The sequence below is a fragment of the Azolla caroliniana genome, unplaced genomic scaffold (assembly GCF_043228905.1).
Source record: "Azolla caroliniana isolate FFs.n. ecotype wild unplaced genomic scaffold, voAzoCaro1.0.p SCAF_14, whole genome shotgun sequence".
Classification (NCBI taxonomy): domain Eukaryota; kingdom Viridiplantae; phylum Streptophyta; class Polypodiopsida; order Salviniales; family Salviniaceae; genus Azolla; species Azolla caroliniana.
In genome coordinates, this window is record NW_028230449.1 from 15024331 (window position 1) to 15096419 (window position 72089).

The 72089-nt window shown below is 39.8% G+C and overlaps 4 protein-coding genes across 8 annotated transcripts; 1 reads left to right on the forward strand and 3 right to left on the reverse strand.

The window, feature by feature from the left end:
- The first annotated feature begins 5258 nt into the window (after window positions 1-5258).
- LOC147855560 (uncharacterized) lies at window positions 5259-8158 on the forward strand. Of its 2 annotated transcripts, XM_087330030.1 has the most exons (3): window positions 5259-7217; window positions 7409-7537; window positions 7625-8158. In XM_087330030.1, exons 1-3 carry the CDS (start codon window positions 5361-5363, stop codon window positions 7625-7627), a joined length of 1989 nt encoding a protein of 662 aa, XP_087186156.1. In that variant the 5' UTR covers window positions 5259-5360; the 3' UTR covers window positions 7628-8158. The 2 variants fall into 2 exon arrangements, with proteins under 2 accessions (XP_087186156.1, XP_087186155.1); XM_087330029.1 differs by having other exon boundaries at window positions 5260-7217; window positions 7409-8158.
- A 570-nt stretch (window positions 8159-8728) lies between these two features.
- LOC147855561 (pentatricopeptide repeat-containing protein At2g03380, mitochondrial-like) lies at window positions 8729-11239 on the reverse strand. The gene is made up of 2 exons (XM_087330031.1): window positions 11186-11239; window positions 8729-11098 (listed from the first exon to the last, which is right to left on the reverse strand). The coding sequence occupies exons 1-2, from the start codon at window positions 11222-11224 to the stop codon at window positions 9140-9142; spliced, it is 1998 nt and encodes a 665-aa protein (XP_087186157.1). The 5' UTR covers window positions 11225-11239; the 3' UTR covers window positions 8729-9139.
- Window positions 11240-17299: 6060 nt separating this feature from the next.
- On the reverse strand, window positions 17300-29314 carry LOC147855562 (putative serine/threonine protein kinase IREH1). 4 transcript variants are annotated; one of them, XM_087330315.1, is made up of 17 exons: window positions 28362-29312; window positions 26292-26356; window positions 26036-26209; window positions 24966-25952; window positions 23696-23868; window positions 23367-23610; window positions 22159-22251; window positions 21651-21791; window positions 21442-21534; window positions 20744-20951; window positions 20564-20649; window positions 20390-20475; window positions 18859-18910; window positions 18212-18268; window positions 17950-18120; window positions 17784-17858; window positions 17300-17699 (listed from the first exon to the last, which is right to left on the reverse strand). In XM_087330315.1, the coding sequence occupies exons 1-17, from the start codon at window positions 28837-28839 to the stop codon at window positions 17622-17624; spliced, it is 3261 nt and encodes a 1086-aa protein (XP_087186441.1). In that variant the 5' UTR covers window positions 28840-29312; the 3' UTR covers window positions 17300-17621. The 4 variants fall into 4 exon arrangements, 2 of the variants coding, with proteins under 2 accessions (XP_087186441.1, XP_087186442.1); XM_087330316.1 differs by lacking the exon at window positions 22159-22251; XR_015530806.1 differs by lacking the exons at window positions 17300-17699; window positions 17784-17858; window positions 17950-18120 and having other exon boundaries at window positions 18216-18268; window positions 18859-18943; window positions 28362-29313.
- Window positions 29315-33351: 4037 nt separating this feature from the next.
- LOC147855563 (ABSCISIC ACID-INSENSITIVE 5-like protein 4) lies at window positions 33352-40795 on the reverse strand. Its single transcript, XM_087330047.1, has 4 exons — window positions 39174-40795; window positions 34943-35014; window positions 34451-34480; window positions 33352-33776 (listed from the first exon to the last, which is right to left on the reverse strand). The coding sequence occupies exons 1-4, from the start codon at window positions 40524-40526 to the stop codon at window positions 33675-33677; spliced, it is 1557 nt and encodes a 518-aa protein (XP_087186173.1). The 5' UTR covers window positions 40527-40795; the 3' UTR covers window positions 33352-33674.
- Window positions 40796-72089: the final 31294 nt, after the last annotated feature.

A 72089-nucleotide genomic window follows, 5' to 3' on the forward strand; every position in this document is an offset into this window, starting at 1 on the left:
AAGGTTTCTCAACGAACTTCCGTTGCATTTGCATTACAAATATTATTTATTCATTCATTTTCACATGAGAAAGGGAATAGTGGCATATGTACTAAGGTTTCATATGTTTATATCATTTCACCCTCAATCTATAGCCTAAATACAGGCGGAAAGTATAGATAGTTTGAGGATTCTCATGTGTTTTTCATTCATTCTTATCCAATGTGTGTTGGTGTGTTTGTGAATGTTTGACACACATGTGCTATATGTACACATGTTTGTATGCATATCTTTTGAACAATTGGGGCCATGTCGACATAAAAGCTCATCTGTAATTATTTTGAAATTCAGAAGAGTACACTACACCCCACCCCATATGGTAAAAAATGGCAATAGATCACCATTTTCTACCTTTCAAAATATAGTACCAAGGGTAGAACATAGAAATCCATTAAGCCCTTTAGTGTTGAAATGGTATTACAACACATTACAAATTTCACTATTTATGGGTATTTGGGTAATTATTATTAACACAATCTAAAAGTAGAAGGGAAGAGGGAAAAGGCCAAATATATATGTGCCTTAGAAAATCTTAAGTGGGCTCATTCGAAATAAGTAGAGAGTGTTTTGTGGTCATGACACATTGGTTTATAATCTTGTGATTTCTTAAAGATATTTTTAAGTGTTCCTTGTGTGTAGTTGTGAATTGTTTTTTGGTTGAAGGAGACTCCATGGTTATCGATTTGCTATACCCTTTACTAAAAACCATCTATTCTCTAATTGTTTTAATCATTGCCTTTGCCTTCAATGACAATGGCATTCAATAGCAACATGTCTCGTCGCCATCGATTTGTTGAGATCCTTCAATCTCGTTACCCCACAAAGAAGAATGATGGTGATACCATCATGCAAATTATTGATACTACCGACCACATTCACCTACTGCATCTCATTTGCCCAATCAACCATAATGAAGGAATCCATTGGTGACAAACTCTATTTCTGTTAGCCACGTCCACTCTATCCCTTCTCGCTTTGTCCCATACCCTTTGACATCCACGTATCTTGACCCCATCATGGAGATCATATAATGTAATCTAAAAAGGAAAGTTTACCTATTTGAAACTTTCGTCATCATCATTATTATTTAACCATGATTTGATATTCCTAGTACAAATTTATGCCCTTAAGAAACTTATCTTTCTTCATTCAAACTTTTGAATTTTTGAATTCACATGTGTTTATATTGTTTCTTATGAGTTTCATATATATTGTATTGATGTAAGAAAGTGTGGATATTGATATTGAAAGAGCTCAACTCATGCAAGAGACTCCCTCGTTAGATTTCATAGAAGCACAATTATGCATATCTTTTTGTTTTGTTTTTCCAAGGGAAGGTTGCTCTGCACGTTGGTTGAAAAGCTTTATTCTTAGGTTCTCTTCCAATCGTTTTCTAATGCCCATAATAATTCTTGACAATCATTATCTCCTTGTTATCACATGGTGGACCCTTGAAAAGATAAACACAAGCGAAAAAGAAAATTTATTGTTTTAATGTAAACAATATTTTTATGAAAAGAAGAAGAAGCAAAATACTTCAACAAACTTGTGACAATAAGTTCAGTGAAGTGTTTACTCGTAGATCACATGAAGAAAGTAACAAGACAGTTTTGTATTGAAAGCGGTGAAAAGCATTCCATTGATAAGAAACTTTAGATGTCCCCACCAATTGTTGCTTTTGCACTTGGGTAGTGAATTCAAGTATCAAACAATGAAGTTGGAGTTGTATTCATTCTTATCCTTTTAGTTTAAGATCAATTATAATGGCTTTAGCATTTCCATTTATTCGAAAATATAATGATGAAAGTTTCAAATAGGTATGGAGAATAATTGTGCACATAATTTAGTTCGATATTGAACTAAATTATGCTCATAATTATGTTTGATATGCAGAGTAATATCTTGCCCTTGAAAAATGGCTTTATTACATAATGACATTGCCATTGATACTGGCATACAAGTGAAAACTGTTAAAGTCATACTTTTAAAAGCAACACAAATATAATAAGTTCTAGGCATAAACACTAGAGAATGTTTCGACCAAATTAAAGATGTCCCTTCAGGGACATCCGATAAAAAAGTTAAGTTTAGGGTTTTTTTGCTACATGCTTGAATGCATGACAATAGGGCATGTGCTACATATGAAGAAAAGTCATCTTTCAACATAGAAATATGAATAAAAGAAGAATTAGAGAGTTGTCTTTGCATGGCATACACATGCAATCCTAGTGTGACGAGCTCAACATAAGAGTGTTTTGATGTACGTTATCTAGATACATATGGGTGTTATTTAAACTCGCATATACCTATTTAATGGTTTTCTTTTATAATGGGTATCAAACTGTTTTTTCATTTGTTTCTGAGTAGAGACAAATTTCTCATTTGCTTATCTATTGTATGTCAGTTGTGAACTAGTTATGAGTTGGCATTAAGATGGTTGTTGATGCGGTTCTATCAAGGTTGTAAGTGTTAAGCCTTGTCAAGGCTTTTACTAAAGACGTATATACTATTTGAAATAGGCTTATTTATGTCCCTAAAACTTGGGCTTTTGTCCATCTAACCCTTGACCAATCTCCCTCTTTGAGGAGACATTGACCATTACTGAAGCAAACATCACTTAGTTCATAGAGCTCGCATTTCGAAGAGAGAAAAAGAAAGTATATTACATCTAGAAAGGGTTTAGGGTTTAGGGTACTTAGTTCATAGAGCTCGCATTTCGAAGAGAGAAAAAGAAAGTATATTACATCTAGAAAGGGTTTAGGGTTTAGGGTACTTAGTTCATAGAGCTCGCATTTCGAAGAGAGAAAAAGAAAGTATATTACATCTAGAAAACTCAATGCTTTCTCGTTTTCCATCAACTTAAAACACCACCAGTTGAAGTGGTTTCAAATATTTGGTTAGACATAGTTCATACTTTGAAGGGTCAATGGGATGGTATAACTAGAGATTTTGAGGCTAAAATTGCTAACAACATGAGTTTCTTATTAGCTAGACAACTACATTCATAACTTCCAATTACGACACGCCTTATTGGCATTTTCAATTTCCGAAATGGTTGTTTCCCCTGCCGATCACATAGAGATTTAAAATCTTGTAAAACGTTTTATAATAATGTCAAGATATCTTCTTTAACAACAAAAAAAAGAGCGAAAAAGAAAACCTTGATTGAATCTCATCACGGGAGCAAGGGGGAAGACTTCATTCGACCAATCATATCAATTGCACTGAACTTGTCTATTTTCCTTTTGGTCATTACAAACGTACTACTGATTGAACACTATGTCAATAAGGTGGCGTCTTTTTTTCTTAGAGTGTCAACTCTATTAACGAGGGAAGTGAAGAAACATAATGCTTGATTGACGAGTTGTTGCGAGACTACCCTCTCTCTTCCATTCGTATGCGAGGAACATGCGATCAGTTAGATGAGACAAACATTATACGAATCGAGGGCAACTAACAATCAACAACGGTTTGAGAGTGTCAAACTCAAACAATTTAAAAATTTTGAAACCTAAACCGAACCATGAAACCATTTACATCGAAACCGTTTAAACTGAACTGTTACAAAATCCAATTTGTCAAACCCTTAAAACCGTAGTCTCATGATTTGGTTTTGGTTTTGAAGTTAGGTCAAAATTCAAAATTTCAATTTTTCAAAAATTGAAAGATTTTTCTAAATTGTAAGTATTAGGCTTAAAAATGAGAAGGTTGTTCAAAAAATATTGAAGAAAATAATCAAGTGGCAACCCTAAACCGTCAAACCGTTTAAATCAAGCTAAACCATTGAGCCCCCACAATTGAATCGAACTGAAATTGAATTGTTAAAGAAAACTTGAACTTGAACTGAACTGTTAAACCATGGTTGTTAATTGCTAAGGCCAATCCAAAGGGGGCCCATAAGTTTTTGAAAGGGGTGATGATGCTTGACAAGGGATAGATGACCCAAATACACGTTCTCCTCTTGAATAAATAGATGTGTCGAATGGTCCCGAACCCACGGGGTCAGGAAGCGGAGGTATGTCTATTAGTTCAACAAATGCAGGCAGGGGCGACTCAAGTTTCCGACGGGCGGAAAGTAAGTGTTTTACAAGACATGGAGAGATTGTTTGCTTGCTTGCTTTGTGTGTCTTTGATGTATGTATGTATGTATGTATGTATGTATGTATGTATGTATGTATGTATGTGTATGTATGTATGTATGTATATGTATGTATATGTATTTATGTATGCATGTGTGTATGCATGTATGTATGCATGTATGTGTATGTGTGATTGTTTGTTTGCTTTGTGTGTGTGTGATGCATGCATGCATGCATGTATGTATGTATGTATGTATGTATGTATGTATGTATGTATGTGTGTATGCATGTATGTGTATATGTGTGTGATTTCTCTGTTCTTCTTCTTATGTTAGGAGATATGTATATGTTTTCCATTCCTGTATTTTTCTGGTTTCTGTGTTGTTGGGTTCCTCTTTTTATTTAGGGTTTCCGTACAATCAGAAACAGAGGATTAGGGTTTCTGTGTGTGTGTGTGTGTGTGTGTGTGTGTGTGTGTGTGTGAGAAGCAGAGAGAGGTGAGGAAGAAGGGCTGTCGTTGATTAGGGTATACAAGAAGAATATAAAAAGTTCATTTCTGGGCAAAAAACAGAGGAAGATTGATGAAAGACGTAATGTATTAAACTTAAGAAGAGAGAGTGGTGGTGGTACAGTATCAATTTTACTCTGTTTTCTGTCTGTGTCGTCTTTCTCTCTTTTTATTTACCCTTTCCCTCACTCACACTCAAAAATTACTTTATACTGTCTCTGTCTCTCTCCTGCCTAAAGTCATTCCACCGTCTGCTTTACTGATATATATATATATATATATTTATGCAGACATAGAGAGAGATATATATATATAGAAGGCTTAAATGCATATAGAAGAACTAGTAGCAGTAGAAGGAAAAGACCAGTTCCTTCATTGCTACTCCATTGCCACTCTTATATCCTTCCATCACTTTGCTTCTTCTTAACACAAATCTTAGCCATCAATATGTATATATAGATCCATTAACCCACCCACATACACAGACACACATGTGCAGATTCACATATCAATCTTGAGTCTCTTCGTTTCCTTGTTCTGGTTCCTAGACACTCCTAATTTGTTTACACCATTTTAATTGGATCCTTGATTCACCTCTTTGTTTTCTAAGGATTGGATTGGTCGATAATATAATACAGACAGATAAGCCAATCCAATCCAATCCAATCCAATCCAATTGACAAGTCCCAAACTTTATATATTTGCCTACATAATAATGCAACAAGACTCAGCCAATGTCAAGATTGGATCAGTTTTGGGATGCTGCCCATTTATCTCCTCATTGGAGGGCCACCATTACATACAATCAAGGTTTAGATTCTAGTGTTGAGTCTCCATCGACTATAAGCGAATCTTCCTCCTTTTTATCAACCAATGAATCATCCTATTCTTTCCCATCCACCCGCGAATCTTCTCAGTCGATCTCGGGATATCCCATGCTGGATCCGGGGTCACATCATGCGGATTCTATTTCAAGAGAGATTCTTGATGCTAAGAAGGCAATAGAGAGCGTTAGAGCTCTGTCTAGCACTTCAATTCTTTGCCACCACCCTTGGGATTGTGTTAATGACAATAATGATTCAAGCGAAGGATGGATTAGTGATTCGGTTGGCCCTGAGTCGTCTCGGACGAGCACCTCATCGATATCGCGGAGTCTAGCATCGGAGCTTACTGTTAATCAGGCCGGGATAATAGATGATTCTAATGGTTTTCAGACAGATTTCTCAAACAAAATCCGCACCAAGATTGGTAATTCTCATGACCTTTCTCCATCCATTGGACGAGACTATGATTCGAGACCATTCTCGCAAAGTGGTCGAGGCAACCTAATAGGATCAACAAACATAATTACTGGAAAGAAGAAATCATGCGAAACATCCCTAAATCAAGGCGATTTGGCGGAGAAGCCATATCCTCACATGAAGGCCAAGTACTCGACACCTCTAAAATCCCATAAGGATCCCTCCCCATCCTTCCATGGCTGCTTAAGATTCGTGGAACAAGATGGTCCCCCGTTCTTTAGTTTCTCGCTTGAAGGCTCCGATGAAGTGTTGTTTGCTAGAGCATCAAAGCCCAAGCATCATCGGCAATCAAACGATTCATTCAAGGGCGATTGGATGTACACATTCTATTGTAGGAAAGACAATAATGCATTAAAGGAGAAAGGTGGATGGATTAAGATAGGGTCAAAGAAGAAATTAGCCAGTATTGTGGTTTCCACTGTGATTGCAACAATGAAGGTTTGCAAGGTGAAAGCTAAATCCAGCCTCACATGTCAGAGATCATGTAAAGACGAGGAGTTCGAGGTCTGCTTTGACCTCTTGGATGAGAGGGAAAAAATCAATGGCAGTTACAAGAGCACCATTGGAGATGTGTTACAAAACACATCTGCTTCGGACATTTCGACAAAAAAGCGAGTTGAGATCGCTGCAATTGTCATAACCACATCTTCTCCATCGGTGAGCGAAAGAAATACCATCAGGAATGAGGACTATTCGAGCCATAGGAATTCTTATACGACGAAAACACATGGTAGGGATACTCCAACCGCCATGGAGAGAGGAGGTTCTGAGACAGGTTGGGGACTGAACTTTCTGGGGAATTCTTCCGGCACTTTAGTAGAAGGGGAGATCCGAAATGTTTCTTCGTCGCGCCAGATCGTTGAGAAAAGCCGACTGCAAGATCTGCTCAATGGTCCGGAGGATCTTCCACAGTCGACGGGAACTGACACCAACACCAGCACCAAACCATGTGTGACCTCTGCAGTAGGCCTAGGAAAGGGGATGGAGATTGGTGTAGTGGTTGTGTTACCAAGTGGTGAACATGCGCATCCGAGGGATGATGACGATAATAATGACTGTAATGATGGGGTGGGTCCTAGGATTGGACCGACACCATTGTTGGATCGGTGGCGATCAGGTGGAGATTGTGATTGTGGTGGGTGGGACATGGGGTGTGGTTTGTGTGTTCTCCAGTCAGAGACCACAATTAGCTTACATGGAGGAAGATCATCACGCATGATGGCACTGACAAGTCTTGACCTTTTATCTTGGCTGATTTCTCCTGGTCACCCCTTAATCATTGTAACACAGGTAATGAATGTCAATCCTCTTTATAGTTTTTCCTAAATATCTAATATATATATATATATGTTATATAGCATATGAAACAAATTATTGAACATGAAAAGTGCACACCGTTGATGGAATAATCATAGCATTTGTATTTATCTAGTTTTAAATGGGTGTCCAAAATGTATATATTTTCTTATATCTATGGGCAGGATTCCAAGAGGGAAAAGGTTTTTGTACTTGAAACCATGGAAAGAGGTCTATTTTCTTTGAGTTTTGGAGATCGATTTTCGCCTCTGCAAGCATTTGCGACGGCTGTGGCAATCTTTCATCAACAGATAGTACACAATTAACTTACTTTTAAACACACCCAAAAAGAATAGCTTACATACTTACCAATATAAATCCCCATATGTGGATGTGTACAGTAAACTTGTCGAATTCCTCAGTGGCTGAGAAGATCTAAGTGCCATGAACCAATATATGCCCCCTCAAATAAACTTCCATCGAATAGACATCCAGAGGAACATATGTTCATAGTTCCGTTGGTTCCTTCTGTGTCTTTTTGGAAATTTTATCGCAATGAGGATAAATCATTGCAATTATCGATCTTCAAGAAGGAATTCCTTGGGAAATTCTTTGTAGGGGCTTCTCTCTTTGTACTATGTATTTTCTGCACAGTATATGTATATATGTGTGTGCATTTCACTTTGTTTACTTTATATTTACCTTCAATGGATAATGAATTGTACATAGGACTGTATGATTCACATGAAAACAGTTTCCACACAAAGAAGTTGAAGTTAATATCTATGAAGTGGGCAGGTGCTCTACTTTACATTTTGTGTAACAAGTGTATTCTCCACAAGGATGGTTTGTGGTTAAGTCATTACAAGACAGAAATTTCAAATAAATCTTATTTTTATAAAGATATCAAAAAATGATATCGGATAACCTATCAATCATGTCTCTCATTTGGCTAATCATAGATTTTCTATGTTGCAGCACAAGATAATATGATGACCTTTTATTAACAGTTTTTTATTTGTACCTAGCCCTTCTAGGAGGAGCCTTTCTGTAAATAATGTAAATGTAAATCATTTGCACGGTAGAAGAAACACAATCTTGCATGATATTGTGTCATCAGTTGATTTCAAAATTTTTATCACCAAAATGTTTACATCACCCTACAATCATATGATGATGCGGATCCAGTCTATTACTTGCATATAAGAATGACATCATTTTTGGATCCACATGAAGCAATACTAAAATTCTAATTCTAAGTCTATCTCATTATAGCAGGAAGACCAACTAACTATATTTTGCAATGACTACAATATAATGATCCCTTGGACAATATATTTAGTTCAATAGAAAAGTTTACAGATAGTCATTGAATACGTGTATGTGTATATTTGAATAGCCACCCTTCGAAAAAAGTATGTACATTTTATGTCAGATAGTTACAAAAATTTTCTAACAGAACATATCACTCAAATGAGCAGCCTAACCAATTATCGAGAAAGATATAAATTGCAAAGTAGGGAATCAATTTCTGATTTTGATGACCAGCCTCTTCACATGACATCCCAATGGAACAATCTCTTTGAGATGATCTATCTCAGTTTTTTACCATCAATAATATATATTCGTGCCTCAACATTTCTATTGAGATGCTTCTCAAGCATTCATTATGATTTCTGGAAGCTTGGAATTTGAAATATAAAACATTCTTCAACCTAGAAACATTAAGCATTTAAATTATGAGCCAAGTTTCAAACTCTTTTCAGTCAGCAGTGAATTCATGTCAAGTGTGTCATGGCACCTCAAAATGTGATCCCTGACTCATGCTTCAATTTAATGTTTTCATGTTTTATTATTTACTCTCAAAAACGTGAGTTTAAATTCTCGTGTTGACATATCCTAACCACACTTTCTCATCAGAATATGCTGATTGTTAAAATGTTCATTTCCAAAGCTTCACAATCATCCACTTGTGATAAACACCCACTATACACCAAGAATTGTGGAACAGAACCAGAAGATGAAACCTTATCAAGCAAGGCTTTTGCCTGATCAAATTGCCCTGCACGAGCAAATAGATCAATCATACATGTGTAATGTTCAAGTATGGGAGTGAGACAATAAAAACCGCACATTTCATCAAATACATTTTCCCCCTCTTCCAAAAGACCTGCATGGCTACATGCAGTTAGCAAAACAATGAATGTGACCAAATTCGGGAGGACATTCTCTGTTCTCATCTTTCTATACATGTCCAAAGCCACATTGGCTTGTCCTAACTGGGAATATCCTGTGATAAGAGATGTCCAAGAAACCACATTTCGTGTAGGAAGTTGTTCAAATACTTCTTGTGCCTTCTCCATTGCAACACACTTTGCATACATGCCTAGCAATGCATTAGCAAGAATAGTATCTCTCTGCAATAAACCTCGCTGTCTAACCTTTGCATCTATTTCTTCTCCAACATCTAGTGATCCAACAACTGCACAAGCTTTCAATATGCAGATAAAAGTTATTTCATTCGGACAAACTCCCCTGTCTTGCATTTCACTGAAGCACTTAATAGCTTCATCATTGAGCCCATTCAGAGAATATCCAGCAATTAAGGCATTCCAACACACAACATCTTTCACTGGAAGCTGTTCAAATACTTCTCGTGCTTTCTCTAATGCGCCACATCTGAAGTACATGTCTACCAATGTAGTTCCAAGAACAACATTATTTTGCAACAAGCCTCTCTTTCTAACCTCAGCATCTATATTTTCCCCAATCTCCAAGCATCCTATATTGCCACAAGCTTTCAAAACACAAATATATGTTACAACATTTGGATAGATTCCTTCATCTTGCATCTGTCTGAAGCATCCGAGAGCTTTATTACCAAGACCATGATCAGTATATCCAGTGATGAGGGCAGTCCAAGACACCACGTCATGTGCTGGAAGTTGTTCAAATACTGCTTGTGCTTTTTCTATAGGGCCACATCTACAATACATGTCTATCAACGCCGTGCCAATCCCAACGTCTTTTTTTAATAACCCTTGCTTCGTGATTTCAGCATGTATATCTTCTCCGATCTTTAGAGCTCCTACAATGCAACACGCTTTTAAAATGCACATATAAGTCACGACATTTGCGCATATACCCTCATCTTGCATCTGTCTGAAGCATTTCAATGCTTCATCACCACGTCCATGCATGACATATCCATCTATCAAAGTTGTCCACGCTACAACATTCCGTACTGGTAGCTCTTTGAACACTCCATGTGCTTTCTCCAGCACACCACATTTAGCATACATGTTTACCAATGTAATACCAAGCACAATATCTTTCTCTAATAGGCCTTGCTTTCTAACCTCGGCATCTATTCTTTCCCCAATCTCAAGAGATCCAACAATACCACAAGCTTTCAAAATGCAAGCATACGTGATGGCATTTGGAGAAACTCCCTCATCTTGCATTTGTCTGAAGCATTCTAATGCTTCATGACCAAACCCTTGCGTGGTATATCCAGTGATGAGGGCAGTCCAAGACACCACATTTCGTGCCGGAAGTTGTTCGAACACTTCTCGTGCTTTGTGGAGCAAACCACATTTGGCATATGTGCTCAGTAAACTGGTGCCAATATAAACATCCTTATGAAGTAACCCCTTCCCAAAAAGATCGGCATGGATCGTTTGGACCTTCCATATGTTCTTCTCTTTTCCACATGACTTGATGAGGTTCAAAACAGCGATACGATCATGAACGCAAGCCCTTTGATCCATCTCATCCACATGAAAGCTTCTGCTAGAACTTAACGCAGGTTGACTTATGTCACCTATCAATCCACAGCGACCTTCTTGTACGGGCGAATACACGACATCTGGGATCTGTGATGAAAGGGAAGCGAAGAAACACACGTGAATCTAACTGTATTGAGATAGGATGGAGGGGAACATTAAGATTGGAAGGATTACCTTAGTGTTGCTCCCATGAATGGGCGCAAGGGGGGACATGGATTCAATCCGTTTTTCTGATTGTTGTGGGCACAAGGGAGGACATGGATTCAATCCGTTTGTCTGATTGTTGTGGGCACAAGGGAGGACATGGATTCACCTGCTTTTTCTGAATCTGTTTTTGTTAGCAGAAAACAGAGAGTGTGTGAAGGAAAAGATCCATCCAATTAAGGAGAGAGATTAGTGTAGGGAAAATGAGGCCCAACCATTTTTGGCTATAGCCAATTAATTAATTAATTAATTAATTTGTCAATGGAGGTGCATAACCATTGCCTAATTTCTTGCTTAAATTCCATTTTCTGGCTAAAAAATTTATCAATTGTCTAATCTCTTGCTTAAATTTCACAAACCATTTTTGGCTACAAATTAAGGGGTGCCTAACTCAAGGCAACTATTATTAATTATCTAATTTCTTGCTTAAATTTCACCAAGCCTTCTTTTGTTTTGTTTTTTTGGCTAAAAAGCACTTAATAAATTAAAGTGAATGAATCATCGCCTTACCTCTTCTTCTTCTTCTTTTGCCTCAATGTTATTTTGAATCCTATATATTCTTATATACCCCTAAGATTTCATTTGTAGGTATGCCTCCCAAAGAAATAATTAGAGAGTGTTTGAGAGAAAAATATTGTGAGAGTTGTGAGGTGTAAGTGTCGTAAACACTTTGTATATTTTTTCCCCTTTAGTAAAACGATCTGTAGCAGGTTTGGAAATGTAGGCAGGATTGGCCAAACTCAGTTATCAAAGTTGTGTGTATTTTATTTCCATTGTTATTTCGTGCTCTCCCCAATCCATTTTATATTGAAATTGGAGTGGGAGTGATGGTTGTAGATGAAGGAAAGGTGAAACTCGAGAAGTTCAATGGAGCAAAGTTTGAATTATTTTGGAAGATGCAAATCAAAGATTATTTGTACAAGAAAAAGTTGTATCAATCTCTCTCAGAAGAAGCTGGAGGGTATAAAAGATGTGATGGGATATGATCGAAGATTTGTGAGGACGGTACGCGAAAATGTACAGACAGAACGAGAAAACAACAAATACTCGAAAATACACAATGCAAACAGTTTTTACGTGGAAACCCTAAAACGGGGAAAACTACCGGAACAAAGATCCACTGTACAAATGGAGAATACAGAAAACGGTTACAACTCTTCTTTGATGCTCAAAGGATAACCTCTTAGGGTTCTTGGCAAGTTTGTTGAACTCTACCGCCACCCTCTCACACACACTCTCTACACAACACTTAGCTATATTCTACTCTTTTTGTTCTACACAGTTCTACACACTAAAGCTTTGCCCTAAGTGTATTTATACTTATACACCATATGGGCTATTTACAAATGTAGCCCCTCCTACTTTCACTTCTATTATTATAGTAGTAATAATAGCAGTTAGTCAAGCGACTCCTGAGTCGACTGTCCAGTCGGCCCAACTAGTCGATCGTGTCTTCGACTTGGATCACTTATATATATATATATATATATATATATATATATATATATATATATATATAGTCAATTCTCCCTCAGTTGACTCTCCGTGTCTTTGTATGTCGGCTCATAGCTCGAACAGTCGGCTACCCCTTGTCTTCGATCATCGGCCCTTACTCAACCGAACGACCGGCTCCTCTCACTGGAGGGACATATTCCTAACAAGATGAAAATTGGTCTCTTCTTGACAAACAAACCCTCTGAGTTATCTAATAGACATTATCCCGCAATGTTTCTTTCCACATTGGAAAGGTAAGGACAATGGTGTGTCTCTCCAGTGTGTATGAGAGGCCATTAAGCTCTAACAAAGTACATTAATCATGTTTTGTAGAGATTCAATGTGGGTGATGCCAAGCTAGTTAGTACACCCTTGGCAAGTCACCTTCACTTATAAAAGGATCAATCCCCTTACACAAAGGAAGAGGGAAAGTTCATGGCTAAGGTTCCTTAAGCCTCAACCATCGGGAGTTTGATGTGTGCAATGATCTATACGAGACCAGACATTGGCCATGCAATGGGAATTGTTATCATAAGTATTGGGAAAGCTCATTGGAAAGAAGTAAAGTGGATTTTGAGGTATCTACAAGGCACCACAATGAAGTGTTTGTACTTTGGTAAGGGTGAGTTAAAAATACAAGACTACGTAGTGCAAATTTTAAAGGTGAAGTCGATCACAAGAAAAACATGATTGGTTATATTCATTGTTGGATGCCACAATTACAGAAGATTATCACTCTATCCAGTACAAGGGTGACTATGTATTGATGACTAAAGCTGGTAAGAGATGACATAGCTTCATGGTTTGTTAACTGAGTTGGGATATGGCTTCAAGGAAGTGAGCCCCAACCAATATTGGCCAAAAATAAGGGGTGCCCGGCTAAACCAATTGTCAATGGGAGTGCATTAACCATTGCCTAATTTCTTGCCTCAATTTCACCAACCCATGTTATTTTGAATCCTATATAAACCCCTAAGATTTTATTTGTAGGTATCCCAAAAAAATTAAAGAATTAGAGAGGGTTAAAAAAGAAAGAGAGAAAGAAATATTAACACCTTTTGACCCATGAGGCAATTGATTACAATAATGGGTATTTGTACAGGTATTTGTACACAATCATCGAAAATAATAAATAAATAAAACATAAATAAAAGAGTTTTAGCATGGCACACAATATGTTGTGTTGTAACATGTTCTATGAAGGAATTTGCTATGTGTCAAAACTAATTTCATTTCTATCCAAGCCTCTTCAAAAGGAGCGGTGGATGGAAGGGTTTCGATGCGAGTGTGGCCCGTGGTCTCGATGTACAAATGGTATATGGTACAGAGCTTCTAAGCAGGGTAACTCACATTCCATTATCTTCTTAATTGCTTTGGCACGACAAGTGACGTTGATGCCCAATGTCGTGATGTGGTGTGCCCGAAGGTGGAGACTTGGGGAAAAAGGGAAAAAAAAAAGTGGTGGTCTCCGACTTCACCAAGCTTGTTACGTGGTGGCATAAAAAGGGGGATTGGTTAGCTTGCATACTTACCGTATGAAGGGAGGACAGAGTGATTGAGAATATTACTTTGAACTGAGGCATCGTAACTGTCGAAAGTAATTACAGTCGATGGCCCACTCTACTCACAATCACCAGAAGCTTCAACCGTTTCCTACTTTCATTTCCCATCTTGAATTAATGGTTTAGTTACCAACGTTGTAATCCTCCACTCAAACATTTGTATACTCTATTTTATAAAGGGTTCTTTCTCAATCTAGCGTTCAGCCTAACAAGAGGCTTGTTTCAATCTTAAATTTGTGTAGAACCTTCATAATCTTGTGCTCATTATGTTAATCTCATGTTTTGAACCTATCCTTGAACCTTAATCATCGTTCTACTACGTCAGAGTGAGAGGGGAAAGGAGAGGAATATGTCGCACCCATCGACCCCTCGGATCCTTAGACTTGTCCCTTCCTTCAACCCATTGGAGCCATTGACTCCCTTGATCTTTCAACTCGTGGGAGCCTACGTTTTGCCCATCTAATCATTGTGCCTTGAGGCCCCTCTCAAGTAACACACACACATGAGTTTTCGCATCACTGGTATCTGAGGGAATTTCATTATTCTTCAATTTTTTGTTTCAGTGATGGAGAGGCCGAGTGGTGCAGGTGTGTCCACATTCATCGTCCTCCTTGTCCCTAAAAAATTTAAATTGTGATGTGTTGGTGAGTATTAGATAGGTTATGATTAACATTTTGTAGCTTATTATCTCTATTTCATTTTAAGTCTAAGATATACCTACCTAGTGTCTTTATGTTCGAAGTATCCAATAGTTGGGAGGGGGTCCAAGTATGTCTTGGTATTTTCCCTCACGTCAATGTAAGTTGAACATTTGCATGTAAAGTGATGCTCATCTTCTATATATATGTGACATGATGTACATATCCTTTCTTCTCTAGGAACTCCATTAGAACGACCATTTTCAATCTAAAGTTGGTGGGATGATACTCTAAATTGTCCGATGGCAACCCTTAGTGCATTTGATAAGAACATATCTATATATTTTGGTAGTATAATAAAACCGTACTTAGATAAATGTATGGAGTGTTTCTAATAGTACAACATTTTAAATGGGAGTGGTTGTAATGAGTTGATCCATTTATGTCGAGTATAAATTTTCCATATTTCTTGGCTTATCACTTTATTACGATCTTCATGAGATATTAAAGTCTTATCGGTCTCATGGTCATACCTAACATGGGGTATATTATTAATGTCTAGGCTATTTGCGAAAAACCAACTTACCACAATACTATACCAATAGCTAGTATCTCCACACTCATAGAGTAATCAGGATGCCTTGAAAGCTTGATAGGATATCCTATCTTGTGATTGGCTATGTATCTTATTAATAAAAACGACTACCTAAAAAAGTGTTTCTACTAGCATAGGGGGTATAATTTGAACTCTACTCTAATGATTTCATGTGGCACTATTGATTTGCTTCGGATTTGTCGTGGTAGCATCGTAACCTTGCAAGGGTAGTGAAGTGCAATTGTATATTTTTTCCCTTTAATAAAATTATCTCTAGGAAGTCCAAAGATGTAGGCACAATTGGCCAAACTTCGTAACCAAAGTTGTGCGTGTTTTATTTCCACCGTAATGTGGTTTATAAGGAAATTGATGTAATTTTCTCAAGAGAGAGGACATGGCTTCACATTTTTTATTGTCGCCAGCATCACATATTCTCTACCTGAGCCAATTGGGTGTCAACTAAAGATTTAAACACCAGTAGTGGTAGGAAGGAGTGATCAAGATTCACATGGATGCATATGTGGCACATACTATCAAATTGAGTGCAAGATTTGATGGGCGTTAATGCAATCATGAAAGGAAATCATAATGGCAAATGACCATTGTTCCAAGAAAACAAACATGGGGACTTCTTCTTCTTCTTCTTTTGATGTCAACCATATGTGCTAGCCATAAACCATCACAAAATCATCGTTAAAGAAATCTCTACTACATGTACAATAGAGTATGCTTGTCATACAATCATGGGTCGAAAAAATGAGGGGTCAGCTTCAATATATCTGCGTTTATGCAACTTCAAATCAAGAATCATAAAATCTATGTTGTGTTGAAACACTTTAGTTGAAATGAACACCTCCCATTAATGAAGCTTACCTAGAGTTCAAGCTTCCCTATTTTTAAGGCCCCAAAAGAATGTCCACGATGGATGCTAGGTATTTATTATGGACTCAACAATTCTAGACCTTGCCATTAGGTCTAGAACAAGATATAGTAATGAGTGGGATTCAAGGGAAATACAAAGTCCCAAGTTAATAGGTGGTAGATTGTTTCATTCAAGTTGAATACATCTCAACAGTAAATGATAGGTGGCATGCAACATGTAGCAACATAGGTTCTTTAGTCACTCGATTGTAAGAGATGATATCAATACATTCTAGCATCACAAAAATAGCTTGACAACTTCCCCTTTCTGTGCACACTTTGATCAATTATGTTTTATCAATCGTTATTATGCTCAACAAGGATGGTTTCTTCGAGAAACTACATATTCTTTGGGGATATTGTTAACTTCCATAAGGATAGATGAAAGCCACAAAGAATGGACAAACAATTCTCTAGACATTAGGTTTTGTGGTAGCATGCTTTCATGACAACGAAGTTCCAAAACCCCTTTTTTTTTACTAGCGATGAGCTTAAGTACATTTGTGATGTATCACTACTCAAAAAGCGATAATGCAATATGCCTTCCCTGTCTATGGAGTTTTACTGATGTGTTGATCACGTTTTTGAGCCCAATGTGTCACATACTGTAAAAATAGAATACATATCTAAAGATACTGATAATATCAGAAGTAAGAAAATGCAGCATGCTCCTTTTTGCCAATTGGAGAAGCTATGATAACGAAATGGCTATATCGTAAAGTAATTTCAAGCCCAAATTGCCTCCATGCTCTATCAAAACTGTGGGGAAATATGATGCATTTCCAAAGCTTCTAGAACATGTTCAAGAGACATTTACACACAATGATTACCTACAAACCTTACCATTAAAACAATATAGCTTCTTAAAACAATGGAAGCGAAACGTTAATTACTTTTTCTGTATCAAATTATACATCTCTTTCGTAGTGATAATAGTTGGGAAACTACAAAGTACAATCCACCCTAGGGTAGTTAATTATTACACCATATGAAAATCATCTGAAACTCTCTTTACCACTTAGGCTGGGCTAACTAATCTAGACCATATTTGGATTTGAAAAAAAATTATTATTGTACATATCAGCCTCCAAACTCTCTTACCACTCGGTTGGGTTTGGCAATGAAGGCTTCTTTACAGGTGGAACATATTTACATTCTTTTGACATGGTCATGCCTATAGCTCCAATGCCAATCGGTTAAGAAGAAGTGTCCTCAAGGTCATTGGTACAATGAGAAATTAGATCATAATTTATTGATGCTAACTGTGAGAGATTCTGCAAATTAGAATCCAGGTTGAGAAGTAGCCAAATTGAGAAGCATCTTCTGACACTGTTTATAAATCTTCAAAGAAATTATACCTTATACGAAAAATTCGTGAAACTACTTTTTCTGTATGGATTGTGAAAATCAGCCAGATCTTCACATTCATCATCCTGTCCATAGAAAATGTCCACAATATACCAGATTTCATATATTTCTACAAGGTTAACGTTATCATTAAATATACAGCCTCAAAAATCATACCTCTTCATGTAGTCTTAACCCCCCTTCAGAGTCTGCACTCTCGATACTTCCACATGATGAGTAACATCGATGGCACACATTAAAATATTGTGAATTTACCTCATCATGCATGGATCTTGAGCTGAAATAGCTGGTATCGTCAATAGCTTCGGGACTGGGAACAAATGCTGCCTACAATTTTGACACAGCAGTTTAGTTTGCATTTCATGTTTGAAGGACAGAATGATTCCTTAAAAGGATGATACGAAACTCTATTACATACTTTTTGCATTGCCAGAGTCTCCCAGTTTATATCCTGAAAGAAAGGATGTGACTTTACCTGTACCAATAATTCATAAAAATCAAAAGTAGTTTCAGAACTCAAATTACTTCAAGATGGCTCAACCTTGCACAGGAAGTAGTGACGTTAAAGCTCAAAGCATTAATAATGAGCCCGAAGGATCAATCAACAAATTATAATAAGAATTTTTGCACACCATTATTTGGGTTGCCCAGCCACAAAAGAGACATTTTTCTTGGAAGAAATATCACTAGATAAACACAGAAAAAAGTCTAGAGGAGAACCAATATAAAGACTGGTAAAAACAAAAAGGCTGCCTTGCCACTCTATGCTGTAACATTATTCTATTTTATATAATCCATTCATGATTTGAATGGAACCTCATTTAGCATGTGCATTTTAGTGTCATTTAAAAAATAAAAATGTTGATTCTCTTTGAAAGTAACTGACTTCATTCTACACATCCCATGCATAAAACCAATAATAAAGAATGCTTTATTATGAAACCAAGAGAACACTGTAAAATGGAGGCATTGATGCAGAATGACTGTAGTGGTATCTCACCCATCCGATGTTATTTGAGAGAGAAAATATGATATATCATAAAAAAACTGTAAAAGAAAAATTACCTCCAGTGCTCCTTGTGATCCAAGTCGCTCATCTGGAGTTTGAATCAACAGCCTACAGTATCACACCAGTATCTTTAAGGTATACCTAGTGAAATAAAATTGATTAAATACACAAGTCATTGCACACTTACATTACTAATATTTTTAACATATGTTTTACAGGAAGGCAATATCTACAGGATGTGGATACAGAAGATGTCAAGGAATTACAAGCTTTCTAATATTCTAAAATGCATGGTTGATATAGCTGGGTATATCTAGGAGAAATTTTATCATAGACAGATTCAGATGCTCAGAACAACTAGGACTGCAGCATGCAAGAGTCTAAGAACTTAGTTTTCCAGTCAGATCTTACACAGTGCAGAAAATTCTTTCTGAAACCAGTTACTGTATTTCAGATGGAAGCTAGTTAGATTTACAAGCTAATAAAGTTTTGAAACTAGTATTAGAAATTAGTTCAGTACTTTATATAATTAGATATATACATAAGGTGATATCTATCCTTTCAAATGAAAAGAAAGCCTAAAGAAAACCTATGAATCAAGGGAAGATTTTTTCTAACACTGATCCAGATTGCAGAGAAAATATGGTAATGACTATTAGCGAATGGTAACTGCTATAAACTGAAAAAGATGTAAAACTAACAGAGAGAACTCTACAATATAGATCAATACTAGAACTCCGGGAAATCTAAAACAGTATCTGGGAAACCTAGAACATAGTTAGCTCGGAAACCATAAAATGCAGTGGTTTGTTAGAAACAAAACATTGTAAAACCCTAAAATATAGATGGTTGAAAAATATAAATATGTCTCAGAGGTCACGATCTAGAGCGCTAATACCATGTCAAATTTGGACAACGAAATTGAGACAGAAAATGGACCATAAAGATGGCTGTAAAAGACTGAGATATATAACAGGCCAACACAATAAACAGATGAAAACATAAAGCCCCTTTAAAGAAAAAGATGCAGATATAGACAGATAATATTGAAGGATGTTTAGACCACCCAGCTAAGCAGTTAGGCAGCAAGTGGAGGATGGTCAGAATGTCCATTGGATACAGGAAACTGAAACAAGTAGTTGAGCACCAAGGAACCACAAAATTATTCCACATATGTCTGTTTGAACCTCAGACAAAGCATTCTATGAACAAACACATTATCTGAACCTAATTTGGCATTTTCTATTTAACTTAGAAAGAAGACCAGAGTTATTGGCAATTGCCCCAAAGGTCAATCTTATCTTCTCCCTTGAGAAAAGGTATTCCAATGAACACCTGAAATAGCACATATGTTTTGGAATCCATAATATGAAGATATTGGAAAAAGATCCAATGAGGTGTCTTCATAGGAACATGTGTTGAGATGAAATCATACTGCATACAGTGGAATTTTCTTGAAGGAAATTTTACACCCCCATAATATATGTGCATAACCCTATTATTTGTTCATTATATTTATCAAAATCTAGCACATTTATTCCCTGTTGTTTCAATGAAATGTTTGAAGTCGTCATTCTCATTACATACTTATCTATCAAATCTCTAGCTTCATCAGACATCTCTGCAAGTGACGGCCATAATATCTTCCGGTTCAGAATGTTGTCAAAAATAATCTGAAAACATCATAAAAAAGGAATCAGAAAAAAGTGGTCATGTAGGATTAATTTTAAATAGTAGTAACATGATAAGGCATTTAAATACCTCGCAATGCTCCGCATTAAAAGGTGGTATACCCGTTAAGCATTCAAAAAGAATGATTCCAACAGACCACCAATCGGCAGCATGACCTGCTTAGAGAATGAAAATCTTTGAGCAAAATTATCTTGCTGACATGCAACCTTTAGCAGAAGCTAAGTACCTCAGAATGTAAAATTTGAGTACCATGCTCTCTTCCTAGTAAAATTTCAGGTGCAAGATAATCAGGTGTTCCAACTGCAGATTGTTTGTTCACTATCATGTTTGGTTGTGAATCATCAGAATAACTTTCCTCAAGCCTCAGATTTCCAAGGACGTCAATTAATGCAGAATGATTAGAGAAGTTATCTGTGCTGTTGATCAAGCCAAATTTTGAAAGTCCGAAATCGGTCAACTGATAGAAATCATAAACAGTACTATTAGATGAGCAGTTATTGCCTCTATACTGCATCCATACACAATTTTTTGTATCAAATAGATTCGCAGTAGAGAGCTGAAGCCTGAATCTAAGCACTGTCAATGGGTACGTCGCAAACAAGTGTGAATTGATAAAGATATTCCTGAGCTTAGAAGAAGACTGATTGAAGATGAATCTCTAGCAAATTTCGAAATATATAAATAAAAATCGGTGATGGCAGACAGATAAAGGTAAACTGAGAAAGTATACAGGTGGCATGCATTCACTATTCAATGCATATGAGCACTTTCACCACTATGTCTCACATACATTAATAGACCATAGAATTGCCAACATCCAACTGGGACACATTCAACACTTTATTCTGGAGCTTAAATGCCTTATCACAGATATTGTTCATTTTCTTATCAATAGCAAGAATCCATCAAAACCGGATACCAAGATAATAAAACAATAATTAGGTTACCTTTATGTGTCCATCATTTGCAATAAGAATATTGTCTGGTTTCAAATCACGATGCACAACACCTATTGAGTGCAAGTATTCTAATGCTAAAACCTACAGATGTAAGAACACCATCTGAATCTTAGTACAAGTTCCTGTATTGTGAAGTAAATAAATCAAAAAGCATCTTGAAGAAACGAGTAAAAAACTGTTCTATGCACGCAACTTACAAGTTCAGCAATGTACGTACGAGTAATGTTCTCATCAAGACAGCCCATAGTTTTCAAAAGAGAGAATAGATCACCACCATTCAAGTATTCCATGACTAAATAAAGATTCTCTCTGCAAGTAAATGAGTAGAAAAAGCGGACCTGAAATAATCATAAATCTGTTTACATTATGCACATTCCTCGGAACAAAAGCAAACCTATTCAGTGTTAATTACATGCTACAAAATCAAGAGTATTCACCATATTACTTATGTCGTGCACAGTGCTGGACTAAATGAATAGTGTAGGTAATCATTTGAGGCATTACAACCCTTAATGTTTTTATGCAAACAACCAATTTTTTGTATAAGTAGAATAATTATTCCATCAGAACCTAAACACATGACAAACAGAGAGTGATTATGAGCACACAGTCATTATGAAATCTTATCGTGCATAACACTGCTACTCCTAGCAGTATGAGAATGTACAATTCATGAATGCATGCCAAAGAGAATGAATGTCTTACCACGAATGGATTGCAAACTGTGATGAGAATGTCTCGCTCAGCCAGGATGTTCTCAACTGCATTCTTTCTTATCATGTCTGCTTTCCTAAGCACCTACACCCACAGACTGAACATCATAAAAAATTCACCACTTTTAATTTTTTGTATGCATCGCAAGATGCAAAAACAAATACAACAAGAGAAACCACAGTATGTCTGATCATGCTCAAAACCAAGTATTCTATGGCCACAGCAGCTTTATACAACAAGAATTATGCTTTCTCTAATTTTTGAAAAATGATGGCATCATGTTAGTCAGTCACAGCAATAATGTGCTCCTATATATTGCTAGTAATGTCCACATCTCCTTTCTTGCAGATGCACACAAAACATTCAGAGCATTTGAAGATATTAAGGCTTCCTCATGCAACTCAATCTTATTCTTGCATCAAACGTTGTCCAGCCTTCCATCAAGTATTGTCCAGTCTTGCATCAAGTTTTCATGTGTGAACATTGCATTGATCATGCAAGTAATTGCATTTTAGTATTGAACTTTGAAGGCTTAAAATCAAGTTTAATCTGGCACAGTGATTGAGCTCATGAGCAAAAGATGCAACGACCTAAATCAACAATCATCAATGCCCAGGAGCCATGGCCCTACTACACAATGAAAACTGCCAATAGCCTCTCAAATGAGCTCCTCATTCATACTAATTCCAAACCGTGCTGATGCGAATTTCGTGTCTCCTTTGGGCTACTTGTAATATTAGTAATAATAGACAGTACACAATACCTCTACTATATTTTTTTATCATTAGCTTCTGTAGTGCCTTGGTAGTTTCTTGGGCTAGCCTGGCAGATAATATTGGAATCAAATGAGCCTCTCAGAAAGTCCTTTCGATCTGTAGGAGGGCAGAATCTTTTGAAGGCAACATTTTCAGTCTATGTAAGTTCAGAATCATAAGTGCTCAGCTAACAAAATTCTCTGGTACCTTATATTTAATTATATTTATTTTGGTTTGTTGTTCTCAAGGACAAGACGGCATTTTAAGATGCAATCTCCTGACCCATGTTATGAGCCAATAAAAACATTTTTTTAGTTTTCAAGACAATTTAAAACCTGAATACTTGCCCAAACCTGAGATAGCCAATACACTAACTATAAAAATATGATTAGTAGCTTATATTTGATGTATTCGTTTTGCTTCCAAAACATATAGTGTGCTTACCTTTATGGCAAAGAGATCCCCAGTTGTTTTTTTTCTAGCTAGAAACACCTTCCCAAAAGCACCTTGACTGATTGGCTTCAGTATCTCGAAACTATTTATAGTGGTGCGATCGTTATATAATGCACGTGATGATGTAGAATTAGTGTTATCAATAACATTCTCTAAGGTTGCAGCATCAAAGAAGTTAGCTTTTGTACATGATGTTTCATGGTATTTCGCTTTATAGGCAAGAGCACACTTTTCCCTGCATCATGAATATAAACAAATAACCACTTGAACTATTATAAAAGCTTTCATAAACTGAAACCACGACTCATGGCTCCTCATACCCTAGAAGCCCTTTTATACGTTTTCCAAATACACCTAGAGCAAGGGCATGGTTTTTGCAGCTAGACAAGACATTTTGCAAATCCTGTATGCAAGCATGAAAGTAATCCCACGCCCCCTCATCAAGAGGATTCTTATCTGCACAACATCTTGCAATGCCAGCAAGATTGCGTATCTGCAAAATAACAAGGGAAAAAGGTAATGATCCAGTGAACAGCCATAGATAACTTTCTAGAAGTTAAGGGAAAGGGTAATGTAGATTTTCAATAGTTGAAATCAAAGAGATAGAAATTTCAGAAATCAAGAGAATTAATGCTACTGTAGACTTCCAAATTTTCTTGAAATCGAGGAAGAACATAAATCAGGGGTTGAGAATGGTGAGGGAAGCAATTAGGAAGATGAGTGCAAGCCAATAGGATGATGAGTACAAGTCATTGGCCATTCCTTCCAGAAAAGAGGATGTTGCAAAAATATACTATCACAAATTTATTCAAGCATTAAAAACATTCTTTGACTAGGCAAATGCTACAATGATTGTGTTCGGTCTCCAAGCTGGAAATGCACTTTTCTGGAAACTATGTATACTGGAGATAAAAATTGGGGAGAAGTAGCCTTACAGAAAACAAAGAAAGGCCAGATATCATCATTATGTACGTTTCTAAGAACAGGATACTCTTGTCTTACAAATTAAGCACCTGTAACTGAGTGATATGAGTGAGAAAAGCTATGGTATCTATACTCACATTTCCATGCCCAGAAGTGGGTTAAGTTTAAAGATTGACATTCATTCACAATAATAATATTAATTACAAGGACCAATGCATTGAGTTTCCATCACTTCTACAGAGCGTGATGAGAAGACTCAGCTACAAAGTAATCTAGTGCCATGATAAAGAAAGGGATAATGGGTATGTCACAATACAGAACCTCGGCTGGACGTTAAAGTTCACATGATGCTATGACATCTGTACACAAGTAGGTATAGATTAAATGAAGCAACAGACTAAGTTTCCATCACTTCTCTGGAGAGTGATGAGCATCCTCAGCATAAGTTAAAAAAGAAAGAAAGGAAGATATATTAACATCTATTAGAGGCTGATTTATGGTATTCTAGGTTTCCTAACAATCCTACAGAAAGGTACATTGGGTATATCCCACAGAAGAACCTCACGGCCGGGTGCTAAGGATAGATTTTCTCTAAAGTGCAGTTATGTCACCATGAAAAATAATTTCAACATATGCATTGGTTGTACCATATGAGATGCTATTCACCTGCTGGGCATTCTCTGACTCAATGTACATGCTGTATTCTGCCCAATGTAGATCAAAGTGACTACACTTTAGGGTTTTAAGGGGAGAATGAGGAGGCATACTACCAGCTGAAGGAGATGCAAGGGTAAAATTAGATTTTACATCTATGACTTTATTGTATGAATCATTTTTTCTTGGCGACGAATTATTAGAGACATCATTAAGATTCCACTTGAGTATTTTGAGAAAATCTGGCTCATCTCCAACTTCAGGTATACTTTCCAGAACATCAGCCATGTTAATAAGACATTCATCTAAACTTGATCCATTATCTGCACATGCATTAGCAAGTGCACATAGCATAGAATGTGCTTCCAAATGAGAAGTTTGAATACCCTCGTCACATATCCTGCAAATAAACTGCTCTAGCACATTACAAGTGTTCTTATTTACTTCATCCTTGCACACTGACATGATCTGATTCTTAATGCCAGAACCAGAACTTGATTTTGAAGGATCTAAGTTCATTGTTTCAGTTAGTAAATCTTTTCTGTTATGGTTTTCAGATGCATCACTTTTCAGCTTCTTTTCCCTTTCCGACCATGCCCCCTCAAAGGACGGAACCCCCCTCAAATAGCGCTGGATTTTTTCCAAAGATGGCCCATCTTGTGATCCAGCTTCCTTATGAAATTGAAGTAATCGTGTGCACCGAGTAAGTATGAAAAGCATTCGAGTGTGAAGCTGCTTCAATGTGCCCATTGGAAGATCATGACGCTTCTCATCTAAATCCTTTACAATATCTTCACAGTGCTTCTGGAAATCACATGCTTGCATATTAACACAGTAACGAGCCAGAACCAAAAGATCCTCCATCTTCTCTTCCCAACATTTAGCTGAATGATCCAAGGTATCCATGATATCTAAAATATCTGCAGCAAATGCTGCAAGATCTATGTCAATCTCCTTTTTTGCTATATAAAATTTCTCCTGCAAAGATTCCATCAAGTCCTGCAAAGGGGGTAGGGATATATTATTAAAACTAGTGCTAAAGCGAAATTACATTTGATTCAGAAGTAGGTAAAATTGATCACCTCCAAATTAGTTTCACTGCTTGGACGCAATAATTCCTGGAAATGATCACCCTTTAATACAAGCTCATGTGAATAACTTTTTACATTTTTTGGGAGCTTTGGCCTCTTGATATTATCTGTTGCTTGTGATTTTGATTTGTTTGATTCATTATGTTCAGATTCTTTAGACAAAACCTGTGAAACAAATTACAAAATAATATTTCAGAAATACATCAAGAAAACATCATGTGTTGTAAAACCAACCATATGAATTTACCTTTGCATCAAGATCATCGCTATAATCAGACTCCAATGTAGGTGCAATGTAAAATGAAATCCTATCTTCAAGATGATCGTCAGGGTAGAAAACCAATGCATAAAAAGTTAGAACAAAACCAGAATATTCTGGACATGCAATTTTTGCAACATAATGGGGAAAGACATTCCATATAGTTGTACACATCAAATGAGATTATGAGAAAATGTATAAATCTGCTCTATTATGAGAAGAACGTCTGCATTTCATCTTACAATATCCGAAAGATCAATAATCAAAACAATTAGAAAGATAAACCAGAATATTCTGGGCATTCTATATTATTGTAGACATCAATCAGACTAAGAGAAGATTTATAAATCTGCTCTATTATGTGAAGAAAGATAAAATCACCAAAATGAAATGAGATCCAAATCATCATCTATATGATCATGATAAACTGTTTAATCATGATGTTCTACGGAAACGAGCATACAAATTCATTACCACATCAAAAACCATGGTGGTAATCACTCTACAATGCTAAGTGAGATTTCATTAGCCTCAAGATGCTTCCCAGAGAAGAAAACAAAGAGAAAATTACAAAGAATGAAAGTTCTATTAATGTCCACTGGAGACTGAAGTCAGCCTATGAAACAGACTGTCTAAAGATTTATTGTTTGCTGTTCCCATTAGAAGAACAAAAAGATGCAAGATATGGATCATTAATCTGGGATTATAAAGCACTTTATTTATTTAGCAACTGTTCAGTTTTAATCGTAGAGGCTGCTCAAAAGTTGTTTCGAACAATTTCAGGCTGACATGTCTAGACTGGAAGAATAGAACAAGAGATATCAGTTATATTGAAGAAAAATGCTATAAATTAGCAGCGGTGGAGGGTAGAAACAGACCGGTTGTGCATTGGATACATAGGGAAGCTCATTAAGTTTCTGTCTACAAGCACATGAAGAGGATAGAAGAGGTTTTGGACAAGATGGCTTACTTATCTTCATACACATATACATTCCTTTAAAATCACCATCACATTTTAATTTGTCAGTGTATTCTTGACATTGAGTTATTAATTTATGTCTTGGTTTCTAAGATCTGGGTCACAATATATATGGATCAAAAGATGGGATCGATTTCATAAATCAATACAGTGCATCTTCTTCATCTTCAGGCCACTATGTTGTTAATCCATGTTCCTACAGTGACGAGAGAAGTATCTGGGATTTGACAAGTAAATTGTTACATAAATAGATGGAGATGTAGCCATGTGGCGGAATATAGCGAATAAATTACTCTCAAGACAAATTGATTGTAGAAGATAATGATAAAGCTTCAACGGAGTCAAGTTATATTCGTATCATGGTCAAAAAATATGGAAAATGGGTACTCCCAAATTGATAAATCATGCATTTCATGTTATATGAACATGGTTTCCTATGATTCTTTTAGATCATAATTTTGAAGTCTTATCTTTAATAGCAGTCATTAGCTGTTTCTCTTACCTCACAAGACTATAAGTTTGGATCTAGTAAGAGAAAATGGAAAATCCAGTCCTGACCTTGTGAGAAAAATTAAAACCCCTATGTTAAACCACCTCACACCCACATGGTCATTTGGCACCGATGAGCCCTTACGGGCGAAACTAGTTTGCTCATGACCATATGCCCATGTAGTTTCTTTTCCCATCTTAATGATAATTAGTAATAGCTTTGCTCTCTCTCTCTCTCTCTCTCTCTCTCTCTCTCTCTCTCTCTCTCTCTCTCTCTCTCTCTCTCTCTCTCTCGTAGCCATGCACCAATGACACAACATTCGCACGATCGACAAAAACTCTTGATCTTAGCACAATGTTCATATCCGCTTCACGTTTTTCACTCTATACATCAATCTTTGAGGGTTTGAACAATTTGCTAGTCAACAACAGTAACAACACTTCATAGAGTATTAAGTTCACTAACTCAAAATTTTGCCTGATTAGACATACCATATAAAAACCCAGTGCTGATGATTTCACCTTTCAAAAAAATTCTACTAACTGTGTTAGCTATACCCCAATTCAAAAAGTTGTGATGATGATGGTACCTTGGCAACTATTTTCAAGGAATTGCTTCCTCTCACTTGGAAGTTCTCCTGAAGGTTGACGTACATCACAGTAAGGTAAGAATGTACGTTGTGTCTGCTCACACCCTTCCGCAGGATGGATATGTTCCTGCTTTTCCTTGCTGTTATCGCAGTGAGAACCATCAAAAGCTTCTCTTTCATCATCAAAACTAGAAATATTTTTCTCTACTTGAAAACCAGGGTAAGGTATATTACAAAATCCATCTTCAGAAAATGTTGTTGCTTTGCGAGTCCTTATTGGATTGAGACCAAGACACAAATTCAAGCTAGTTTCATCTATCACTGACAACTCCCCTTCTTCTATGCTAGCAGAAGTAAAGATATGAGTCTTGCTGCAGATACTAGAATACTTTTCAATCTCATTGGATTGGTTTTGATGGCTATCTCTTTTATGTGAACACCCCTGATGGCTTGAATTTTGTCGATTTTGGTGTTCCATCTGGTGAATCCGAAAGGCTTTCACTCTCTTTTATCCTAAAATTGGATGGATGAATTTTACGGAAAAATGTTGAAGTTTTACCATCTTCTGTGATGCTAAGAATTGAAGGATGAAGTTCACAACTGTCTTCTACACTGCTGAGAATTGAAGGATGAATTTCTCGAAAAAGTGTTTTAAGTGATAATGTCTTATGCACAGCTAACAACTGAAGGAAAAATTTATAAAGAAACAAAATGTTATCCTTCTACTTTCTTGTTGTACTTCTAACAATTTAGGAATGGGTATAAGCAAAAATGTTGAGCGTGTTTTCACTTTCTTTTATACACCTTCATCGTGTGTGGAAGCCACCTTTTTGTCTATATTTGAGCTGATTGTGCCTGCGTGCAGAGAGCTTCTGTGCACATGGCCATGGAAACTGATTGAGCTCAGAGCAAAAGCTTCAAAGTTTTGAATCTTTTATTGAGCGTCTTAATTATTACTTCGGACATTAATAATGAGAAAGAAAAAGAGATGATGCAGAGGAAGAGGAAGAAGATGATAATGATGATGATGATTAAACGTAAGTTTCAAAAGCGATGGCGAGGAAGATGGTGATGATGATGAAGACAAAACGAAAACTTCAGCCAGAACAAGGAGATGCGGCGTTTCTTTATTACTTCTGACGCTCATACAGCGATGGCGAGGAAGAATAAGACGATAATGATGATTACGATGAAACGAAAACTGCTGCGAGAATAAGACGATAATGATGATGATGAAGACAAAACGAAAACTTCAGCCAGAATAAGGCTGATGCTTCGTTTTCTTTTTACTTCTGATGCTCCTACACTGATGGCGGCGAGGAGGAGGAGGAGGAGGAGGAGGAAGAAGAAGAAGAAGAAGAAGAAGAAGAAGAAGGAAGCGATAGTGACGAATCGAAAGCTTCTGCGAGAACAAAGGAGATGCGCCGTTCCTTTTCCTTTTTTTATCTTGCGATGTTCATACAGAGATGGCGAGGAGCAGGAGGGAGAAGAAGAAGAAGAAGAAGAAGAAGAAGGCGATGGCGATGGCGATGGCAATGGCGATGGCAGGTGGAAGGTTCTGCGACGGCATCTAAAAAGAATTGAATCGAAGGAACCATAGGTCCAAACGGCGGACGGCGATGGCGATGGCGATGGCAGGTGGAAGGTGGAAGGTTCTGCGACGGCATCTAAAAAGAATTGAATCGAAGAAGCCATTGGTCCAAACAGGCGATGGCGATGGCGATGGCGATGTCTCAGAGAATGTATGTATGTTATGTATGTATGAGTGTATGTATGTATGTATGTATGTGGAGGGCAAATGACATGGAAGCTTCTAGAGAATTTGGAGAGGAGAAGGAAAACAAAAGAGAGAAGAAACTTGCATTGTTTTTTTTCGAAGCACAATATGGAAGAGAGAGAGAGAGAGCTGGAGACCCGAACACGAACACGGACACGGACACTGACAATCCATGCAAGGGGGCGGGTGCCTTTTGAGAGTAGAATTATAAGAGTATCGTATGTCTGCTCGACTGGTAAGAGAGAGAGGGCTGGAGACCCGGACACAAACACGGGCACCGACACCGACACCGACAATCCATGCAAGGGGGTGGGCGCCTTTTGAGAGTAGAAGTATAAGAGTATCATATGCCTACCGACTGCTAAGAGTTTTACTAGTTATTTTAAGCAAAAATATAAGAAATCGTAGATCAACGAAAAAGGAATCCGGCGATACCCAGAGATGGACATGAACCTCCTGGATGTCCCATACCATTGCGTGTATGTAATTGATGTGAGCCATACATTGGTTTCCACGAGGATTGCATGTGCTTAGCCAACAAAGTGGCATAGCCCACTCTGACATAGTCTCGACGTAAGTCAAGCCTCGTTGATTAAGAAGGCAGATAAGGTAGCCTTCTTATATAGGTAGAAACCACCTAGCCCCTAGTATGTTCGCATACTTTGACTACTTCATGTTCATCATAAGAGGGAAAATATGGGAATTACATGGATTTCATGGGATCATTTCGGTGATTCTACGATTTTGAAATTGGAGATGCATTATGATGTCTTGTAGATTTCCGTTTACTATATGAGATATGTGTTGACAATATCAAACCGTAGGAATATATGATGCAACATTTTATTGAGAAGAAAGATTGGTGTGTGGGAGGGAGTATGGAGATTTGGGCATCGTGGTGACAATGGTTGAACAGAAGCATTCCTCTTCAAGTTCAATAGGCGTTAAATAGGTGGCAAGATCTTGGCTAGAGGCTTTTGTTGTATTTTTGAATGAACATTATCAAATAGTTGAGATCGATGTAATTCATAATAAAAGGAGTTACTAGCTCATTCTCAATTGTTACATTGGCAGGGAAACAAAATTGAGATCTAGTTCAATTGGTTTAGGGTTTAGGGTTTCCTTTAGGTTCATCCCTAAGAGGCAAGAGTTCGTCCCTTCTACGTGGAGATATTTATAAAAAAAAAGACAAGTTTTGTCTTCATGTTACTTGATGTTTGGACAATGAAAACCTTAATTTACCCTAGAGCCATGGATGGAGTATTTATGATATTTTACTTACATGATTTTCCCAATTTAAGATACCCTTTTGTTATGATCTTCTATTTGTTTACTCAAATTTTCACCTTTTACAATAGCCCTTTTGATGAGATTATATTTTGTTTACATGATTCTCCACTTTTATGTTTACCTTATTTATGATACTTTACTCACTCCATTTTCCTCTCTTGTGCACTCAACTTTACATTGTTGTGCCCAATCGGCCTCGAAAAAGTGATCAGATGTGTCTCTAGATTGAGCATATATACCATGAAATCAATATCCCTTATTTTCTCCTATTACAACAGAAAACCCAATGTAGTCAAACTCATATGCTTTTGCTCTCTTTCAATGCTCAATTGTCGCATTCACCAGAAATAATGAAAACCCAATGTCATTTGGGGAAATGAAGAAAATTGGGAGATAGATATCTTCAAGTTTATGAGATTCTTGATGAATCGTACGTATACTTTTTTTCATGAAAAATACAAGCACTTTTGAAGAGATGAAAAAAAGGAGAATTTCATGAAGCGCTTTGATAATTTCACGCACTATCTTTTGATTTTTCCAAATGGCAATCTAAACTCCATGGAATCAACAATGCTTTGTATACTCAAAAGGGCCCCCATGCATATTCAACCACAAATCCTTATTTGTGTTTCATTTCTTTTTTGCTTCTATCCCCTCTACAACAGTCATTGGAAAATCTCATTCATCAACAATGCGTATCAATATTGTGAAAATGTCCAAAATAGCAACACGTATATGGAAGACATTCGTCCATTGCACAAAGATGGAAATGTGATCCAACTTTTTACATCATGGGGGATCACAATGATAAGGGAAAGCATTTTTCCACTGCATGAAAATGGGAATATCATTAAAGTTCATATAGTCGGGGACAATGATAGTCAAGCTTACTTTTCAAAGAAAACCATTAGGGCCAATCATATGCAAACACCAATGATGCATATGTAATCACACCAATGATGCATATGTAATCTCTTTCTCTCTCTGCATTTCTTATCTTTTGCAACGATTTTAGTCCATTACTTCATTTATTAAGCTTTCAAATCAAGTCCTAAAAGGCAATAAGTTTAGGATCTCAATCGAAAGTCATCTGTTAACATAATTATTGCAAAAATCAAATAGAATTCGTAACCCATACTAGTCTTTCCTTGCATTTTTCTAGCAAAACTAAATAATCTTGTCTGGTTTTGATCTTGGTAAGCAAATCTTATTGAATGGTTCCCAATCTTAAGGTTTTGATCTTGGTATGCAAATCTTATTGAATGGCTACCAATCTTAAACTCAAACAATAGTCAAATCTACAAAGAGAAGCCAATGAAAAAATGATACTCATGTTCCAAGTCGTTCTTATGAACATGAGCAGTTTTTTTCTACATGATAACGACCTATACATTTGACTATCAAGGCTTGACAATACCACGGCATATATTAGCTTCATACACAAACTTGAACAAATTTCTTAAAAGATGGATCTTCATGTTGTCACACTGCTTGGGGTGTTCCTACAAGTTCTATATGGAAAGAATCTTAAAGAGGCTGAAAGTAAAAAGCAACCTGCGAATCTAATACAGTCGTTTTCCACGTAAAAGTAACCTAATATCCATCACATCACGAATGTTTTGTGAATGCACAAGTCCGCAATTTATATGCACTACAGATTAATGTTAAAAATCGGAAACCAACATGTTAGGGTATGGTAAATTAACCTCCACACAATCCCTTGGATGTCAAACTAGGAAGGCTTTCACACTCTTTTACAACCAGAAAAGTAAATGACAGGATACAACTATGATGGATGCATATAGTATCATATGCCTTGATGAATTGAGAGGAGGATTTACGACTCATATCGTAAATTCAGCCGGCCTAACAATTAACAACTTCTAATCATTTCTGCTGATGTAGTTTTTTGGCATCGGGCTGTGGAACCAAACAGTTGTTATTCTTATTATTAACTCACAATTTTCCTGAGTAGATATGATACAAGAATAAGAAGCATAGTTCACACACCGCGCCAATTCAGAGTGATGTAGCATTTTCATCTAGATTCTTGCTACAAATAAATGATTTTTTGAGCAAGAACTCGGGCAAACTCTTTGCATCCACACCTATCTATCTATGTTTTTTTATGATTAGATAACAAGTCGAAAACCTTGTTCTAGAAATATATCGGTTCAGCATTAAGAATCGGTACATTTGTTCCTCTTAGAACAAAAGTGCAGAGCATTCCTACGCTCCCTTTTTCATCACCAAGGTCCCGTACATGTCCTCCTTAAAGAAGACGAAGAAGAAGTAGATGTAGAGATTCGACCCCCGGCCTTCACCACCAACGGTGTTTGGGCGATTATCTAGTATATATAAACAAAAAAAACATTTGTTACAATACTTGAGCATGCACGTTTAGTATCATTTGGTTGAGAATATACACTAACAAGACTTCTGAGTTGCCAAAGTTTAGATGGATGAACAAAAAGCACATGTTCAGTTTGACGGCTGATAAGCAGAAACCTATAGATTTTTATATAAAGGAAAGCAAAACAAGTTTCGCAGAAACACAAACAAACAATCTTCAAGATTTGGGTAACTCTGTGAGTGTCACCTGAACTTGGCATGGAAAAAATGTTATGAACTTGGCAACAACATCATCAATGACCAAGGAACCAATACCATAAAGACACTGAAATGATAAGGGTTTCTATAGAAATATCATGGAATATCATGAGGGAACACTACATCATATATGCCACCACTCCAAAGAAATGACTGACAAAAGAAAAATGCACACATGGGACTCCAAACAAAGAATCAATCTACCCAAAAGCAACACGAAACACACCAATATTTTCTTCATCCTGCTACAAAGGCAAGCATCTCAGCTCAACAGGAAGATGGATTGGAGGTCAGAGATTTAGTTAAACCCAATAAAATGAACTTAAAAATGCATACAGTCATAAGGTACCCTTTCCTTCCTCTTTGTGTTAAAAAATATATCATATAGGGAGGCATATAATTCGTTACACACCTGTTTTTTTCTTCGGTCTGCTTCTTCCTGCTATAGAGAGAAGAAAATTTAAGTAAGATGGGGATGACTGAAGGGAAGAACTCGTGCTTCATTATGCATTAATTTTCACAAGTACTTGTGCAGTTGGTGTATAATGTAAGAGAGAACTGTTAGATCATGTTTGTATGCATTCATGTATTTCTATGCTGGAATGCATAAAACTTTTTACTACACAAACTGGTAGTGCAACTTCACATTTTATTGGACTTGAATATGCTTTGATTCTATTGTTATCAAAATATATTCACCTCTATACTTCTTGTTGTAATTTATTCGCACTACATGGTTTTAAAAGGTCAATTTAGAGCTATGTTTGCAAATTAAGTGGCAAAAGCAAAATGTGGTGCTTTTTTTCATTATTATGACCAATCAAGCCAAAAGGTCTTGTGGACTTTTTGCCTTGTTGATAATGATTTATAGGAAAAACACAAAAACCATTTATATTATAAGTACCTGCTTCTGCAAAAGTTTCATATTTTCTTCCTTTAAATGAGAAACTTCAGCCTCTAGCTCCATTGTGTAAGCCTGTTCAACAAGCAAACCGTATGTATATATATACACAAAGACAACTAGTATACAGAAAGAATTTTCTATTCTTTCATTATGTTTTTCACTTCGTCACAATTCAGAAAATACTGTATCATACCAAATCAACCAAGATATTCAATTAGCTTTTTTTATTAAACTATGATGACAGCATTCATGGGCCTGTAAAGAGTCTCACCTGCCACTTTGAATAAGGTCACATTCCAAAGGAATGGGGACATATATATATATATACACACACATATATATAAGGGAGCACCCACAATGTTGAAGCTTTTACTAAATCTATGAGACAAATCATGAATACAAAATCGAGTAGCTTCCAGTTATCCATACCCAGACGGACACACGAATTATTAATATTCATTATAGACCGACTACGATCCATGAGACTGGGCTAAGTCCATCGCAAGGATCAAACTTGGGTTCTCTCAAAATTATAGCTTCAATGCTATGGTGTGAACCACAAAGACAACAGCCAGAGATGGAGATAAGATGTTTTATCATCCACGAGGAGGCCAATTTTGACCTATGGGATCAAATCAACATATAATCTTGTACGTGTCTCCTTCCTAAGAAAGGGGCTTACTACTCTGAAGAAAAACTCTCTATACGAAAATACTGCACGCAAATATGTGTTCACCCTTTTTGGTGGACGTTTGAGTATGACACATTATCATGCCTCTTATAACAAGTCATCATATCTCTCACGAATTACCTTATACACTGAGCATGTGATAAGTAAGTGATTCATCCTCCACTGGATTTTCATTGCATACCTTGCATATCTTCATATTGGGTGATGATGCCATGATGCTGCCTATACACCTAACTTGTGTGTGTGAGTTCGATGAAGTGTTAAGGCTCTCTGAGAACCAGGCTCACGGCGGTAGTGAGATGCGATTGGATACGTTCTAGCATTTTACCTTGTATTGGGGCCAATATTGGAGGTTAATATTTGCAATGTAAATTTCCAATTTTGATATTTTAGCATCTTGCCACTTCATCCTTACTAGTTCTCGTAATCTATCCTCGATGATCACATGCTTCATAGAATCAACCGAGAGAGAGAGAGAGAGAGAGAGAGAGATCCAGGCATGGATGCACTCAAGGAGCTGCTATAAGTTCATGATCAAAGCATCATATTCTGTTACACCAGTCTGGGAGGGGAGGTCCAAGTGTTTTGCGATCTTCTCTTGTCATTAATTGAATATCTGTTCACCACTCCATTCTCTTCCTGTGCTCTTCTCTTGAATTGCAGAGTGTGATCATTCTCATTAACATTTCATCATAGTCTAGAGACAGGTTACGGATGCACTCAAGGACCTGGCATAAGCTCATGAAGAGCGCATCACATATTATTACACAAGTGTTGGAGACCCAAGTGTTTTGCTACCTTCTCTTCTCATTGATTTGTCTTTTCACCACTCTATTCTCTTCCTGTGTTCATTTCCTGTATTGTAGAGTGTGATCATTCTCGGTAACATGGCATCATAGTCTAGGGATAGGTTATATTCAATATATGAAAGAAAAGAACAGTTCCACACAAGTGGAATGGCTGGATGCTTCCGATGATCATGGAGAATGAGAGCTATCTTCTCTTCTCATTAATTGATTATCTGTCCCCCACTCTATTATCTTCTGTGCTCATCTCCTGTATTATGGAGTGTGATCACAAGTGATTTGCTATCTTCTCTTCTCATTAATTGACTATCTGTTCACTATTCTATTCTCATCCTCTGTTCATCTCCTGTATTGCAGAGTGTGATCACTCTGATTAACATGGCATCATAGTCTAGAGATAAGTTTGATTCAATGTGGGAAAGAAAACAGCAGTCCTGCACAAGTGGAATTGTTGGAGGCTTCCAATGATTATGAAGAATGAGAGCTGAACTAGAGCTACAGCATGATCCACGGAAGGCAAGATACCAGTATCTTGCATCAAACAAAGGCAGGGTATTGGTTAGAAGAAGAGGCAGCATTAGAATAGTTTCCATCAACTCAGTGTGGAAATGAATTGAGTTAGTCAAGAGTCCTGTCAATGAGCAGAGAAATGACATCCACTTGCACATCAAAATCAAGTCATGCTAGAGGTCATCACAAATGAGATTCGGGCTAGATAGGAACGACTTAAATTACAAAGCTGAGAGAGCAAAAGAATGTTGGTAGATTCAGAAAAAGTTCTAACATCTTCATAAAACATGCAACAAATACTGAATTCAAAGTAGTTCACTGCAGAGTAGATAAAGTATCACAATTCAAGAAAGCTTCCTTTCAAGTTATTCCAATCAGTCTACATGGGGAGCATGAAACACAAGGAGGGGATCCCATTGATGGAATTACTGTCAGATGGTAGAACATATGTCCATCACAATCCTTCGATGATCACTTAAGGGGGGGAAGTGCCATGAGGGTCATCATAATGAGTTTGAGTAAGGGGGTCACTGGATCAAATGAAAAGCCTTTAGTGAAGCAAAAGGGTGAATTGAGCTTGATTGTGAACTTAAATGTGATGGAGCAGACTGTGGATAGACATGTACCCTGTGGAAGAAGGTATTGAGCAGCTCTCTTAAGTGTAGGGAATCTTTTGCAAAATCCCAACAGTGATATGTTGATTCAAAACGAAGTAGATTAAAACAGGTCTGCCCCACTGGTTTTGGACCAAAATACAGATCTCGTTGTTGAACTGTTGGAATGAAATATGATTTATCGCACACTATGAAGATGAAGAAGGTAGAGGATATTACATAAAAGTGCTACATTCTAAGCTAGTGTCAGACATTTGAACAATATATGAAAACTACTAATCAACTAGAAAAATTGAAAAACAAATGCTGAATATGTGTCAATGTATCAGAATAAATAAAAATCATAATCAAACATACATCCTACATGTAGCCAATAGTGATGAGAGGAAGCTATAGACTCAACAATCTGAATGATCATCATTCACTATCAATGTCCTTGTAAGCTCGTCATCATTCTCAATATTGAGAACTTTGATGGGCTTTAAATAAACAGCAAAGAAATTTTGAATTTCCATAACCGTCATTTCCCATAGTTGGAAATATAGATTTTCCAGACGAAGGAGAACTAAAAGAACATTCCCCAATATGAGTAAGCCAAGAATAGCTCCATTGGAGCCATCTAAATCTTGAATACACTACATGAAGGTGGTTATTGCTAGACACTAGACACGAACATCCTATGTGGTCATCAAGGTCAACTATCCATCATGTTTGGGACCTGATACTATATTCACAAATTATCATAAAAACTTAACATGAGAACCTTCAACATTCAAAGTGCCACAAACTATCAATATAATCATCTGGCTGTACCCAGTCAGGTGTCAGATGCTGCACTATAGCTAGACCAAGCAAATTTATGGTTGTGATGTTGTGTATAGGAATGATAATTTGGGCTAAGGATTACACTAAGGGGGTGGTGAGAAATAAGCATGAGCACCGCATGCCATTTGCATGCATTGAGTTCACGGATAATAGGGGGGTTAGTCTACCTCTATTATTGTATTTGCAAGCTATCCACTATATAATACCGGAATCCCTGTTTAATTTCAGTCTGTTTAATAATTTAATTACCATAATTGTCATTTTTTGTTCCTCCATCATCTACCACTCCAGAAATTAGGCAGTTCCACTGTGGCACCCACAAATCCATAAATCTACTCAACACAAGATAATTATGGCCTGTACATACTACTAGGTTTATAGTTATAGAAGAACCAGCAACCTTTATGCAAGATCTTCTCTTTCCTGGTTCTCATTTCCACCATTGAAGATTGTGTCCAAGGTACCTATGGAGATTATGTGAGTAGCAATATAATTGCTTCTATCCATGCAGGGTCATAGACAAGTCTAAGATACAAGTGTGAATATTATGACAGTGATCTTCTTTGGTAGACTCTATGTCTTCTCTCCTTCTGATTCATTATTCCTGTAGCTTTGCTATTCTAGGACCAAAAGCTATTTAACCTTTGGTTGGATGGAGAAACTATCTCTGGCCTCCCTCTTTGTTGATTCATTAATTTCTTTGTAAATCCTAGAAGCACTTGGGAAACTCATACCAATTAATAAAGAAAAATACCTCAAAACACAAGGGTGAGGGTGTGATTTACCTGCTTCCTTGCTCGAGAGCGAGCCGCAGATTCCCTATTTTTTATCATCCTCCGTTGCCTTCTTTCGATAACTTTCTCTACAGGGGCTTCCGAACACCTTTTTCTGCCATGTCTATTAACCTGTCCATTCGTTGCATAAGTAGGGCTCGAGTCTTCAGTTCTCGGGCTTATTGGAGAAGAAGCTACTCCATATCTCATTCCACTAAGCCACACACCAGTATTTCCTCCAGTACTACTTAACACACCACCCATTGTAGTGGTAGATAATGGTCTTGGAGATGTCTCTAAAACGCCTCCTCCATAGCTAACATCTGAACATTCTTTAGGTTGTTTGTTCATGAATGGCACATTCACATTCATTTGATGATACCCTTGTTGAGCTTGTTGATGGAGTGGTGAGTTTGCCCTGCCATCTGAAGCTTCTTTCGGTTGTTGATGTTGCTGGGAGATGAATGGTACGTTCATATTCAATTGATGGTACCCTTGTTGATGATGTGTTGAGCTTGACCTCCCATCAGAAGCTTCCTTAGACTGTTGATATTGTTGTTGAGTCAGGAATGGAATATTCATTTGATGGTACGCTTGTTGATGATGTGGGGAGCATGCCTTCACATCTGAAGTTTCCTTAGGTTGTGGTGGTTGATGTTGTTGAGCCATGAATGGAACACTAACATTCGTTTGATGATATCCTTGTTGAGCTTGTTGATTATGTGGTGACCTTAATAGAGATTGATCAAGTTGAAAATTAAAGCCTTGTGAAGGTAGGTTGGGTTGAATTGAACCCCCCATCAAATTAGTAATAGTAGATCCAACAAATTGATGTGAAGAAGAAGACGAAGAATCTTCTTCTTCCTTCTTATTCTTCTCATTCTCTGGTTTATGATTCTCTTCTTGTGGAATAGGGGGTTTCTGAACTATTCCAGCTTTAACCAGAAAATCTTCTAAAGTTACCTCTCCCAGCGTGATTTGGCGTGTTTGCAAAGAGGCATTGCTTACACCCTCACCTTCTCTTATCTCCGGTTGAATGTTCAGGCTTTTCCATACTTCTTCGACTGTTCTAGTACTAAGAGTTCTAGGAAGGCAAAGAGAGCCTTGTCTTTGAATAGACAATTGAGAAACAATACCACTATTGTTAGTAACACTACTATTAATAGCACTATTCATACCAGTGGTATTGGGACCTTCGAAAGCCATAGCTGCTTGATTCTCTTCCGCAGTCCATATGTTCCTGAGAAGTTCATCCATGTTCATCGATCCGAACTTCGCACCCGGATCGCCAAGGATGTTCTGAAACTCTTCAAAAGTGAGAGAAAATACCGAATTGTTCTCATTTGTGAGGCCCTGGAAGGCCATTGGGGACCCGAGGTCAAGCTTTTCGCTATGGATATGGTGGGTTTCTCTTCTTCCTCTTCCTCTTCCTCTTCCTCTTCCTCTTCCTCTTCTTCTTCTTCTTCTTTTTTCCTCTTCCTCTTCTTCCTCTTCCTCTTCTTCCTCTTCCTCTTCTTCCTCTTCTTCTCTCTCTCTAATGAAGCTCTGATGAGACTTCTTTTCTCTTCTCTCTCAATCTGATGAAGAAATCTTTCTTCTTTTCTCCCACCTCACAGCCTCTTTTCCCTGATGGGAAGACCTGAAGCTTTTTCTTTTAGGCTATGGAGGTTTCAAGAGCAGGAACAGGGTCACTATTTGTTCCTTGTTTTTGTCTTCTTCTTCGCCTTTCCTGCTCTCGACACGTAGGTAGATTTCCATCGCCCTTTTCACATTTGTCCGGACAAATGCTGTGATTGCATTCTCTATCCCTTCCTGCTTTTGGCCTTTTGCTTTTTGCTTTTTGGTGCAAACTTCATAGAGACCCAACAACCTTGTCTCTGCCAAACACCAAAACACACATTCTCTCTCTCTCTCTCTCTCTCTCTCTCTCTCTCTCTCTCCCCCCAATGGGCTAGACCCAGTCTCATAGATCACAAATTACAATCGTGTCTACCATAGATGTTAAAAATCTATCTGTCTATCTGTCTATTTACCTCTCATATTTCATCCATATGCAATTAGTGTCTTACTCGTATTCATTTCTCCATTGGACAAAAACCGCTCATCCGTTCCCTATAACTTGTACCACAACTTCGTTGCGCGAGGTGGCTCCTATAAGCATCACCGAAACTCCATCTCTCTCTCTCTCTCTCTCTCTCTCTCTCTCTCTCTCTCTCTCTCTCTCTCTCTCTCTCTCTCTCTCTCTCTCTCTCTCTTAAGTACCTTGTCGTTAGACTACAAACTCTAAGGTTGACTCGACTATCACACACACCTTATTTTCGCCTAAATTTCTAGGTGGTGTTGTGGAATGTTGGGGTTGAACACACAACTCCTAGTCTCCGTTGGATAACTTTATCAATTGAGTTCTCTCTCGCTCTCTCTCTCTCTCTCTCTGTGGTAAAAGCACACAATTATATTAATTGTATGTAAAAACCACTTAGTTACAACACTTCTTAGTCTCCTCTACCTATCATATGCCTATGTAGGGAGAGGGACGTCATGTAATGTCATTAAAAAACCTGAATATGCATTTGAGGAAATGATCCCCGCATGCTCTAACATCCAAAAATTCCACATGAGAATACCTTTCAGCTTCTTTAGATAGGCTTTCACCCCATGTCTATTATCAAACATGAAAGCATTACGCATATTCCAATTGTGTTGTAGCCCCCAATAGCGTAAAATTTGGAACAATATCTCCATCTCATCATTTGATTCAACCATTTTGAACATATTGACTCTCTCTCTCTCTCTCCATTAAGTTGTTACACGACGATTAGACCTAGCTCTAGGGTTCGAAACCCAAATTCCCACCTCTCTATTATTCCATACATATCCTCTTGATTTACTAGATGCCAAGTGGAATGTAGGGCCTGCACCCATGACTTCCTGGTCTCCATTTGGCAACCTTACTAATTGAGCTACATCCATCTGGACTCTCTCTCTCTCTCTCTCTCTCTCTCTCTCTCTCTCATGGCATTACACCATGGGCACCCATGCATATCTCTTAATTTACTAATGCTAAGTGGAATGTAGGGGCTACACCCATGACCTCCTGGTCTCCATTGAGCATCTTTACTAATTGAGTTACATCCATCTGGGCTTTGTGTGTGTGTGTGTGTGTGTGTGTATTTGTTCAAACTTCTATTCAGCCGACTTCCATTCGACCAAATCCCATGTCTCATGGGCCAATTTTGGCCTTAGAAGACGTTAATATCTCTCTCTCTCTCTCTCTCTCTCTCTCTCTCTCTCTCTCTCTCTCTCTCTCTCTCTCTCTCTCTCTCTCTCTCTCTCTCTCTCTCTCTCAGGACATTGAACCATGGGCAAGGTTCCGTCGCATATATCACAATTACTATCCCATGGACATTCATCTATCACCCAAATATGAAGATATGCAAGGTATGTAATGAAAACTTGGCAGATGAATGAATGTCATTTACTTATCGCATGCTCAACGTATTAGGTAATTCACAAGAGATATGATGACTTGTTAGATGGGCACAATAATGTAAGTGTCATACTTTTACCTCAAAATATTAACCCCCAGTCAAATACAATGGTGCATAGGTCGAATTTGGACCCATGATGGACGATAAAACATCTATTTTATTCTAATCTCTCTCAAAAAATTGAGAGAACTTTGCATTTGATCCTTGCCATGCGCTAGGCCCTACTTCATTGATCACAATCGGTCTCTTGGAAACATCATAAAGATATCTATCTGCCCACCATAATTCTCTCGTTGTATAATCAATCATGTGAATTGAAGGTAAAATAGACAAGGAGTTTGATTACATTTTCATTAAATTTGACATTACCCTTGCATATTATATTAGGAGTTTATTGAGTTCTCATTCCAACCAAACATAGGATGAAAATCCACGTTGAGGCCATTGGTCACAATAAAATGTAGGCGGACAACTCTTTGGCTTACTTGTGAATGAACAAAAAGAAGAGATGAGTGGACAAATAGGAAGTATGAGGAATAACATAACATGCGACCCAAACAAAACAAAATCATTGGTTGTAATAAAAGTGAGGGGGACAAATAAATAATAAAGAGGACAAGGAAGGCACTTGCATCATGCCAATCAAGCTTAAGCATGTCCAAGAATACCCAAACATTTTCAATTACCCATTTGGGTATCCATCTTACATGAAGGTCTTTTTTTATTCTCGATGTCTAGTTGTACAAATCAGTTAGTCATAAGGTTACCACATAACCATTAACCGAGATGGTTATGGATTACCTCCTCAAAAGTGGTAGCCTATGGCTTGATCCATAGAACTATGCATATCATTCTGATTGTAATATTAAGGTATGCACCAAAGGTTGTCAAGCATTGTATGGGTTGTTTATATAGTCGATGGGTCCCAACTTAGGATTACATTTTTGTGGATGGTAATACTCCATCATTCTCCGAGCTTTATTTAATTAATCATGTTTGTTGTGTTAATTATGTGAGGAGAGAGTTTGGCCCTAACAGGATGTTCCCTTTCCTCTCATATCAATGGAATATACTTTATCCCTTCGCTGATTCTTTTTAAAGTCTACATTATTTCTTCTTTGGTGTGATCTAACAAATCCTCCCCCCCCCCCCCCCCCCCTCTCACAACGATATATACAAAGCAAAGCAATTTGACTCTTATTTTGCAATATCCATGCGTGAAAATACGAGCTACCGAGAAATATGAATACTCTAAATCTTGGAGACTCTTCGAAAAGCTAGAACATATGAAAGTTATAAACGCTCTTTTGTATTAACTGGCTATCACTAATACTATAAAAAAGTCATGTCATTAGATCAGTCTCTCCCCACATAAAAGTGAGTTGTCAAACAAGCAATAAAGTGAACCCATCTCTTGCACAATCCATGTGCCAAGGATGAGCTGTCCAGAAATATGACATGCCTAAAAGCGCAAATATACATATGAAAGTTAGAGACGTTCTATATTAAATAAATGCCACTAATTACATAAAGCCCGTGATTAGTATTTAATTAAATGTACACTCACATTCTTTCCCGCTTCCACTCATTTGTTTAGATTCGTTTCACACCAATCAACGCATTGTTTAGTACACTACTTTGCATTACCTCACTTCCTTTTTAAAGTATACATTATTATTATCATTGCCTCAACAATGTTTATTATTTTGAACCCTTGGGTTGGGAACTATGACATGTAATTTGATGAATCTTGTGTCAAAATAAATAAATATTTCACAAAAAAATAGTGTCACTCGTTATCTCAAAGTTTACTTCCGTCTACCACTTTCCGTGCCTGAAAATATGGAAATCGAATTTCAAACTTTGTAATCATTTCGTGGAATACAAACATCCTCATATTAGAGAGAATAATAGATAAAAACTAGGATATAGAATGGGGGGGGCAACATTTATGCATGTGTATTTGATTACCTTGGCACCTGATATAAATAATATAGCTTTCTACTATGCATGAGGAAGTTGAAGTTTGTCCCCTACTCAAAGGAACATTCAAAAGGTAATTATGGATCATGATCTGCTATCCACACTCGCACCAGTTTTTTCCATGCATAGCTATGTTATGCTAATTGATCATGGTTTAGGGTTTGTGCTACTCTTGTCAAGGTATACTATAATTGAGGATGCAATTTTTTTGCGAGCTCTAAGTTATCATTAATTTAGATATTGAATTTGCATAGGCATACTCTATAAATTAAAACATAGTTTTCTTTCTGAAATTCAAAAATGTTGCCCCTAGGGCCATCTCATAATATCTAGGGGTCATATCGTATTATTTAACATCATATTATTTGTCTACTTATGTACTTGCACGAGTTTTTTCCACGCATAGCTATGTTATGCTAATTGATCATGGTTTAGGGTTTGTGCTACTCTTGTCAAGGTATACTATAATTGAGGACACAATTTTTTTGCGAGCTCTAAGTTATCATTAATTTAGATATTGAATTTGCATAGGCATACTCTATAAATTAAAACATAGATTTCTTTCTGAAATTCAAAAATGTTGCCCCTAGGGCCATCTCGTATTATTTAACATCATATTATTTGTCTACTTATGTATCGACTCTAAGCTACATGCGACTTCTTATGTGCATTTTCAATATTCCATGGAGTCAAATCAATCTCCTATATTGGTTTCAATATTTTAGGACAACCATTGTTTAAATGCTTCTATATCGTTCCTATTCTGAAAGGGCGCCCTTTTATCTAATGTGGAACTTCGTCATTGATGAGCATACACATCATTGTGAGAAGACATGACATAATATCTATGTAGTGCTGCGTGTACTTAAGAATTCCTTTACATGAATGTTGATATGTAAACCTTTGACTATTTTTGGACATTGATAACATCAGCAATTATGCCATCATATCTATCACCATGTTATGCATGAACAATTAACAATATCTCCGCCCTTCCATCGTTAAACCAATCATATTCAAATCCCTCTTTTTACATATTTAACTTTATATATTATATACTCTTGACACAAAATGCCACCTAGTCATGGATCTTAGCACTCTTGTAAGCAAATATTGCATATCATTCATGGTAACCAACCAACATATCTCGTCTCATTTTTTTATATTCCCAAATTTATACAATGTACACATGACAATGTTATTTCCCCCTAAAACAAAGGTTGGAAGATTAACTCGTTAGCATAAATATATTTATAACAGTTTTGGTTAGCTCTTTGATTTATATATCTAAATGGCTATATATCGATGATCATTTTGGTTAGTTCTTTGATTCATATATCTAATTTCACTTACTATGGCTGTATATCGTTGCACATGATCATATATCTCTAATACAAGTATATAGTGTATGATTTGTGCAAAGTATTTTATTAGGGTTGCTCCCCCTAAGGTGATGTGATGATTGCTATATCCAATTTTCCCATCAATATCATGGCATGTTTTAAATTCTTGAGCAAGAATGATTCCTATTTTATATCTTTGTCATCGCGTCTATGTTCAAAAGTTAGGCACACCACACAGATTATTATATTTTCAACACTCACATCATGGTGAGTGGTTTCCCTGCTTCCAACAAGTCTTGTTATAATAGGCATGTTGCACCTTGAGACATTAACAATATCCAAGTCTTATAACCACTCCTAGTATGTTAGGGACATTAGGGGCAAACCCCATAAGCCTCATGCGGCATGGAGTACTCATTAAATAAAACAATATGTTTTTTTTGTAAACTCATTTGTAGCTATTAATAAGCAAATGTAAATTTGTTCTCATTCTTTTAAGAGTACTTGAATGACGAGAAGTTGCACAATATGGGAATATCATAAGGTTTTGTATAGTGACATTGACCCATTTGTAAACTAATCCATAGCTACATAAAAAAAACGTTATGTCATGTTGTAGGTTAATGAATTTTGATTAACCTCCAAGTTCAAGGCAATAACATGTATGCTAGGTATTGGCCATAATGTCTGAGAGCACTAAAGGGTCCTCGTGAGAAGCAGAAGAGTTGAAAACAAAGTTTGTGTGACACATGACATTGTTATATGAACATTAGATGTTGTGGGGGTGAAGGATCATAAGAAAGGGTGTTTTCATGCTCCTTGACCATCATTTGGAGTTGAATATTGCCAATCTCTTGTAAGTGAATATACATAATGATATATTTCATGTTATGAGTGTCATCAATAGGTTATTATGAGAATGCATTTATTCCAACAATGATCTTTTGTAATAATATGTCATGTCGTTTAAAATATTTCTATTAAAAAGTTAAATAATTAATGTATAAACTCTTTAATGTTGTAAATTTATATGTCTCAAATCGACAATGATGATAAGATCTCCCAATAACTTCATTGTAGTGTATTTGGTTTCGTTTGTCCCTTTCGCTTCTTTGAGCTTTAATAACAAATTGCTTCAGTAATTGTTCGTTGCCACAAATGCAAAAACTTGCAAGTTTAGTTTCTTCTAACTTTAAGCACAATTCACATCAATGTATTGTTGGTTGGTAGAAATCCAAAGCATACCCAAGAAAGTCACGACGGAAATGAATACACCTCTTCTCCCTCAACTCATTCATCCATCCCAGATGGGTTTCGTTAGAAATCGGAGCATCCTAGACAACCTCTTCTCATTCTGGGAAGCATTAGCCCTTGCCAAGCGTACCAACAACAAGGTAGCGATGGTGCTACTAGATTTTGAGAAAGCATATGAAAGGGTTTGCTGGAACTTTCTTGAAAGTGTGATGGGGAAACTCGGCTTTCAAGAGACATGGATCAAAGGCATTGTAGGACTTTATAGGAACGACAATAGTTGCGTTTCACTAGCAGGTGAAAGGGGCCCCTTTTTCCGAATATCCCGATCTGTACGACAAGGATGCCCACTAGCTCCATCCTTATTTCTATTATACGCCGAGGCACTCTCTTGCTTTCTCAACTCGCGACATCTCAACCTATGTGGTCTTCCCATGCCTCATTCTCATCAAAGCATCCTGGATATAGAATTTGCAGATGACACAATGGTCTACCTGCAAGGGGACTTGGAAAACCTACAAAAGCTCGAAAGTGGGTTAGCCGTATTTTGCAAGAGATCCAATGCCATGATCAATTGGCACAAATCCTGTGCTATATGGCTTTCTCATGAAACACATCCTGCGTGGAACCCACATCCCGATTTCAAATGGATCAATCAAGGAGCGAGCACCAAATACTTGGGTTTCCAAATTGGTTTCAACATACCGCCGGAGACTATGGTTGCACCTGTTATCCATTCCATTCGACAAAAGTTGATACATTGGAGTTCGAAAAAACTATCGTTAGTGGGTCGCATCACAGTGGCAAACCAGGTACTACTCGCAACAACATGGTACAATCTATCCTGTTGGACAATCTCCAAGGACAATATACATCAGATTCAACAACTGGTACGCAACTACATTTGGTATGGTAAGGAAGATAATGTAACTCGCGTCAAGGTGGCGTGGCCTGTACTCACAACACCTAAGTCGAGAGGGGGATTGGGTCTAGTTGATCCCCTCTCACAATCAAAAGCCTTACTTGCCAAATTTGTGGTGCAAGGACTCCAACCAGGAAATGACTGTTGGAAAATGCTACTGCGGTTATGTTTCGCTTACTTTAGGCCACGAAAAGGGGTTAATTGGGTCCCCCAAACAGGATGGATTCTAAACATGGATCTCAAACCTAGTTTCTCCTGCCAATTGGAGGATAGATTCAGTGTATCCATGTGGAAGGCATGGTGTGACATTAGATGAGGGCTCAAGTGCGATCAACCAAGTTCCGAACCCATGTATCAACGTATCCTATGGAACCCATGTATCAAGGATGAATCTAATCAACTACTTGGATCAAGTAAGGGGTTGTCATGGGGATACATTGTAGAAGGTCCGGGAAAAAGTATAGAATGTTGGAGACGGTTTATGTCACTGCCACTACAAGATCAAGCCAACATACTCCATGGCATCAGGGGCAGATGGACTATGAAATCAGAAATCAATAATGCTCTATTGATTAGGGAAGCTGCTACTCATAGGACGACAATGGAGAAATGGATAGGCTACGAGGAGGAGGGATCTTTGATCCCGAGAGGTAGGGGATCACCAGACAGGATCGAAGGCTCTGAATTGTGAGACATTGAGCCACCAACACAGAATAATGCAATTCGAGTACTCGTGTATACTGGTCATAAATGGATTGTAGATCCTGATCCGATCAAAGTACAACCCGATTGGCACATATGTACTCATGAAAACACATGGCTACGCAAGGTCAGTTGGGACCCTTTGCAATGGACATGGCGTGATCCTTACGCGAAGCAAGGAAGCAAACCCATCCCGTTCTTCCAATTCACAACTAGATTGGGTGTCACCACATCCTAGCTGCTCAAACTGCCTGAGAGCCGGCTGTTGCAAAGGTCTGGCACACATATCAAGTTCCTCACACAATTATCACCAAGTTTTGGCAGAAAGTCTGGAAACAACAACACGCGAGGCGAATTACCACATTCCAGTGGCTATTAATACATAAGTCACTACTGGTGGGAGCATGGCAACGTGGGAACCTTAGCTCTCCTAATTGTGTAAAGTGTCCAAATATAGTAGAATCAATACGACACGCTCTGTGGGACTGCCCAACATCCCATCGAATATGGTGGGGGGTTGGCTGCTTGTTGCAATTATGCCAGGTGCAAGGCTCAATCAAGTGGGGAAATATATGTTGGCTATCATGGCAGACCCCAGTTGGCAGATACGAGCATCAGGAGGAGGGGACGACTTTGGTGATAAAAGCACAAGAGGTTTTTTTCTCCACCATCGACAATGTCCACTCAACTCCTATTAATGACAAATCTCAAGTTGTGTTGGAATTGGTCAGCCCAATAACTCTTTGGATTCTATGGAAACAACGGTGTAGATGGGTCTTCTCCAACCAAACCGTGCATCCAACAATGTTACTACAAGAGATATGGAGTGAAATTGTAGCCACTCTAAAGAGCCAATATGATGGCCTCAAGGGCATCTCCGATGGAGTTGAAAGACAACGAATAGCCTTTATCCAACAATGGTCGTCCTCTCCCTTTCTTGAGTTAGTGGGCATCCACATAAGATGGAACTATCGCGTCCCTACAGGGATTTGTACATAATCATTTCATTCGTAAAATTTTATAACTAATGGAAGGAGTTTTTTTTTGGAAAAAATAAAAACTTTAACGATTAAACCTAAGGAGATTTCTGACCTTGTTCTTGATCCTATGTGGAGGCATCCTATGTTTGTTGTTTCATTCATGATTGATATTGGTTCCAAATTCCTATTTAACAATTGTATTATTTTTTAATTGATATGTACCTATCGTATTGATATGAAGGTGCTAGCACATTGTGCTATTACACATCACGTCTTATTTTTCAGCGTTCCTTTCAATAAAACCATTTTTAGGAGCAAATTGTTTATGCACACGATCTCAATTTGAAAACATGAATACCATTTACATCAGGGACATTGCATAAGACTTGAGTCTTGAACCCACAAACCTAAGCAATTGTTAACATTACACCATCATGACTATATATTTAAATACGAAATTTCCTTAACGGGAACCTATGAAATGATAAGTCGTTAGAGAATGCTCAAGGTCTCTCATATGACACATCTACAAATGCAAAGTTTTCCATTTTTCTTTATTGCAAAATGACTCACATTTTGTTTCTTGTGATGATTTATAGATCCACACATTGCCACCTCATTATGTGTACAATTGTGTCATTGCGCATTCGTACCTCACTATTGAAAGGAGTGTGCACCTTGCAAGTAAGCAAGAATGCCATGATCCACTTCTCTTTGTTCATTCAGTGGATAAATAAACAAGAACCTTGGCACTCAATCTTAAGACAAATACATAATATTTTCTTTTTCATTGCTTTTTTCAAGCTCATTGCATTCTTTTGGAACAACTAGTGTTGGTAGAATCGGTGGCTTAACCTTTATTGAAGATATTAATATAGGATTTCATTGATCTTGAGATTGGCAAAATTGGTATAACCATGATACCATCCCATTCATCATGTGACGCCAACTCCAAGATAATAATATTTTTGTTCTTTCATAAAGATAAATACGGGGCAAAAAGCATATAACCAATCCCAAGCTCATGTAAGTTTTCTACGAACTTTGAAAAAGCCTCCACTTTTTAGTTACATGAAGGTCTAAATATACAACCATGAAAGGCACCTTCAAAATGTTCTCGCTTTTTGAGTATTTAGCATTAAACCATGTAGAGGACCTCTAAAAAGCAGTTAGAAAAAATCTTATCCTATAAACCCTTTAAGAGAAATGCATATGAGACGTGTGCATCTGTGCTTGGTTTCATCTTGAGGAGTACCCTTGTTTCAGGGTTTATGATATTGATTGCATGTGTGAGATTGTACACTAAATTATCATATCAATAACGAGAGGTAGCTTTGATGGGCTAATAGATTGGTATAATATTATGAGGCACACTTTTAATTTTTGTGTCCTGGTTTACATTTTCTTAAAAGCATCTCAATTTATTAGTATACAATTAAAGTTCAACGAATTGCTTCATACATTGGCACTTCCTAAAGTTATAAAATTTAGATTGATTGTGGAAGCATGTTTCTTTATTGTTTTCAAGAAGTTTTTGCAATGTTCTTTTACGATGAGATACAATAGTTGACTTTTTTTTATCACTAGATGTGGTTGGTTGTTTTTCTAGATTACTTCGGGCAATGTTATAGCAAAATGAATAGATGATTGTGATGTACTATTAATTCTTACATTTTCTACCTTATATATCCTGTATGTTAGTTCATAGTTGAACACATAAGAGGGAATGCATCACAATGTTTATTCCAAAACTTGATGCCAAAGTTGATTACGTGCAAATACAAGCCGCGCCATAATGTATATGTAAGTACACATGGGTTTTAGATTATTAAAGCTTTGGACTACTTGTAACATGGGCTTTATTCATAATTGAGATTTGAGGTTTACTACTATGCATTTAAGAACAATCAAATGTTGTTATTTCAAGATATACACGTTTGACTCTTTGATTACACCAATGATTATGTATCAGGTTGAAGTATGGGGGGTCACATATCTAAAACCACTTGAAAAGAGCTTGAAAAGGTCCAAAAGTGTTTTTCTGATCAAGTTTCTTCAAGTCAATAAACATTAGTTATACATGCTCCTATTTCTTGAGACGGGGTCACTTCATTTTTAATTTTCAAGAGCACAATGCCATGATGTTTTCGACACATAGTGTGAAATCACCCGAGACAATAAATAAAATAGTAGTACAAATAAGCCGAATGTGCCACAAAGATGAATTGATGTAAGGCAATATTTGAACCTTGCACCCTAAAGGAAGGCCCCAATTGTATTTACCAATAGGGCAACAATTTATTAAATGCTTTACTTTTTCGTAGATCCACTTTACATATTAAAATTGCATTGAAAACAACTAAAACAAAACCACATGCACAAAACTAGGAATAAACAACGGTTCGATTTAGGCGAAACTGGCTTGGCCTAAACCAGTTTGGGACAAAAAACCTTTAGAGGTGCGAAGAAACCCAAAAAACATCACTACCACTTCCTCCTACTCTTCTTCTCCTCCTCATAACTCCCGTCCCCCTTGGCCTTACTACCGACGAGTCCTTCAACTCTGAGTCCCACCTCCACGACTCCCTCTTTGTAGACTACTACAATTGATCGGTTGATGTAACCCTTCCTGAACCTCTCGATTGCTATTGCCCATCCCTCAACCACCTTCATGTCGAGCTTGCCGTGTCCTAGGTCCTAGGTCCAATTCAGAGAGAATTGGAGTATAACAACGAGGTTCTTGTCGTCGTCCACTATGCAGTCTCTCTCTCGGTGAGAACATATATGACTCACCATTGCATTCAACTCTGCCTTTCTTGCCCTTTCCATACAACTTTCTTGCAACATTCCTCTTCTTAGTGGGCTCTTTTTTAAAGACATTAGGCATTCAACATACACACAAATGAGAATTAAGATATGCTAACTCAATTTGTGTTACCTGGATTGTTTTGATGTTGACCGGAGCTTGGGGAATTTGTTTGTAGAAGCATATGTTCCACTGCTCCAATGGCCCTTCTCATACATTCATCTTCATCATAAAACTCATAGGTTACTGGTAATGATGGTCCCTGAACCTTGGAATGTGCAGCAGATACCGAGGGTTTAGGCACAGGGGCTTGACACTACAACATTCATTGCAAGAAACAAAAAAACCTTCAACGTTAGTACCATGATATAAAAAATACAATGTAGGTCACAAGAACTACATTACTAAATCATTAGGCTACACCTAGTTCCCATATTACACATCTAGTACTAATCGTGAACAATGTATTACTCACTTAGTTCCCAAATTACACAACTAGTACTAATCGTGAACAATGTACTACTCACTTAGTTCCCAAATTACACAACTATTACTAATCGTCAACAATGTACTACTCAGAAGAGATGTTACACAACTAGTACTAATCGTCAACAATGTACTACAAGTATAGTGTGTACTAACACTAGTACTAGGCACGTTGTAATATAGATTGGACTAACATCTAATCCAACAAATGTAGATTAGACTTTAGTTACTAACCTGGTATTTTGCACACAAGTAATACTAAACGTGATATGTGTTCTACACACCTAATTACATAACTAGTACTAATTACACACAATATTAATCTTCAATAGTATTAGTACTAAACGTGATATGTGTTTGACACACCTCATTTCCAAATTACACAAACTGTACTAATCTTCAGCAATTTACTATACACCTTGTTTCCAAATTATATAACTAGTACTAATCGTGAACAATGTACTACACAACTAATTCCCAAATTACACAAATAGTACTAATAGTCAACAGTGTACTACAAGTATAGTGTGTACTAAACTAGTACTAGGCAAGTTGTAATATAGATTGGACGAACAACTTATCCAACAAATACATCTAAACAACTTCCTTCTTTAGTACTAAAGTGGTATTTTGCATACAAGTAGTACTAATCATGATATGTGCTCTACACTCCTAATTCCCAAATTACATGTTTAGTACTAATCGTTCACAATGTACTACATACCTTGTGCTCAAATTACATAACTAGTACCAATCTCGAACAATGTCACACATGGTTCCCAAATTACTCAAATAGTACTAATTTTGGAAAATATCCGATCAACTACCCATACCAATTATATATTAAGAGTACTGTCAATACTAACCCACATAAATAGGGTTCCACATATTAGTTGTTGGAGCTACACTAGTACTAATCCATTGTTTTCCTAAATTTGAAGTATGAATTGTGGCGTACACTAGTTCTAATCCAAATGTAAATTGACATCATATAATACAAACAATAGAATAGTAGAGCCACATACTGTACGGGTGTACTTTTAAACCCCAAGCATAGTACCACTCAGCAGCAAATGTAGTTTTACAGTCCATACATGTATTTTCTTTATGGAATCCTCACCTTGTCTCGGGATGTGGTGACCCCCAGGTTTTTATCAACCACTCTCTCAGCTCTTCATAAACTTCAGGTCGTGCTTGAAGGAAATAACGCCATCTGAGAGGTGTGTCTCGAATGATGGAGTGGCACATCTTCTTTCCCTGAGTTGATGAGTTCATCACCCTTTCTCTTGTGGGTGTCTTCTTGCTTTCTTTGATAGGTGTCCTTTTTCTTTCCTTCATTGGTGTCTTCACTTTCTCTTTCACCAATGTCTTCTTTATGGGTGTCCTTCTCGTCATTGTCCTAGTCTTCACTATTCTTGTTGAAAGAATATGCATGTACAAGAAGAAAACTCATCAAAATACCATCAACAACTAGCAAATCATCATAGCCAACTCAATCTAAGTTGCATGTACAAGCCATGTCAAACACACAAAAACCCTAAACAGTCGGAAAAAAACTCATCCATGTCAAACACACACAAAATAAAAACAGATAGACAGGAAAGAAAATGAAAACATACCAGTTGGGCATGCAACACATAGAATATGAATAATCAAACCCTAAACAGCCGGAAAAAAACTCATCCATGTCAAACACACAAAATACAAATAGACGAACAAGAAACACAAAGAAAACGAAAACATAGCATTTGGGCATGCAACACATAGAATATGAATAATCGAACCCTAAAAATGCAGCACAGAGAATACCTAGAGGTTGTACAAGTTGCAGATGGAACGATGGGTCGAAGGCAGATGGAGCCAAGGTCAAGGCAAAGGTACCACACCGTGTTGATTTCTTCACCTTGGGAGCACACCAAGTCAAGAAAATCACCTATATGCAAGAGGTTGTTGACGAGGCTGATGTAGAGGAGACAAACGAGCATATATAGAGAAAGCACATCAACAACAAGAACAACGAGCATAGAGGGGAAACAACAATCTCTGCATATACAGAGTTCAGTGATCGTAGGGAAACAACAACAAAAATCGGCACAAGGGTAACACAACAAGAATTACACGGGGAAACAGAGAATCGAAGGTGGAGTGAGAGAGAGCAAGAGAGAAAGAGAGAGAGGTAGGTAATAGATATGTGTTTGATTTCTAACTTTCTGCCACTGTCTGACTGACAACTTTGAGACAGAAGAGAGAGAGAGAGAGAGAGAGAGAGAGAGAGAGAGAGAGAGAGAGAGAGAGAGAGAGAGAGAGAGAGAGAGAGAGAGAGAGAGAGAGAGAGAGTGACCAACTGACACATTCGAAACCTTCTCCAGGTCTGCTTTCGTACAACTCTACCTAGGAGAATGAAGTTATAATTAATGTATTAAATACGACCTTGGGACACTTCGATTGTGACGTATAATATCTTTGTACATTCGTATTGAATTTGTTATTTGAATTTGAACCTCATTCAATGGATGATAATCCACTATTTTCTGCACTAATTGTTTTATTTTCAATTTTTTATGTTTATTTTCTTCCTCGATTTAGTACTAAATTTTTGGCCAAAAGTTGGTACACCGTAGCATGCTTCGACCCTATAACGTATATAACCCATTCGTAAATAGTCCTTGAGTTGCTTAGATCCCTCATCATCTTCGGATCGACTTAAGCTATACAGAGGTATACTGATTGGTGCAACGCTAGGTACAATATCTATACGATGGTCTATATTACGTTTAGGAGGTAACCGATGTTGTAGTTCACTCGGGAAAACATCATGAAAATCATTTATGATTTCATTGAGTTGTTGTTCAAAATGTGATAAATGACTTGAGACATTATGATTCGATATTATAAACATGAATGTCCGGATCAAGTACACAATAAAATAAAGAAGAACAAGACAACTTGGATATTGATGGAGAGGAAACATTCGAAAGAGATTGTTTTTTTACACATTGAATAAAATGAGTACAATTGTTCAGTACAAAAGTAATTGAATGGTGAACCCAATCAATAGATAAAGAAGAGTTTTTATTATAAAACTAGAGATAACCCAGTATTACATCAGTGGTACAAAGATCCATTACATGGAAGTCTACTTCCTCTATATAAGTATCAATAGAAATTCCTAATGAATGAATCACCCTGTTGATGTATTGTACTCTTCCATCAGCCAAGTGCACCTTACAGGTGTGATCACTTACGGTGGGTTGGATTCCTCATATCTTAACCAAATGATCATTCACAAAGCTACGTGAGCTTCCCGAATCAAATAAGAATTGTAGGGGATATCCATATACCCGTTTGCACGTAGTAAATCATTGGGTCCCAATACATAGTGAGGGAAAGAGCATTTACAATTACTTAGATGATGTGTATAAACCTCACGAACATCAAGAATCTGACTTTTATGGTTTGCAACTTTGGTTTTGTTGTAGTGCTCTTTATGTTGGAGGTTCCGACATTGCTCTTTTATATGACCCTTCTTTTTGCAGAATACGCAAAAAGGATTTTGTCGCTTATAATTGCGATCCATGAATTCGTTCGGTGTCTTGTGTTTCCCAACAAATTGCGATTGCTTAGTCCTGGGCGCTTCAGGTTTGTTATGGTCCTTTTTCGAAGTGCGTTGATAACAAAGAACTATTTCAACGGCCTCTTCGAAGGATTTTGGATCCTTATCGTGCACTATCCAGTGATAGTCCAAATTGGGGATGCCATTGACAAAACAAGCTATTAACCAATTGTCCCCTTCTAGACTCGATTTTTGGATTTGGGTTCTAACATGGTGAACATAGTCTTCTGACGAGGGAAATTTCCAGCTAGAGAGGTTCATCAAAGCTTGTGCTGCCTCGGTTCGAGATGGAGATTGTAGAAATTGACCCTTGACAACCTTGACAAAGTCTGTCCAGGTATATGGCAATTTCCCCATAGCGTGGAGCCCACACTACCAGGTGGCGGCCTTACCTCCTAGTTCTCGATTGACATATGCAATCTTCGTAATATCTGGCTTTGGATAGAGCTCAAAATGAGTCTCCCATTAGCCCAATCACGTGCAGATTGCTTCTTCGGTTCTTTCCTTCTTTTCCTCCCGTAAATGGCTTTACCACAAACGATGGTTCACCTTGATGCTCATTGGGTCTATTAGTATCACGTTGTATACTAATGACACGTGCCTCGAGAGCACTATGAGATTGCCGAAGTTTGGAAATCTCATGCAAGGTAGAATTAAGGAAATTTTGTAATGGTAAAAACTACGACTCAATGAAGATTGGCCCAAGAGGATTTCCTTGAATTCCTTCCGCTTGGGCGGATGTCATCGAGTCGTTATTATGAACCATTGAATGATAATTTCTGGCACAAAAATAGGATAAGGTCAAACAAATAGTCATCATAGCATGCTGTGATGTAAACATATCATGGACAAACATTAATCGATATCATGATCTCACGTCAATACCCCTCTAGATATATGAGATGAGGTTCAAAGATCAAGTGACTATGGTAACACATAGGTGTTTTAAAAACCATGGGGGTGACAAATGAATGTCTTTCCTTGATCTCTAGATCGATTTTTTCATGGTCACGGCTCCCTAAGGCTCAATCATGTATGTTTGCGTCATCAATTGTTTATACACGAAAAAATGTTAACAATAAACTATGTCTCTGTGCCCACCCATGTGGTTTCGGCTCTTTAAGTCATATTATGAAACATGTTTTATAGTCATGTTGTTGAGAATCAAGCTCAACATAGCAGAACGTGTGAACACACCTTTTGAGAATCTATGATTACTCAAAGGTCAAGAGTCACACCACTACTCTCTACACATTAACTATGTGTCATGGAATCATATTCTATGACACATAACTAATGAGTTACATATTCCCCATGACTATGAGTCTTCACATTCCCCAAGAGAGAGAGAGTGGTCGTTGTAAACTTAATGAAGAGAGAGGGTGACTCTATATAAAACACCCTCCTCATACTTCATACTAAGTCAGTTGTGACTCCTTGTAATGCTACATTTTGTATTTTCTCATTCTACTTGTGAATATACATCTTCTTCTTGAGTATTTCATTTCTCTAGCTTATCTATCTTGTGTTTCTATTATCTTCTCTAATTCCTCTCACACATACACATAACACACATCTCTTCCGCTACACAAGAATCATATCCGATTCTTTATATGGTATCAGAGCGATTTGGTAGCTCGATCTAGCCCACTCGCCTTATCGTGATCGTGTGTTGTGCTCTACGCTGATGTTCAAGAAGAACCGGCTCATCGTTATCGTAATGCGACTACATAGCTCGTGTTTGAGAGAGAAGGAAAAGGAAAGAAGGAAGAAATCTACATAGACAATGAATACTCAAATGGGGAGTGCTCTCCCTAGCGAGAAGTTGGATCGCAACAACTTTGCATCTTGGGAGTACAAGATGCACCAATACCTTGTCGGCCAAGGCTATTGGAGCTACATCAAAGGAGCACAAGAAAATCGGCCCAACCCGGAAGACGCCGACTATGCAACGTGGGAGCAAGCAGCAAGCCGCGTGATGTATTGCTTGGCGACATGTGTTCACGACCACATGCTCGGGTACATTCGAGAAGCCAAGATGCTGAAGGAAGCATGGGAGAATCTACGAAAGATTTTCGCCGCCAACACTACCGCGAGAAAGCTTCAACTCCGCCAAGCGTTGAATAATATCCAACAAAGGGATATGTCCGTCACGAGCTACACCTTGAAGATCAAGGAGCTTTGTGATTCGCTCGGCTCGATAAGCGTAAACGTGGAGGATGACGAGATGGTGCAAGTATGTCTCGACGGCCTTGCACCACGATTCGGCGCGATGCGAACCGCCATACTAGCACGGGAGAATCCACCCTCCTTCTTCGATCTTCAATCCATGTTCTTGGTGGAAGAGAATCATGTTCGAACGAGGAGCAACACCTCGGAAGACCACATGCTCTACACGCATTTGGACAGAGGAAGAGGACGCGACCGTGCAAGAAGAGGCTGATTCGGCCAAGGACGAGGCGGACGAGGCCTGACTTACGAAAACAACTCGCAATTTCGGCATCAAGACGGAAGCCATCAAGGAACCTTCGGAAGAAAGGGGAGCTTCTATTCCGGTCCGAACTGACAAAGCTCGGTCGAATGCGGATATTGCGGAAAAATCGGCCACCACGAAGAAGAATGTTGTAAGAAGATACGCGAATCGGCTTCCACTAGCCGACAACTCACCAACTACGCCATCAACTCTGACTATGATGATTGCGACGGAATGTTCATGATGAGACATAGAGCGAATTCTATGTCGGCCTCTACTTCTACTAGTGCCTCCGGTCCGGAAGACATATGGTTTGTTGATTCCGGTGCCTCGAACCATATGACATCGCATCAAGAATGGTTCCGAGAACTTCGAGAGCCGGACCGACCCGGCTATGTCGAAACTGTAGACGACACTATGCACCCGATTCGGCACATCGGCAATGTTCCGTTCGGAGAAGAAGGTAAGCAAACTTACATTAAAAATTTCTTGCATGTATTAACTATCACGAAGAATTTGGTCTCCGTCGGCCAAATTGTAGAGCAAGGAATGCAAGTTCGATTTAATCAAGGCGGTTGCTTCATCGAAAAAGAGGGCCGACTCATCGCTCGCGGACAAAGAGAGGGTCGAATGTTCATTCTTGACTCACACGAGATGAAATCGGCCATGTTTGCAAAGGGCATGAAAGCCGATTCCAACATAGAGTTATGGCACATGCGGATTGACCATATCAACCTCCAAAAGCTCAAGGCAATGCAATCGAAAGGAGTCGTCATCGGCCCCCGACATTCACGGAGAAAGAGATTGAAGGCATGTGTGCCGCTTGCCAATTCGGCAAGCAACATTGGCACCCATTTCCAAAGGAGCAGAACGTGAGCAAAGGCGTACTCGACGTAATTCATTCCAATGTATGGGGTCCGGCTCAAACGACGACATTGGGCGGATGCTGATACTATGTGACCTTCATCGACGACTTCTCTAGGCACACTTGGATCTACCCGATGCGACAAAAGAGCGAAGTGTTCAGACACTTCCAAAAATTTAAGAATGAAGTCGGGAAAGCCACGAGCCGACATGTACGATGTCTTTGGTCGGATGGAGGCAAGGAGTACTTCTCCGACGAATTTTCGGCGTTTCTACGGAAAGAAGGAATACGACGAGAGTTTTCGTGTCGACATACGTCGCAACAAAACGGAGTGGCCGAACACAAGAATCGGCACATCCTCGAAGTGGCACAGGCTATGCTTAACGAAAAGCACATGCCGAAATCGTATTGGGCGGAAGCAACTAACACGACCGTCTATCTCATGAATCGGTGTACGACATTGGGTGTGCACGAACTTACTCCGCACGAGAAGTTCTTCAGAAAGAAGCTGGACCTATCACATGTTCGGATATTCGGCTCCATTGCGTACGTGCACATCCCCGACGAGAAGCGTCAAAAGCTTAACCCGAAGTCGGATAAATGTATCCTCGTAGGATACTCACTGGAGCAAAAGGGGTACAAGAGCTACAACCCCTCAATTCGAAAATCTCGAGTAAGTCGAGACGTCGTTTTTGACGAGTCCGCATCCTGGTACGCACCAGAGAGAACTTTGACTCCGATTCCGCTCGACCCGGAATCCGTCGAACAAGAGATAGAGGATGACGGTCGCTTTACGCGCATGTTCGAAGAAAGTTCGATCACGACCCGACTGAGCGGACCACAAGAGCCACACGAGCCCCCGAGTGATCAAAGCACATCTCGGCCGAGTCCAAAGATGGACAAAGGGAAGGCAAAAATGCCGGAGTATGAAGACGATCACTTCAATGGCAATGAATTGACTCACTCCCTCGATAGTGAGTTCGAAGGCCTTGAGATCCGGACAAATGGAGCGGAGAACGCCGTAGTATCCGCAAATGAGAAGCTCTGCCGATCCACCCGTAATGGTACGCCATATAATCGTTGTAGCCGAAGGTCGAAATCCGACAACTCCCTCTACGTACGCCACGACTCTAGAAGCCTAATTGTCATCATCCTCTACGTGGATGATCTAGTTATTGGAGGTGAGCGTTTAGTCGACATCAACAAGGTGAAGTCCCTCCTCTCCAACAAATTCGAGATGACGAACATGAAGGAGCTTCATTACTTCCTAGGCATTGAGGTAATTTGAACTCCGGTCGGCATCATGATCTCCCAACGGCACTACATCCTCAACTTTTTATACAAATTTGGGATGACTCAGTGTAAATATGTGGCAACCCCTCTCGATCGAAACCATAAATTGGATGCCGACTCCGGCACAGAAGAGTGTGAGCTGACCCAATATCGTCAACTGATCGGGAGCCTCATCTATCTCACGATCACTCGACCTGACCTTAGCTATCCAGTCGGACTCCTTAGCCAATTCATGCAAACTCCGCGAGATATCCATTTTGATTGCGCTAAGCGAGTATTACGATACGTGAGCGGCACAATGGATTACAACGTTCTTTATGCATCGGCCACACAAATACGACTCAAAGGGTATTGTAAAAAGTAACGTGCGGAAGCAAGTATGAAGACTGAACAGAAGGAAGGAAACTCAGGCTCAATGGAGAGCTTGAGCTTAAACGGTATACGCGGGAGAGAGTGAGAGAGAAGACACAAAAATATATTCAACAATAATACTCAGTCTGTACATAAGACGTGCTCAGTGAACACTTTTATACAAGTCCTAGAAGGATTGACCGAAGTACTGACAGTACTTCAATGCTCATCAAGAGCTCCTACACTAACTCCCAAATATATTCCTCACGGAATATCTTTCCTAACGACCTCCTGGTTTACGCACTCAGCCTAACCGATCGGTCCCAACCGATCCGGTCCTCGGCTTCTTCAGCCGATCCGGCCGATGTTGAGCTTGTCTCTCAACACTCCCCCTCAAGCTCAACTTGAGGCTCTTCGGGATCCTCGGGCTCACAGCTCCGGTTCCTCCTGGCTTCACGCCTCGCTCGCGCTCCTCGACCTGTTCGACTCCGCGCGCTTCGACCCTTTCGGTCGGCTTGTCTGCTCATGTGGCCCACATTAGCTCTTCTATTGTTGCGGTGTTGATGCTTCTTCTGCTGCCTTTTCTTCCGCTTGGACCTCGGTTGATTTAGTGTGTCTGAATCAAACATTCGAACCGACTCGGCTACCTCCGATCGGTTTTCGCTCTCGTCCAAGTTGGCTGTCTCCAACTCGTCTTCAGTCTTCTCGCCTTCGATGGCGTCATCTTCCCCATGCGTGGTTGGCTTCGGCTCTCTCCTTCGGTTGCTCCCCTTCTGTCCGCTTCCGAACTTTTCTGCGGGTCCGCGCTCGGCTTCTTCAGCCGATCCGAAGTAGTCGAACTCGACAAACGAGTCAACCGACTCGGTGGTGTCGCGGTCTCCGCTCCTTTCCTGTTGCCTTGCTTGGTTGTTCGGGACTGTTCTCCCCCTCAAGTTTGGCACATCGAGGTGACGCAATCCGAGCGCACCTGAGAATTGCCGCAACTTGTCCAGACCAAGAGGCTTGGTGAAAATGTCGGCAATCTGCCGATCCGTCGGCACGTACTGAAGTTTGACTTCACCGGAAAGGACACGCTCACGGACGAAATGGTAGTGCACCTCAATGTGCTTGGTCCGTGCGTGGAAAACGGGGTTTTTCCCGAGCTGGATGCTGCTGAGGTTGTCGCAGTAGATCGTCGTCGGATCTGACACCTCCTCTTGCAGGTACTTAAGTAGCCGCTTCAACCATATGGCTTCGCATGTCGCGACAGCCGCTCCTCGGTACTCAGCTTCAGTGCTCGACAGTGCAACTGTCGGCTGCTTCTTACTGCTCCACGCGATCGCGGCACTCCCGAGGGAGAACGTGTATCCAGACGTGGATCGGCGATCGGCGGCGTTGCCAGCCCAATCAACATCGGTGTAGCCGACTAACTGCGCGGCTGCACCGGTCCGATATAGCAGTCCACGGTCCTTAGTGCCGTTGACATACTGAAGTATGCGTTGCGCACACTGAAGGTGCTCCTCGGTAGGTCGCGCCATGAACTGACTGATCACCCCGACCGGATAATTGAGGTCGGGTCGGGTGATGGTCAAGTATATGAGGCTTCCGACAATTTGTCGGAACCTCGTCGGGTCGCATAGCTTTCCCGTATCGGGACAAAGGTTGACGGTTCTGTCCAGAGGAGTCGAGACGCTCTTACAGTCGGCCATCCCGAATTTGAAGAGCATACTCAGCACGTAGTGACGTTGGCTGATCAATATGCCTTCGGGGGTACGGATCACTTCGATCCCGAGGAAGTAATGAAGTTCCCCCAGATCCTTCATGTCGAACGATGCCGCAAGCTGGAGCTTCACGCGGTCGATTTCACCTAGGTCGGCGTCGGTGATGACCAAGTCATCAACATATAGTAAAATACTAACCGGTTCGAGTCGACCTTTCCGGATGAACAGGGAAGAGTCCGATTTTGTCGTGACGAAGCCCATCCGACGCAGTTGTTGCGTGATCTTCGCGTTCCAGGCACACGGGGCTTGCTTCAGTCCGTAAAGGGACTTCTTTAGTCGGCATACTGCCGAGGAGTTCGTTCCGGAGTGAAATCCGGGGGGCTGTACCATGTACACATGTTCCTCAAGGTCACCTTGCAGGAACGCATTCTTTACATCCATCTGATGTAAGTGCCACCCCTTGGCCGTGGCTACTGCGAGCAAAACACGGACGATCGTCATTTTTGCGACCGGCGCAAACGTCTCATCGTAGTCGATGCCGTGTTTCTGCGCATAGCCCTTTGCCACTAGCCGAGCCTTGTACCGGTTGACCGAGCCATCGGTGTTGTACTTGACCTTGTACACCCACCTACACCCGATTGGTTTTACCCCTCTTGGTGCGTCAACCAGGTCCCAGGTCTCGTTCTCCGCCAATGTGTGCATCTCTTCCTCCATCGCGGCACACCAATTCGCGTCTTTAGCCGCTTCTGCGTAGCTCTCCGGCTCACGCACTTCCGCTACACGGGTCATGTACGCATAATGATGCGCCATGTACTCGTTGTATCCGAACCGCAAAACTGGGTTCTTTTGGCGGGTAGATCGGCGTAATCTCACATCAGCCGATGTCGAGGCCTTCTTGGTCGACGCGGTCTTCACCTTTAAAGACCCGTCACCGGTTCCCACGGAGTCGGACTCGCGTCGATCTGACTCGTTCCTATCTGTGCCGGAATCCGACACCTTCTTCTTCCCTTTCTCTTTGTGCGTAAGCCGTCTCCTCGGCTTCCTGCGAGGGGAATGCACGGCCGAGTCTCCACTACTCGCCGGCTCTTCATCGGACTGGTCGTACCGACTCAGTCGTCCAATCGGTCCACTTAAACGGAGCGAAACTGGACTCTCTTCACGGGTCTTGATTTCGGGCTCATCCGAAGGCATCTCGGCCTCGCTGACCTCATCGTCAGAGCTCGGATTGGAGTCGGGGGTAGGTACCAGGACGCAGACTCGTCAAACACAACGTCGCGACTGACACGCGCTTGTTTGGTGCGAGGGTTATAGCACTTATAACCGTTCTGCTCGTTCGAGTAACCGACCAAGATGCATTTCTTGGCCTTTGCGTCCAGCTTCCTCCTTTTCTCCTTCGGTACATGCACATACACAATGCTACCGAACACCCTCAAGTGTCGCAAGTTCGGCTTCGTTCTGAAATATAGCTCGTGCGCCGACACTTTGTCTCCGATCCGGTTCTGGATGTATACCGCGGTCCTTACAGCCTCGGCCCAGTAGAACTTGGGCAAGCTCTTCTCCTCCAGCATTGCTCGTGCCGCTTCCACAACTGACCGATTCTTTCTCTTGGCCACGCCGTTCTGCTCTGGCGTGTATCTACAATTGAATTCGCGGCGAATTCCCATTTGTTGTAGGTAATCGTTGAATTGACCGGAAAAGTACTCTTTTCCGCCATCCGACCGCAGGCACTTGATATTTCGTCCCGTTTCGGCTTCCACGAACCCTTTGAGGTCCCGAAACAGTCGAAGACTTCGCTCTTCCTCTCAATGAGGTAGATCCACGTGTGCCGCGTGTGGTCGTCGATGAAGGAGACGAAATATCGGCTCCCGCCAAGACTAACGTTTTGTGCCGCCCCCCATACATCGGAGTGTATAAGGTCGAGCTTGTTCCGGCTCCTGTTTCGCTCGTTTGGGAAAGGAAGTCGGTGTTCTTCCCGAGCTGGCAGGCTTCACAAACTTGTGCCTTTCGGCCACTAAATTTGGGCAATCCGAACACTACCTGTTTCGATTGCAGATCTTGAAGCCGCTGGTAGTTGACGTGGCCTATCCGCTTGTGCCACAAGTCGATGTCCGACTCGGTCTTTTGTCCCTTCGCGAACATTGCGGTGCCGCCGTCAGTGGAGTCGAGGATGAACATCCTCCCGTCTCTGCGCCCTTGCGCAATCACACAGCCTTCTTCCTCAATGAAGCACCCGAGGTGTGTAAACCGAACCTCCATCCCTTGGTCGACGATCTGTCCGACCGAGACCAAGTTCTTCGTGATTGTCGGAACGTGCAACACGTTCATGAGTTTCCCTTTCTGCCCGACATGGCTAAGGGGAACTTCTCCGACATTCGCGATCGGATGCGGAGTGTCGTCTCCTGTTGCGACTACTCCCAGTTGTATCGGTTTTTCAAGGTACGAGAACCACTCCTTATGGCTCGTCATGTGGTTTGACACGCCGGAGTCTACGTACCACACCTCGTCCGATCTCGGGGTGCTATGTTTCATTGAGTTTGCTTCGTGTCTCGACACAAAGGCAGACCCTTCTCCGGTTCTGCCGGAGTCTTCGGCGTAGTGCGATTGCTGCCGATTTCCCTTGTCGGTATTTCTGGAGCCATTTCTCTCCGAATCGGCGCACTTCTTCCAACACTCACTTTCCTTGTGGCCTTTCTTGCCACAGTACCAGCACTCCGCGATGGCCTTCCCTTGCCGGTTCTCATCGCTTCGACTCCCCCTGTTTCCGGAGGGTCCGGAGTTGTTGTCGGCATCACTTCGGTGCCTTCTTCCTTGATCTCGTCGGCCGCTTCCATTGCGTACCGACTCGCCTCGTCCGCCACGACCACGGGGCCTTTCTCCCTCCGTGTACAACATCTTGCTGTCGGTGTGCGTGCCTTTCGACGCACTCGCGTGGTTCTGCTCTACCAGGAGCATCGACTGTAAGTCGAAAAAGGACGGCGTATTCTCCTGGGTACTCACAGCCGTTCGGAACACTCCGAACTTCGACGCCAAACCTCCGAGACAGATCTGGACCATCTCGCTCTCCTCGATGTTCACCTCTATGGAGGCGAGGGAGTCGTAGATATCCTTGATCTTCGAGGTATAGTCCGCCACCAACAAGTCGCGTTGTCGTAGGTTGCTCAACTCCTGTCGGAGCTGAAGCTTCCTGGCTGTGGTGCTCGCGACGAAAATCTTCTTCAGATTTTCCCACGCACCGTTCGGCGTCTTTGCATCCCGAACATAGCTCAATAGCTGTTCGTCCACACATGACGCGAAGCAGTACAATACCCTGCTCGCCGATTGCTCCCACGACGGGAAGTCTCTGTGTGTCGATTCGGGTGCCGCGTCATCAGCTCCTTTGACATAACTCCAGTAGCCGTGCCCGAGCAGGTACTGGTGCATCTTGTAGGACCAAGACGCGTAGTTGGTTCTGTCGAGCTTCTCTGTTGGAAGCGAGCTCGCCATGCCTCTATCCATCGTTCTTCTCGTTCTTCTTCGTCAAGCTGTGTCGGCTGCAGAGAGGTTCTCAACCCTCGCGCTCTGATACCATGTAAAAAGTAACGTGCGGAAGCAAGTATGAAGACCGAACAGAAGGAAGGAAACTCAGGTTCAATGGAGAGCTTGAGCTTAAACGGTATACGCAGGAGAGACAGAGAGAGTGAGAGAGAAGACACAAAAATATATTCAACAATAATACTCAGTCTGTACATAAGACGTGCTCAGTGAACACTTTTATACAAGTCCTAGAAGGATTGACCGAAGTACTGACAGTACTTCAATGCTCATCAAGAGCTCCTACACTAACTCCCAAATATATTCCTCACGGAATATCTTTCCTAACGACCTCCTGGTTTACGCACTCGGCCTAACCGATCGGTCCCAACCGATCCGGTCCTCGGCTTCTTCAGCCGATCCGGCTGATGTTGAGCTTGTCTCTCAACAGGTATACAGACGCGGATTGGGCAGGCTACAAAGCCGATCGATGATCGACCTCCGGATTTTTTTTCCCTCGGCAGTGGAGTGATTTCGTGGAGTAGCAAGAAGCAGCCTACCGTCGCTCTTTCGAGTACGGAGGCGGAATACAGGGGCGCAACTGTAGCTGCATGTGAAGCCGTATGGCTCAAGAGGATTTTGAAGGATCTGGGCGTTCCCATCAAGGATCCGACTCCCCTTTACTACGACAACATGAGTAGTATATATTTGGCTTCGAACCCGGTGTTCCACGCATGCACAAAGCATATTGAAGTGCACTATCACTTCAGTCGAGAGCACGTACATGCCGGAGATGTCGACCTTCAACACATCAATACGAATCTTCAGACGGCCGACATCTTCACCAAAGCCTTAGGAGCCAATAAGCTTCAGCAATTCATGTTAGACCTTGGATTGACGATCCCTGACTTGCCAAGCTTGAGGGGGAGTACAAGCGAGAATCGGATACCGTCCGAACCGGTACGAGTCGAAGCGGACACCAGAGATCGTCCGAACCAGATACCAACCGAAGCGGACATCAATCAAAAGGAACCAACCCGAGTTGAGCTTGAGGGGGCGTGTTGAGAATCAAGCTCAACATAGCAGAACGTGTGAACACACCTTTTGAGAATCTATGATTACTCAAAGGTCAAGAGTCACACCACTACTCTCTACACATTAACTATGTGTCATAGAATCATATTCTATGACACATAACTAATGAGTTACATATTCCCCATGACTATGAGTCTTCACATTCCCCAAGAGAGAGAGAGTGGTCGTTGTAAACTTAATGAAGAGAGAGGGTGACTCTATATAAAACACCCTCCTCATACTTCATACTAAGTCAGTTGTGACTCCTTGTAATGCTACATTTTGTATTTTCTCATTCTACTTGTGAATATACATCTTCTTCTTGAGTATTTCATTTCTCTAGCGTATCTATCTTGTGTTTCTATTATCTTCTCTAATTCCTCTCACACATACACATAACACACATCTCTTCTGCTACACAAGAATCATATCCGATTCTTTACACATGTATATCAACAATGTTGTATGGTCCTGGTCATATTTGAACTCGAGACCTGGAGAACAAATACATTAAACACTTGAGCTAACCAAATGGTTTGCTCCTTTTAAATGTTCAATGTGTATGCGTATGAGAGATATGCGAATCCATTTGACCATATATGTTTTTTAAAAAGAAAACATATATGTCGAGAGTCCTTATCCCCCCTCATTTACAAGAAAACTATGTTGGTATGTTACCCAACCTCAAGTCTCATCATTACGATGACATACCCCAAGGTGCAACCCACACACACCTCTTTTCGTAGTAGGCCCACGTGGCCCATCACATGGTTACATCATTACGAATTCCTTTCGTAATGATGATCTCATGGTGGCATCATAACCATGTAATGAGGGAGGGATGTTGGATGCGTGTGGCATAGGAGCGACCTCACTTGAAATGGTCCAAGCCCTACGCTCTCAACATCATTGCGGCTATGATCGTTTCGTTTTAACGCGCAGTAAGATTGAAGTGACCAATGGGTAAGAAAAATCGTAACATAACATAGCCAACGAATGATGTAATCGAGATAGGTAATCGAGGCATATAACCTCTACGAACACGAAACATCAAAAAATAAGGGTGAACGTAATACGCAATTGAGATATTCACCTCTTACGCATACGACACATATCGCATAACAAATACATAGTAATTGAGGTATTTGTAAGGAAAACGTTCACGGACACAACCGATCTCTTAACTCACAATGGGAGGAAAAACAGAAATAAGACGACACAGTGTGTTAACGTGGAAAAAACTAATCGAGAAAACCACGGGAGCCCATAGACTTCGAACTATACCATTAGAAAGAGGATGGGTACAATGAGAGGCTCAGAGGCAACGACCTCGAGCTCTACCTTCGCCAACCGGGGGTTACAACAGATACAAGTTCTGTATCTTTCTCTGTCTCTCTATCTATACAACAAAAATACAAATGATCACACCTACACTTCTTCTACATATTACTGTTACCCTAGTTATATTTATACTTATATAACTTTGGGGCTATTTATAACTATGACCTCAACAATCACATCGGAACATATTTACTAATATGTCCCTATTTCTTGTTCACATTGGATCTTTCCGGATACCTTCCGGATCCATCCGGTCCGGTTCCTTCCTCCGACTCGTCTGGTCCGGCTCGTCTAGTTCTCATCAGGATCCCATCCAGAGGGACCAGTTTCCCAACAAACTCCCCCTTCACTCCGGCATGGGATGTCTCGTCAGTCCGATCCATCTCCGGTATGCGTCCAACTTGTCGGCTGACAACACCTTGGTCAACATGTCCCACTCATTCTCCTCGTGGATCTTTGTCAGAACAAAGTCTTTGTCTTCTACCTTCTCTCGAAGCTAGTGGTATCTTCGCTGGATGTGCTTGGTCCTTGAGTGGTAGACCTCATTCTTTGCAAGGTGGATGGCACTTTGACTGTCGCAATAGAGCCGATATTCCTCCTGTCGGATCCCTAACTCTCCGATGAAGTCCTTCATCCAGATTACCTCATTGACGGCTTTCACGACCTCCATATACTCCGCTTCTGTTGTTGACAGTGCTATGGATTTCTGTAGTCACGACTGCCACGATACAACTAGCTCCCCTACATAAGTCATGACGTATCCGGACGTGGACCGGTTGGTGTCTGCATTAGTCGACGTGTCCAAATCAGTGAAGCCTTCCAGTTGGGGTTTCCCTGAGCTGAATGTGAGGCACACGCACACACACATATCCACACCCGGTTACGACCGACACCTCTACACCGGTGACCATGCACGCACCCTCTCTCGTATCCTACGTTACCTTGAAACACAGACACACACACACATGCAACGCTTGCTGCGACGCCAGTTCCACACAGAGAGGAAGAGAGAGCCTGCATTCCAGGGCCGGTCGGGGAGCTCCCAAGCTCGTTCGCGCGATGGGACCCTTGTGCAGGGCACACCTCTTCCAGAACGACCGCCTCCTGTGCCAAGCCGCTTTAGGGAGCGTACGAGCTCGATGAACCGAGTAGGGTCTTGCACGCCAAGGAGGGAAGACAACCAACGAACCACCTAGCGCGCGGGCTCTTCACAGGAGACAAAAGCCAACACCCACACACACAGACGTACCAGACCGTGGAGTACTGAGAACCAACGAGTAGGAACACAAGAAAAGCATAGACAGATGGCACCGAAACCCTAACAGAGAATAGAGACAACACACACACACCAAGATGAAACCCTAACAGAGAATATAGAAAGACGTTATACACAGAAGTTCATTAACACTAAACGGAACCTCAAAACGAGGAACAAAACTGTTTGGGACCCAACGGGTGGGAACCCTTGTACAAGAAGCATGACCTCCCTTTTATAGAACAAGGTGAGCGCGTGACTATGTGGGATAAATCCCGTGATACATGGGATTGTCCGTCCTGACTTAATTGCCACTCGGCTTCATAAAGGCGCCCCCATTTCCCTATACAAGTTTTACAAGAGTGGGTGCACATGGCGCACCTTGCCGATTCCTCCAATATCTCCTGGTTCCTCACCGTAGCCCGGAATCTTCATGAAAATGGGCCAATCGTAAAGGCGTTGGTACAGGCATGTGATGGCCAAGTTGGGAACTGGCCGCAGCTCCTACCTTACGCATTGTGGGCGGACCGAACTACGCATAGTTCGGTAACCAGGTTCATATCGGCGGAGCTGATGTATGGGCAGAAGCCGATCATGCCGATGGAGCGAACGATCTCCTCATGGGTTGCGGTGGACTGGAGAGACGAGATTAGCCGGGAGGAGCTGTTAGCGGCGCGAATCTGACAGCTTGAGCGAAGACCAAAGAATGTGGAACGAGCAACGGCGAAGCTGCACGCGGTAAGGACAAAGAACAAGGGGTGATTTGACCGGACTCACCAACTATGACCGAAGAAAATCAAGGAAGGCGACTGGGTTTTGGTCTACGACAGTAGCCTCGACAACCAGCACAAGGCGATGCGGAAATTTACGAGGAGGTGGTTCGGGCCTTACATGGTGACAAGCGCCAACGACAACGACAGCTACCATCTCGCGGAGCTCGACGGAACGAGAATCGCTGTGCCGGTGGCCGGGAAGAGGATCAAGGCATTCAAGAAGCGGCACGAGGACTGGGACCGAGCTCTTCTCCTCTCTCTTTCATCGTTCTTTGTAGGTTTTGAGAGGCTACCTCTGCTTTGTGGAAAGGCCAAGTGCTTCCGGTAGAGGCTCCATCTCGTGTTGTCCGTGTGCGTTGTGTGAGTTGGGGTAAGCGTGTTGACGCTTATCGGCTAGCCGGCTGTAATCTTGATCATAAATATATATTTGCCTTATTTGTTGTTCGATCTTCATTGTGAGTTCTCTGTGTATTTGTGTGCGCGGCTCGGCCGTGGCTTCGTGTCGCTCCTCCCTCTGTTCGGTTATTCCCCGGTTCAGGGCCCCCGCGGTCCCGCCATGGTTTCTCCTACGCGTGCAGAATAACACGACAACACGACAAAAGCTTGTCCTGAAGTCGGAGAAATGCATCCTCATGGGTTACTCGCTTGAACAGAAGGGGTACAAATGCTACAATCCATCTTCCCGAAAAGTTTGAACAAGTCAAGATGTTGTCTTCAAC

Excerpts from the sequence above, each read along its gene's own strand:
- LOC147855560 (XM_087330029.1), top strand. The coding sequence starts at position 5,361 with ATGTCAAGATTGGATCAGTTTTGGGATGCTGCCCATTTATCTCCTCAT. Across the intron at positions 7,218-7,408 it reads CCTTAATCATTGTAACACAG|GATTCCAAGAGGGAAAAGGT; the intron begins GTAATGAATGTC and ends ATCTATGGGCAG.
- LOC147855561 (XM_087330031.1), bottom strand. The coding sequence starts at position 11,224 with ATGTCCCCCCTTGCGCCCATTCATGGGAGCAACACTAAG. Across the intron at positions 11,099-11,185 it reads TTCATGGGAGCAACACTAAG|ATCCCAGATGTCGTGTATTC; the intron begins GTAATCCTTCCA and ends CTTTCATCACAG.
- LOC147855562 (XM_087330315.1), bottom strand. The coding sequence starts at position 28,839 with ATGGAACACCAAAATCGACAAAATTCAAGCCATCAGGGGTGTTCACAT. Across the intron at positions 22,252-23,366 it reads GGGATCTCTTTGCCATAAAG|GTGCTTAGGAAAGCAGACAT; the intron begins GTAAGCACACTA and ends CTGTGGGTGTAG. Across the intron at positions 17,700-17,783 it reads TCACGAATTTTTCGTATAAG|AATCTCTCACAGTTAGCATC; the intron begins GTATAATTTCTT and ends TCTAATTTGCAG.
- LOC147855563 (XM_087330047.1), bottom strand. The coding sequence starts at position 40,526 with ATGGCCTTCCAGGGCCTCACAAATGAGAACAATTCGGTATTTTCTCTC. Across the intron at positions 35,015-39,173 it reads GCTCTCGAGCAAGGAAGCAG|GCTTACACAATGGAGCTAGA; the intron begins GTAAATCACACC and ends CTTGTTGAACAG. Across the intron at positions 34,481-34,942 it reads TGAAACTTTTGCAGAAGCAG|CAGGAAGAAGCAGACCGAAG; the intron begins GTACTTATAATA and ends TTCTCTCTATAG.